General features: G+C 39.1%; 1 protein-coding gene across 1 annotated transcript; it reads left to right on the top strand.

The window, feature by feature from the left end:
* The first annotated feature begins 17891 nt into the window (after positions 1–17891).
* On the top strand, positions 17892–36787 carry wdr11 (WD repeat domain 11). Its single transcript, XM_014988684.2, has 29 exons — positions 17892–18101; positions 19324–19435; positions 19692–19845; positions 20008–20181; positions 20717–20918; positions 21319–21484; positions 22256–22358; positions 22607–22805; positions 23147–23247; positions 23923–24099; positions 24876–24960; positions 25507–25613; positions 26610–26685; positions 27163–27271; positions 27729–27850; positions 28531–28678; positions 29063–29169; positions 29524–29638; positions 29911–30082; positions 30225–30333; positions 31263–31325; positions 32117–32182; positions 32401–32581; positions 32854–32949; positions 33302–33467; positions 33589–33686; positions 33790–33935; positions 34332–34411; positions 34586–36787. Exons 1-29 carry the CDS (start codon positions 18016–18018, stop codon positions 34786–34788), a joined length of 3723 nt encoding a protein of 1240 aa, XP_014844170.1. The 5' UTR covers positions 17892–18015; the 3' UTR covers positions 34789–36787.
* The last annotated feature ends 35302 nt before the right edge of the window (positions 36788–72089 follow it).

Raw genomic sequence — 72089 nt, 5'->3', positions numbered from 1 at the left:
AATCTATTTGCATCCAGCAAGCCGTTCTACTCTTATGCTGTCAAGTACAGAAACACATTATATATATATATATATATATATATATATATATATATATATATATATATATATATATATATAATTCAGAGGGCTGCAAATTGCTGCCACTGTTGAAGTTTTTTTTTTTTTCTCCCCCATTCTAATGTGATGTGTAACTTGATTCAAACTGGCTGTAATTACAGTGACAGCAATAAGCCTGTGCAAAGACACACTAATGTCAGTATAGGATGTTGTAGCAAAAACCTTAGTTAACTGTGCAGCCGACGCCTGTGCTGTGTTGCGGGCAAAGGATGGAAAAGGATTCAGAGAGGAGCCCCTGCACACATTTGGTTTCAATGTAAAAAATTCAAGGATTGTCAAAGTGAAAATGTGATGATCATGCCAGATGGCGAGTTTTCAGCCACTTCAAAGAGGCAGGGATGGAGCTTTGTAGGCCTTCTAGCGACTGTGCTTTCTTTCATGTCAGGGTCAGAGAGGTTCAGCGATGCTCCGTCTGAGCATCTTCATTAGACCGTTCCCTTCGTTACAGATTGTGATTTTAATTGTCTCAGTACTGTACACATATTGCATTTCTGGCAATGTTGTCTTTTTTTGCTTCGCGTCATCACTTTGCATGTGAAATAAAATGGTGCAATTTATTTTAAAAACTCTTTCAAGAGCCCAGTAACTTTTTAGGCTGGCCTACTGATTGCCACCCTGTGGTATTTGCAGTGATATCTCAGTCATCCAACATGAAGGGTGATATTAGCTGCTTATCTGATATTTTTAGAGGCAGTCATGCCACCTAATATTGCAACACAGTTTAACATTCAATAATTCTATCTGGTTTTCATTTAGGTTCATTTATTTATATTTGTTTCCTACAGACAAGTATGGAAATGGAGAAAAATTGAAGGTAAAATCTACGTCTCAACTTATGCAAGTGTAACACAGATACTTTCTGAGAATTACACAGAACACACATAAACAAGCTCGTCCTTCCCCTTTAATGTTTTATTCGTGGCAAAAATAGGAAAAGGTGACTCTTGGTGAGGTAGGTGAGTATTTGAAGAGTAGTTAATAGAATTTTTCCAACGAAGCAGTTCAAGAAGCGCGGGAGCTGGTGTGAGAGCTGTTTCCATAACAAAATTCTGAAGAGCTGGTTTGGTTTTCCACAGTCAGACAAATAGATCTCTTCCAGTGTCTCATTATCCCTGAAAACAGATTTTCCAACATATTACATCTGGATTCACAAAAATGTTATAAACAGTCAGTGTTTTTGAACAGTCTTTACAACACTGACTGACATTTTCCACCGCTGAAGCACTGTCCACATTAACGTTTTTAAACCAACTTCTACTGGTTCACATGTAACTGAAGTTTGAAGGGTTTTTTTTGCAGTTTCCTGGACATGGATGCACTCTTAAAGTAGCTTTATCAGTGTGACAGTGCTCTCTCCAGTGTTTTATGTTTTCTCCATTTGTGGTTTGTCCCAAAGATTTTCTAAGTACAATAACACACTCTTAGTCTTTATAGTTTATAGAACATCATAGTTTTGAAGTTCAAACTCTAGCCTTGTGCTTCATGACATCTTTTAGTTAGAAATGTAATTGTTTACAAGTAACACTGCAGTACTGCCCTATACAGAGTGTGTGGTATTTCCTTGAATAGCAGAAATAAAATGACTTACCGCCAACTTTTGGCTCAGTCTGGCTCATAGTAATCATGTGACATAGTCAGTCAGGGAGCATTGAGATGAGCAGTGTAAATATGAATGGGGGAAGGGTGGGTTTGGTTGTGCTAATGCAAATTTTCCTCCCCGTTGACAGGAGGATAAACAAGAAGCGTTTTGACAAATTCCGCCTGAAGACTGTGATTGCTGTCAGCCCTGACCCCTGTGCCTTTGCCGTGTTTCCCCATAACTCACAATTAACAAAGACATTAGAGCATCCCGAGAGGACCGCCCGGCTTTATTTCCCTCCCCTACAGAAACCGGGCAGCAGCAGCACAAGCGAGGCCCCTGGACTCGAGCCCAGTTCGGTAATTTAGCTGGAAAGAGTGATATCAAGACGAGAGGATGGAGGGAGGGAGGAAGTAGTACCCTGAGCACACTTTGGGGTTTTAGGGCTGATATGGATATGGCTGTGGTAATTACTTATTGCTTGTTATTGCTCGTGCTGTCACACCTGTGTCCGGGTAAAATGCCGGTGCAGCGCCGGAAGGCATCCCACAACATCTAAAGATTGTCAGCGATAACATCAAGCTGAATTAAGCAGGCTAGCGGCTGGGATATATACCTGAAACAATGCAAACCCCCCCCCACAAAACCCCTCATTTGGCTGCTTTAGAATAATGCCTCATCCTCCGAAGGTTTTACTTGTTATGTGTTGTTTTGGACAGGTGAGTTTTGGCTCAGTCCTTTTATTTGGGAAATAAATGAGCACCTGTTTTTCGACGTGTCAAACTCAATCTCACGGCTCGTTAGCGGGGACGCTGCCCAATAACCCAGCTTTAGCGCCGCTTTGGCTCCTAATTCCCATCTCTAAGCTGTCACACAGAGTCATCGCCACAGTCATTCATGTTTTTATTCATTTCATATTTCATCATTTATTTATGGCCAAGCCAGCTTGGCACAGTACCACAAGATCCTATGACAGAAGGTATTGCGAGTCTGACCACAGACAACAGTTTTTCACTTAAGAATCGCTCACCAGTGAGAGTTAAGTCTGCTGCTATCGAGAAAAGACAGACATATTTTCTTTCCACTTTAACTTCTCCAAGTCTGCTACAGTCTTACAGGAGTGTTAAAAACTAAAAAGTAAAGTTTAAAGTTGCTTGCAGCTAAGCATAACTAATTCTGATAATAAAAGTCTCTGTGTGTGTGCATGAAACTACTTTGCAATACTTTGTTTTTGCATAACTCCCACAAAAAAACCTACAAAATTCACAACTACAAAGTTCAAACCATGCAGTGAACCTTCTCAGTTGTCTCATCCCCTCCCATAGTCCTTCATTTGTCTCTTACGTTACAAATCTACATTGCATCAGCAGCAAAATCCTCACCAAGAAAACTCAGAACATGGCATATCAGAGTTTAAATCTGTAGTAATCCAGGCAGTAAAAGCTGGATTAGTTCCTTTCTATGCCTGTAATTGGTCTAAAGGGCTTTGAAAGCAGCACTCTTCAGTGTTGAGGATGTTGCTGAGTGAACATATTCGTTCATTCATCTGAAGAGACTCTATATAAAAGAGATGTTTGTTGTAAAACAGGAACACAAATTTAAAGAAAATTCAAACAGCCTGGTCCAGCAATGTTTATTTATATAAACCTGGATATGCATCTGCCAGGTTTGTCTCATAAAGTTCCCAAAGACGACTTTGTTTTGGGAATGGATTCATATAAATAAAGTGAACTAACACTCCACATATACTCGTACTACACCTCATAACCTTTTCACTGACCCCTGCTAATGAAAGAAAAGTTATTTACCCCAATTAATAGCCCGTTATGAAATAAATAAAACATGAAACTTACAAGTTCATTCTTGGCTTTTAATGTCATGTTGCCTTTGACATAAGCACCTTGTATTATCATTATATCAAAGAGTGAGACTTCACAGAGGTGTTATTTCTAAAGTAAGAACTGTTTGCAGTGTTAAAACATGTAAAATAGACCTCTGGCTTAATTTCTCTGCAATCCAGTTTCTTTTGTGGTTTCTTCATCCGTTTATGAAATCTTTTAGTGTTTGATAGGAGGAGAAGAGGTGCCCTTTACCCTCCTCTCCACGTCATCCGCCCCCTCACAGGTAACAGAGCTGTCACCCAGCCTTTAACTAGATCTGAAAGCATTAACACCCTCACCCCGCGTGCTCTCTCCCATGGGACCTGAGCCATGGGCGACAGCAGCTTTGCCCTCCAACCACCATCACCTGCCAGCACTTCCACATGAGGATGTGTGCCGCAGAGCTCCGCACACATTGGCAGCAGTGCCCCAAAGTCTCCCAGCAGGCTCTGGCATGGAGCCAGTCAGCTAAGCAGAGGCCAACAATAAAAAGGCAGCCAGAAAGAAGACAAGTGAACAACGTATGGATAAAGAAAGACAACATTTTCTCCCTTTTTTATTCAGTCTTTAAACTATGTTATTTCTGTTTTTTATTCATGGAGTATCCCAAAATGATTTTGTGAAGCCTGCAGAAAAAACAGAGGAGAAACATTGGCTACAGGATCACAAACTAAGGATCAACTGCTCCGTTGCCTTCCATTTTTATTTCTCATCAACCCAGCTCACCAACTACAAAGACAGTTTTTACTCAACAGAGAGAATAAAAATGAGGTTAATAATGGTGATGGTATTCCTGATGAATTTTTGAAAGGATCACTGATGACCTTCAAAGAGTTTTTAGTCCATTTCTTAAAGGGAAGATGCAGCACTTGCTACAAAACATGGTCTTGTGACTGAAAAACAAGTTTTACTAAGGTCATAAAAAGTTCGAATATTATTTCTATTATACTAGATCAATTGCAAAAATATTGGCATTTTGCTTAGAGTTCTCAGATCAATCAGCTCATCTGTCCGTCTGGTCAGTTTGCTGTTCAATCAATTGCACCGATACAACGATCATTAACCAGATACTTGCACTTTAGGCAAAGTAATCACTAATGCTCGTAAAGGCAAAAATATTCAGCATCGAGCAGCAGGAAATGCTCCATCATTTCCTGCTGGAGTGACCTTGTACTAAATAAAACACAGCGGAGGAACACAGCATATTAGAGGTGTGTTGGAACAGGGATGCATCCAAAAGTTTCAGGACACTCTGGAGTTTGAGAACCCTGACCTAAAAGATAATCTGATGCTCGACAGTGACGTGTATTTGAGTAACTTAGGAAGCTTGAGAAGATGGAAATACTCCAATCTAATATCCTTATCACAACTTTCCTTTAAATGTCTTAACTGGATGATACACTGTGCAGATGCTCTGTGTGCACTGATGAAGATTTAACACCCAGATTGTTTGTACAGCATGAAACTTTAATCGATCATTAGATATGTATTAAAGTAAATCACCCCATGCTGATGCAGTGAATCCATGTAAGGCACGTTTTTCAATAGGTCAATATGTATGTGAATAAAACAGCTAATAACTTTAATGAAGTTCAATTTAATGCAATAAATGCAACAATTTGTCTACATTTTAAAAACAAATGTATTTGTGAATAGCACATTAAGTCACCAGTGGAGAGCTGATGGACTGTCTTGGCTTTGTGCAGGGCTTTACTATAAGCCATTACAGTCTTTCAAAACACTGTTGCACCATCTCCTGTTTCCCCTTGATAAGATAGTTGTGACTTTGGGATAAAATAAATCACTGTTATGCCTGTGAAAAAAGGGAAGAGGTAAAAAAGAAAAAAAAAAGTTTCAGTATTTTTGCTTGCATGTATGTAGCTGCTTGCCTTACCCCATGCTGTTTTATATTAAAGTGTCTGTTTGGGGACTGAGGAGGGGGAGGAGAACTGGACAGATTCCGACGCATAATTTAAATTTAATTGGACTGGGCCTGACTGGCTAGGGTCAAAATGAAGAGAAAATCAGTCACATTAATCAAGATAAAATTATCAGCTGATTAATCAGTGTTCTAATTATGGTGCCAGTGCTTCTCTTCTTTGTTCTGTTTTAATTACTCTGCTTCATTGTCTTTTCCATATGGCCAGCATGTCCTCCTCAAAATGCCCAGTGAGCACAGACATGCAGACTTTGACACACATCAGCACTAACAGCAAAAATAATTAGTGCATGCTCAAATATGAAAATTGCCCTTTACAGAACCATCTTAAATTGGGAGTATTCTGTCTTACGCTTCTGTTGTCCTTGTCCTACCCTCTTCTGTTTCTTAAAATAAGGTCCTTGGTTATAAATGACAAAGCGATGTTTTACCTGACTCCACAGACTCATTTCAAAACCAAACTACATTCTTTTCAGTTTTGAAGACACAACCAAATACAGCAAATGCAGTTTAAAAAATTATTTGGTCTTTAACGGGGTAGAGCTACCCATGTCAACCTAGAGAATTAATTAATTACACCCCAAATCCCTGACAAACCATCACGTTACTGTGATCAACCACATTGTCTCTGGAAAACTGTCTCAGTATTTCTGATTACATATGAGAAACAGTTATTGGCATCCATCAGTCTTAAAAAGTTTTCAAAGCAATGTCTAGGGCTTTTGTACTAAAGTGAACCACTGTGAGAGACATTGTCCACAACTGGAGAAAATAAGGAACAGGGATGAACCTTCTCAGGAGCGGACCTTCCATCCATGGGAAAAATTACTCCAATAAATTACTTTCAACTTTTTCCGGAGGTCAGAGAAGCACTGAATATCTAAAGAACTGCAGACCTTCAGAAACAACAAGGCCCTCTGATGCTTACCAATTATGTCCTGATGAACCTAAAGGCTTTTGAGAAAATATTCTACTGAAGAGGCAAAGTTTGACTTTTTTTGTGAAGCCACATGATTTGTTTTGTTTATGGAAGTATTAAAACTATTCTGTCTATCCAATGAGAAAAAAAACAAGGTGTCCCCTTAAGCTCCAATATACTTGGCTTGTTCAATAGCACAATGATCCAAAGTGTACAATGAAGTGAACCTCTGGATGGGTTAAAATGAAGGTTTTGGAGTGGCATAGTTAAAGTCACACTGAGATGGTGTGGCATGATTTAAAACGGACATTTATGCCAATATTTGCACAAACTATTTTTTTCAAGAATACTTTTTTAATATTTACATTACTGTGTAGTTAATTAATCAAATAATATAATTTAGGTAGCTAATTTTTTTAAATTGGTAAATGAAATATTAGTATTTCAATCAACCAATATATTGATTCCCACAGGAGCCTACCTTTATATCCCATTATCCGATATTAGTTTATATCTAGGTGTTTTGAATGTGTTTCCATCATACTCAGATCATGCGCTAACAGCCAGTTATTAGCGGATGTGGACTGCGATGTAATAAGTTTGTGAATAAAACATGTTCAGTTGCCACAGGGGCTCCACATTAGGGAGGGCAAAGTGGTGATTAGCCAGCCCATCAGACTCTGCACTGTAATTCCCAACACTGCTTTTTCCATCTTTCTTGTTTTTTATTTTTATCCCTCCCCCCATTATTTTCCACTTCCTGTCTTAATTTTTCTAAACTTACTACTTATTTCATTCCCCCTGGTTTTTATATGTTACATATTTCTAAATAAAAGGAGGCTTGTCCAGTAATATTTGAAAATCGAAAGGATGTGTATTTTGAGATAAGTGTTTTGTCCATTTTCTGATGGCTGATTAACAGATAACGTGTCACTTTCAAGTACAAAACAACATGCAGTTTTTCAATCTGAGCAAGCAAAGATGACGTGTGGGGTTCCTCAGGGTTCCATTTCCGGCCCAATATTTACATGCCAAGAAAAATCTTAGATGATCTTGCTTGACAGACAACTGTTGTGTTTTTGTTAAAAAAAAAAAATAAATAAATATAGATACTTTTTTGTAATTTGGGAAAATACCCAGAAGATGTGGTATTTTTACTCAATGCTGTCATGCCAGGTGATGGTTATTAGTGAATAAATCTGTTTTAATAGTCATAAAAAAAGAAAAAGGTTGACAAAGCATTGGAGTGAAACAAAGATTCAGGCAAAATATGAAAAAAAAAAATCCAAATCATTCACTGAGTTTCTATTCATTTACAGATACATGAATGTAGATGTGGAGTCAGCAGGTCTGCCTTGTGTCCACATGCCAATGACATGTGCACAAGCGAAACGTTTTTGCTCTGGTTTTATTGAGTTGTGAGAGTGCCTGAGTTGAATCAGGCTACTCACTCCATCTCCGGCGACCGCCCGAGCCTCTCTGAATATGTAATTAGCTGCAGCAGTACAAGTGTCTCATGAATATTCATGATCTTTTTAATTAGGCGGCTCTCTTCACAGCTAGAAACCTCAAAAAGTTTCCTCCTCATCTGGCTCTATGTGTGGGGTGCGTGTGTGTGTGTGTGTGTGTGTGGCAGTGTCTCGTTGTGTGTGTCTTTCCACCAGCGCTCAGGTGAGGAACGGGGTTGCTGCGGGGAGAAAAGAAGGGGAAATTCAACACTAAGAGGAAGAAACAAACAGGAAAGGTGTCGGAATAGTAAATGTTTTTATTGTGTTTCTAGAATAAGTATCTGGCAAACATTTTAACTGCCTAGGTAAAATGCTCACCCATAATGTCTACAATACTGACCAGTTTCAGGCCATCTTTTCTCAATAAGCAGTTGCTTAAATCACATTCTCTACCTTATTCTCTCTTTCATTCAATACATTCCTTTTGCTGCTTCCCATTTGCTTCAGGAATTAGAACTTGGAGCTGGGAAAACACTTCAAACTGGGAATGTCATCAACTCTAAATTAACCATCTTCCTGTTGGTAGTTACAGAAACCAATGACAACCAAATCCATTGGGTTACTATTGTTGTCATGGTATTGCACTGAGGCTTCAATATGCAGGACCTTCTCAATAAATTAAAATACAATCAAAAAGTTATTTAATTTCACTAATTTAATTAAAAAGTGTAATAAATAGAAATTATAATTTAACATATGTGATGTATGTTAAATATTCATTTCAGTTAATGTTAATGTCTTACAGTTAATGAAGACTGACAATTCACCTTCTCTTATATTGTACAATTTCTGTTTTTACTGAATTTTTGACATTGAAATGTTAAGAAGTGAACCCAATCTCCTACAACCGGTAGGACTGGCTAAATGTGGATGAAAAAAGAAGAGTAGAAAAAGGTGCACACTCTACATGATAACTGCTGCCCTAGTAAAGCAGAGGCCCCAGTAGAACTTCACAGCTTTCCTCACTACATACCAATACCTGGATAAATGACCGTGGTCTTGCTATGCTTGATAAGCCAGTAAACTGGCCTGAGCAGAATCTCATAGATAATCTCTGAAGTATTGTTGAGATGAAGATGAGAGTTACCAGAGACACGCTGGAGGGAGCTATTGAAGCAACAACTTGAGCTTCTATTGCATCTCAGAAAAGCCGCAGGCATATTACCTTCTTACCATGCTGCATTTATGCAGTCATTCATGCAAACCTAGCCTCGACAAAGTATCGAGTGAATGCTGCACCATGTATGGACATCCATTAGCCGACATTTGTTAAAATGTTTTAATTGGTTTTAATTAATATCTTAATTTTCTGAAGAACTTCATAATGATTTAAGGTTCGAGGTCAAAGGAAGACAAGAACACCAAAACAATTAGCCTAACTGCTATTTCAGTTGTTTTTAGTTTAGTTTTTTTAATCAGTTTTGAACAGAACCAAATAAGCAAAACACAACAAAACACTAAATTGAACAGAAATAAATAAATAATAAAAAAGTTGGAGTTTTGTTTATGAGTCTTTATATGGACACTTAGTACGCGTGGTGATTAAAATTCCTCTGCATCATCAGTAGGGTACTGGTTTGGCTTTGGCTCCAGTGTGAATTCATCGTGATGCAGTGCTTAAAGAGGTTCATCCGGTGAACAAAGAAGGTCACAAGCCGTAAACTGCATTCTAGTTAAATTCTGCTTATTTACTAAAGTGGGCAGCTGAGAGCCTGGAAGCCAACGGTAGGAGACTGATAGTAGTTTACCTGTTACAGCAGCCAAGCAGTCGTCACTATTAAACGTCAGCTGACTGACGTGTTTATGATCGTCACATGTAAGCAGAGCTATTAGGTATTACAAACATTCAATCTCATAAGTGGCAGGAATGATATCAGAATGGTGTTTGGAAAAGTGTCTTTTTATAGGTGGAACTGGCGAGGGCGGGTGACAGTTGGAGTGACACATTTCTCACAAACGTAGTTTCGATTTATTAAGAAGTACCCCTCCCCACGTCACATGTAAAGGCCCTGAGCGCTAAAATATCCTGATGTGTCCACGAGAATGACTTTTATATGAAAATCAGTTTCAGCTTTTCACTGACTTAAAGCAGCTCCAAGGAGCTGCTCATTTGCAACGATGCTCAGCTGGGCTCTCTGCTAAATCTTTATTGATTATGATAATAACCAAATTAGAATTTGATTGCCCCATTGAATAGATAAGTGATTATTTTCATTATTAGTGGTACAATGTGTGATTAGAAACAGCGCGGGTCCAATTTCCAAGGATTCTTTTCTGCTTGTCTCTGGATTAGGCAATTACAACTGTTTTGAGGTTCATGTTGCTCATTTTAATTTTGATATTTCTGTCATCGCACCTGCAGAAGATCTGCCTTTCTCTGTCGCACTGGTCTCAGCTCTGCAATTAAAACTCACAAACACTCACACTCACTCCTCAGTCAAAGCCGTGTTGAAGTGGCAGCGTCACAACCTGAACATGGAACAACAGCAGCCTCTGCTGGAGAATAAGTGGAAGTGCAAACAAACAAATTCAGATGGTTTGACGGTCAAACCAGGTATTTAAGTACACCATAGACACATGATAGACATGACTGGTTTCTCCCAAGTTAACATATTTCCTTTCTAAATTCAGAAGTCTACATACACTTCCTCAGTATATGGCATATTTACTTCTGAAACAACATGACTTTTAAGTCAAACATTTTGTCTATTCCATTGAATTTCCTTTGTGAGCTAAAACAACAACAACAACAACAATCCATATAGTTGAGCTGTCAGTTTAATAAATCAAACCTGCCTGGCTTTATTTAGGGCATCTGTGACCTATGAGTTATGAGGTTATGAAGTTGTTAGAAAGAAAGTCCAGTGATCAGCACACTTCACCATTTTGATCTTCATGCTATCTATCATGAACCAATGCTGAAAGGCCAACTGGCATTTTAAGTGTAAAACCAACAGCAACGGCAAGATCTGATCAAACCTTTAATCATTGTGTACATATTTTCACCTGTCCTCACATATTACCCCCCCTTATAAGTTATTCAATGGAAGAACTTTTTTGGGAGCTGGTGTCATTTCACATCTTTGTAACTTTGTTTGTTTTGTTTTTAGTTTTTTCCTTGCAAAATGGAGCTGTCTGCTAAAGGAGGGCATTTAATACCTGATAATCAAGCAATTTAAAGTTGTTTTTTGTGACTCCTGGACGTAATATCAACAAGCAAGAGGTCAATAAGAGATAACTTGGTTTGATCTTGGATTGTTATTTCTCATATTTCTATGTTTCTTGGTCCGAATGGGGATCAGAACTTAAATGAGTATTTACACAGGATTATTATGAGAAGTTTGTACAAACTATTACACATTAAAATATGTTGAGATTTCTTTTTCTTTCTGAAAATACATGTACAACAAATAAATAAATAAATAAATAAATGAATAAATAAATAAATAAATAAATAAATAAATAAATAAATAAATAAATAAATAAATAAATAAACTGAAACATAATTGTTTCTCTTAAGGATGAATTGATCAACCTTGGAGTTGAACTTTTTCCTTTTATAATAGCAATAAGTAACTATGAATGACACAGTCATGTTTATTCAACTGTGAAGGTTTAGGTGGTGTCCCAAGTCCGAGAATCAATTAAATAAATAAATAAAATGAATCTATTATTTTTGGACAGCCTACATACTAGGATGGCATCAACAGAGTTACTGGCTCTTTACCTTCCTTCTGCCAGCCACCAATCAGCAACCTCTGTTTTTTCTGATAAAGATTTTAAATTTGAGTCTCACTTGAACTTTGCCAAGAGAGATTTCTTCAAGCTTCAATCCACATCAGGATTTTAAGAAGGTGATCAATGCCTTTCTGTCCTCATCCTTATATTATTGCAACTTATATAAATTGGGCTGGATAGGAATTAACTTTGTTGTTTGTCGATTTAGTGTCAAACCCAAATTACCTAACTTTCAGTGGTTTCTAGTGTATTTTAGAATATATTTTATGACTCTACTATTACATTTATTAGGGGGTCTTAAAGATACAAGTTATTTGAAACAAACATACTTCCACCAGAACTGTGAGATCATCAAATCAGCAATTCATTGGACTCTTATAAAAACAAATGGCGTTTTCAGTTGCTGTACTAAAGCTGTGCAATAGCTTCAAGCCATATCAGTTCTCAAGCAGAAGTTTATATATATATCCATTGAATATCCACTCTGTCCTGTAGTTGCAGGGAGCTACAACCTCATTCAACTGAGGTTGTTTTTAGATTTGGGTTATAAATGAATTAAAATGAAACACCGGACTGCACCTTTTGATGATTGGAGACACACATGTCATACTTGTACCAATCACTATATGCTTCCCTTTTTTATTGTTAGTGATTTTGGTCACACACTGATTTATTGATTGATCCATCATTGTTTACATTGATTTAGTGTTTGCAAAATGGGCCAACGACCAAAGATACTCTATAGTTTTACCTCATGTAGAGGGACCCACAAATCTAAGCAAATCCAATTTGCAAGTCCATCACTTGACAGCATGGATACACACGAGACAAACAGCACTTCACCCACACACTTACAACAAGGGGGAATTTAAATTCTCCAATTACCCTAACATGCAAGCTTTTGGACCGTAGGAAGACACTAGAGTATCTGGAGAAATCCTACACCCACATAGGGAGAACAAGCAAACAACAACAAAAAATGGCCAGGCACTGTCTGGATTTTGAGAGGGGAGTTTTTAATGTGAGCCAACAGCCGTAACCGCTGCGTCCCTGTTCAACCCTCATTCCACAACCATAGCAAAGTCACACTCTTCCTGTTCGAGTTAAGTTACCAGCCCCACATCTGTCACTCCCCCGTCCTTCTGCTGTCTAATCACATGGCCTCATTAGACCAGAGCTCCTCCATTAGGGGCCCTTGGCTTGGCACAAAATGGCTGCCCTCAGGCCCTCCCGCTGCCTGTTGGAGAGCTGTGAAACAGCGAAAGTGCTTTTGTGATGTCTCCACTGCCCCAGCAGATCTATCCATCACCTCACCGTTTATCACACTTGTCCGCTGGCAGGCCTATCCATCAGAGCCTAAAGTGTCGGGGTGCGCTGGAAAACTCTGCAGTTTCTGCAGTAAATAAAGAAGGAACGCAGCAGGACTACAGAGGAGGAGATGGTGGGAGGGAGAGAACAGGAGGAAAAGGAAAAATAATGCAGAGAGAAATGAGAGACGGAACGAGTGACGTAAGGGAGACAAGAAAGGTGGATGAGTGGGATTGAAGGTTGCACTGAGAGAATGGGGTAGAGAGAGAAGAGGAGGGAATGAGACGGCACTGAAAGATAATAAAAAAGAAACAAATCCAAGTTCTGGTCCAAGTTCAGCGAACCAGAGACCAAGGCATTTCAGGTTCAGCCAAGAAAAATCTTTTCTAAGCATCCCTGTCCACCTCAATATTTCTTAACGTTGAATAATATCCTTAGACAACAGCCATCCTCATTTGTAGTTACAACAATTTCAGAGGTGTTTCTCAAGGTCACACTATGATCCAATTACTTTTTAAGGTCAAGATGCAGCTTTTGTTCACTTTCAGCCATATAATACAATTATTTATACAGTAGAATTGTCTTTACAAGTACCAGTGTACTCTGTTCAATCTGTGTTTGACTTTTTTAATTGTTTTGACCAATCTAAAATTGGAGCCTGCTGCCAAAATGACTAATGTGTATTTCTTACACACTATGAGCTCATGAACTCCTAAGTGTTAGCAGTTTATAAACTGTTTAATAAGCTCTTTTCATGGCTGAAAAACATTGTGTCTGTGTAGTTTAATTTCCTCACCTAAAAAGATAAATGTACATTTCCTGTTCCTTCTTGCCTGTCTGCATTTCGGTTCTTCCCCACCATGACACCTTGTCCATAAAATAAATAAGCTAAATATAGGAAAATGTTTGAAAGCACTCTGGAAGTTTTTCCATTGTTTGTTTGTAAGTCCTCACACTGAAGTGAGAGAAGCCTTATCCTCTTCATGGCTGCCTTTTATACTTTCCTAACATCAAACTAGTCTCGTTCCTATGGCACTTTTTGCTGGATCTTTTTCCACACTGGTACAGATGGGAGGAAACTTGGAAACTCTAAATCTAACATTCCTCAAGTCACCTGTCTCACTGACTAATGTTGTTTGGGTGCCAGAATTATTGGGACTGTCTGCAAAAAATTATTACTTACATTAATAAATGAGTCGACAGTAAAATGCATCGGAAGCCATGCTGATTTTCATTACTTCCTCTGGCCTCCGTCTTCATGGTCAGAGTTGGTGGCATCTTGCTGACAGAATAACAGAGCTGACCTTTAGCAGTCGTGGAAACGGATGTCCTCCTAAAATGTCATGTTGAATGTCGGGTTGTGATGAGGGCAGAAGTCGGCACATCAACCCCAAATCACTGGACTGTTGCTAAAATAAGCTTCATTTGACATTCATCGGCCAGGGACACATAGTTCACCGTTCTCCAGTCAGCATGGTCTTTATCTGTGTCCATTTAATGGCTTCTACTTGACTGGGAACGACGAAGTCACATCTGCAACTCCAAGAAAAAAAGTTTTACACCTTTGAACCATTCTTCAATATTTAACATCTGTAATGCAAATTGGATTAAACCAGCTGGTTTAACTAGCAATTTAAAGACACATAGAGCTCAAAAGGCAAGACATAAAAAAACCGAGAATTATTTTTTCTTAATTTTCAGAAATCCAAAGTTTTTTTTTCTTTAATCAATCAATCAGTTAATTTGCTTGATTTAACAAATATCATAACTAATTTGCAAATACATTTTCTTACAACACTTACTATACACAAGTGAAAAGGGAGCAGGAAGAAGAAACATGGTAAAATAATGAGTAGCCCATATTTTGAAGTTTTTATGTCTTTGTCAATCAGAATTGACTCACAAAAGCATTGAAAATGTTCATTTTATAATAATGATTTCCAAGATCTCAAATTGCTTTTAAAAATCTTTGCTCAATCATTTAGTTTAAGGCAGGAAAGCAAACTGAGTTATCAGTGAGTTAGACAGTGAACCAAAGGGAGGAAGTGATCTGAAATGATCGTAAGGTCAAGAACTCATTTCCCATCAGGATTCTTTGGTTTAAGGTTATATAGCAGCAAATCTAGCTGGTGCAAATAAAAAAGCATTTGTCAGTTTTCCTATCAGAGTAGCACCACATAGGAGAAGAATGGTTTATTACAGATGAATTAAATCCTTTCAAAATTTGCTTTGGATTTACTTAGGGAATCTTTGTTTGATTTAAATTCTAGTAATGAGGAAAAACGTTTTGTGGCACTACATATTGAATAATTTATATGAAGTCCAGTGTATCGTTTCTATCATCTTCTTGAAACTGTTTCTCCAGCTACCTCCATCCCTCTGAAACAAAGAGAAGGCTTAGAGAGGCAAATAGAGAGCAAAGGGAGTGAAAGTCCTGAGTAAGCGTTGCCTGCTGAGAGAAGTTTTTCCTACCATCAATCCTCTCTGAGCTGCTGGCTCCCTCGCCTCGTTAGCTAATTGAATAAATGACAGATTGTCCTTAGCTTCCTGTGAGACCCTTTAATTTAAACTTCCAAATGTCCTTTTTATTCCTGTCTGTCCTCACACCTATTTTTATGTTGTGATTGTGTAAAAAAAAAAAAAAAAATATATATATATATATATATATATATATATATATATATATATATATATATTATATATATAGATAGATAGATAGATAGATAGATAGATAGATAGATAGATAGATAGATAGATAGATAGATAGATAGATAGATAGATAGATAGATAGATAGATAGATAGATAGATAGATAGATAGATAGATATATGGGTTGATATCAACACACACTGATCAGGCCTTATGTTATGACCTCTGCAAGTGAAATGAATGAAGCAGATTGTCTCTTCATCATGGTGCAAGTCAGATGGGGAAAGGTATTAAGCAGCTTTTTTCCACTCTGCCCACAGTCGTTCGTAACTTTCAAATGTTACCAAAAGAAGAAATCGTCGCATACAAAGTCGGCCAATTTTTCTTTTGTTCAGAAAAAAATAGAAGTTTGAATTATTTCTGTAGTGATGGACTCAGACCTATTTTCAGCAGTTTCTCACTGTAATAACTTAAGCTGTGTGCTGACTATTGATTGATAACTTCAGTTTTGTTTCTATTCAGCTGTAGAAAATTAAGGACAACGGGTGCATTTAGTTGTTCAATGCATCAAATCAGCGCTGGAATGGGTTGATCGTCACCTAATGATATTGTAATGTAGAGCTGCACACTTATGGCGGCAAATCTTTGCATATAGAAATTAAATATGCAGATATTCAAATACTGTGCATAAAGTTGCACCTTTTTGGTTTTCATTAGATGTTAGTTTTATGTTGCAGTGCTGTGGAGCCTTCATGGGAGCAACATTCTGTCCTCACCTCCTCTCTCTGTTGCCTATAGGTGACGTCCATGTGTCGGGGGAATGCTGCAGCATATGTGTGTGTGTGACTATGCTTTGATGGCGTGTCAGCCTGAATTAGCCTCCGTGTGACATCGGCCTGGCACACACTGCTGCCTGCCCTCTGCCCACCACCGTGCATATGTGTCCTAGATTATAATTAATAAGCAGTGTGCCAATCATGCTTTAATCACAATATCTCTGCATTTAGGGGGCGCAAAAGGGTCATATACATCTGGGCTGCAGGATGGCCAATCTGGAGCAGCTAATAAGATGCGTTTGTGTCGGAGCCTCCCTGATGGACTCATTTGAGTGTTGGCGATTGCAGCTGCTCAGTTAAACTCCAGAGACTGCCTGTGTCAATACAAGAGTTGTTTTAATTAATTAATTTTTTTTATGAGGGGAAAAACTCTAGCAGCTGGAAATAGTAAAAACTGTTAGTTTTGCTGGGTTTTTTTTGTTTGCTTGCATGTGAAGTATTTTTATGAGCATTTTTATTTGAAAATAAACAAAATTCTTAAATAAGTTTTTCAAATAATCACTACTTTGTCAGTAAAGTACTTATCATCCATTTACACAGCTGATAAGATTTTATTCCAGATCCAAATCTTAAAAGTCTGGAAACATTAAGTGGGCTGAAAGATCTCAGAAAGTAACACATCATGCACTGTGTTTTACTTTCAAGACAAAGTAAAACACAGTGAGAACAACTATTCACAAATGGAGATGACAAACAGTGCTGAACCATTCCAGGAGTGGTCAGTCTGCCAAAATTAGCCAAGAGCACATTAACAACAAAAGGCCACAAAAGAACAGAAAACAAAATCTAAAGATCTTGGTAGCCTCGGGTCAAGATTCAATGATAAGACTGGAAAAAAATGACAACCATGGAGAGAGCCTTGGTCAGTTCCACTGCTGACACAAAATAATACTTAAAATGTATCTGTCACTTAACTAAAAAATGAAGACCCACAACAAAAACATACTGATGATCACCCAGACCTTTGAATAAATAATCTGTGAAAAAAGTGTACATTTTTGGAAAGTGTCCAGTCACACTTGGTATCGAAAATGTATATTCTTGAATTTATGTGATGAAAGCAATATAATTCTCATTCTATATCCAGTTTCACATGTTTGTCTTTTGCAATGACACAGAGAACACATTATTTTGGATTGTTAGTCCATTAAATTGTAACATTTTCCTTCAAGGAAAATGTCTCCAAAAATGTTGTGCAAAATATAGCTGCTTATCAGTTCCCATGTACTGTTCAATTGTGGATAAAATAGTTTGTTTGTTGAAATAGTTTAGAAAATTATCAGTCCAAAGTGGATGCCGTGTTTCCTTTGAAAAACTGAGATAAATTAGTTTTACATCAGTTTTAATTATTTTGTGACGTTTCAGAACGTCATCTGCGGAACCCTACTGCGGTGGAATTTGTTGCTGCACGGTTGTGTTTATGGAATTCCTATTCACTTCCTTGTAGAATTCAGACCATAGCCGAACATCCATAAGCGAAGTAATTTTCGCAGCTTGTAGTTAATAAATGTTAATGTAGCATCAAGGTTTATAGCTGACAATGATTCCTTACACTGTCAACATCAAACTCGCTGCTCGGACGCTGACTGGCACGCTTAATTTGCAGAACAAAACAGCCGTAGACTGGTGAGTGCTGCACTTCCGCCGTTAGCATAATTGCTGTGTTGCTATTTAATTCAGTCGCTAATGACATTGCGGCTGTCAGATGAAATCGTTATTTTTTATTGAAACTATTTGACTAAATTGGTGGTTTTACTGTCGAAAAACTCCCAGTGTCATGGCGTGCGGGCAATGCGGAATTGTGTCAACAAGCAACCTTGCAGGACATTGTTGTGTCATGTGACGTTAGGTTTGCTTGGACCGAATCCTACCTTATGGGATTTTTCTTCGTTGTTGTCAAACCTGACATCGTTGTGTTAATTTATTCAGCTTATGCTGTTTACAACAAATGCACTGCTTTATATTTTGGAAATGAAATGGTAAAACATTTTGGACACTGATTTTACCATTATTTCATAGAACCTAAACAAATTCAATTAAATACACTTATTTAATTCTCACTATAAGCATTTTCCCACCATTCCAGTCCAGTTCATATCTGTTTGTAGAATTCAATATGACACAATCTCAGTTCATGTCAGTGCAGTGAATTGCAGTCCCATCAGATCCGATCCAATGATATATCCAGATTTACTGTTTTTGTATGAAGTCCAATTAAACCCTTATTAAATACAACAGTGAAAGTCACTTGTCATGCTAGCTGCTAAAATGCTATCTAAGGGATCACAGCTGATTCCATTGAGTTGACGATTTTTACAGTAATCTTTTTGACCAAATATGTGGTAACAGAGAAACTAGGTTTAGTATGACATGGCATCTGCCCCGACTGTGACGACAGAGAACAAAATCAAACACACTGAACCAGAAGAACTTTGCATAAGAAAGACAAATAAAAAGAAACATATTTTAATATTGACTAACATTGTTATTTGCATGATTGTACTTTAAACAACCTTTATTGATATGATATGCACCTTGACTTTTTAAATATTGAAGTCAATTAAAATAAAATAAAAACAACTAATGTTTTTATTAACATAACCTTGAAAGTAGTTAACTATAATGCAGACATGGCTGAAATAAAACTATAGAACATGTTCAAACATTTTCAAGCCAGCTGTGAAAACACTGTATGTTAGGTCTTTTATAGTCATTTATTGTATATATGTGATCTTCTTCCATCAAATAACTGTAAAGTCACATATGGTTTACCTGTCTTTATACACCTAAACTTTGTTGTTTTTATTTATTTTTTCCATCCATTCTGTTTATTTTCCATATCTTACAGGGGATGGCAGGGGCTAATAGCACAAGGATGTCACTCAAGTATTCTTATAATGGATCCAAAGACTGCTCAGACCATCCAGGTCCTTGAGAGGCACAAAGCAAATGTTGTCAAGGTGAGTTTTCCTAAGTTAAATGAGTTGAGTTGTTAATTTTAAAACATTTAGATGCAGTATAAAGTCAAAATGAAATACAAACTGATAAGTTATAATTTAAACAAGAACTTGAGTGATTTGCGATTCTCCTTTTTTAAGGGAAAAATTGCAGCATTGTGATTTTTTTTTTTTTTTTTAAATCAAGCATTAACTTATTTCCTCAACATGTTGCAAGTGTTTAAGTATTTGAGTCAAAATCTCTGTGTTGTGCTTGTAGGTGAAATGGTCAAGAGAAAATTACTACCACAATTTGAGCTCTCCCTACTGTCTGCGGCTCGCCTCAGGAGACGCATCTGGGAAGATCATAGTGTGGGACGTGGTCAGTGGGACAGCTCACTGTGAGATCCAGGAGCATTCCAAACCTATTCAGGGTGAGGATCTTGAAGTAACTGATCATGAAGCTCTGACTCAGCCATTTACCATCCACCACATGAGAGCCCTCAAACTTTTGTTCTATTGTTTGTATTCTCCGAAGCACTGTTTGTTTTCCTGCTGCTCTTCAATTCTTTGTCCTCGCGGTTTTTCTGTGTCAGATTTGGAGTGGTTGTGGAATCAGGATGCGTCCCGTGACCTGCTGTTAGCCGTTCATCCTCCTAACTACATCGTTCTGTGGAATGGAGACACAGGAACCAAGCTGTGGAAGAAGAGCTACGCTGAGAATATCCTCTCCTTTTCCTTCGACCCTTTTGATCCGTCCAACATGGCATGTAGGTCAAATAATGGCATTGTTTTTAGTTCACTTCAGGACTGGAGTTGCAGTAGTAAAACCATCTACAAGAAAGGATAGAACAAACTGTACTTGTTGAGGAAACTTAGATTCTTCCGTGTTTGTAGCAAGAAGGTGTAAGTTTGTTGTCTTCTGCTAACATCTGTTGGGGTAGCAACATCAGAGAAAGGGACATAAAAGGCTCCTCAACTTGATAAAGAAGGCTGCCTTGGTACAAAGAAGGATTCTTGGTGAAATTCAAAAAATTATAGACAACCCTGAACATCTTCTTCATAAGGCTGTTGTGCAACAACAACATTGTCTTCAGTCATACTTTTAACTATGAAACTGCTGGTAAAATTTCTTTTTTTTTTTTTTTTTTGCCATGTTTTTATGGAAAAAGTACGACTGACAAATATTTGACATTTCAAAAAGTGTCAGATGCAAACTTACAGGAAGACTTGATTCCAACAGATTTGGATTAGTACGAACATCATGTATTTTAAATCATTTATATTTTGTTTCTTTCTCGGCAGTGCTGACCAGCGAAGGAATCGTTTTCATCACAGATTTTTCCTATTCCAAACCACCCAGCAGTGCTGGGAAAAAGGTGTACATTGCCAGTCCTCATGCAAGCCCAGCACACACCAAGCCTGCACCTGCTGCTGCTCCTGCACCCACGGGTGCCAAGAAAGCCCTTAATAAAGTCAAAGTGCTCATCACCAATGAAAAACCCACGTAAGTTTCTCCCCTGGCCTTCAGTTAACCTGGTGTTTCCCAGTGAGACTACTTGTCAGCACTGCTCATGGGCACGCGTCCATGGTAACGGTGACTTTAAAAGAGAATGAATTATGAGAAAACATCGTAAAGTTAATTTAGTAAACTGATCAACCAGGTTTAAATCCTTTCCTTAAGTAGAGGAATGTGCATTAATACAGCACCTGGACCTAAAATCCCCGAAAATACATTAAAGTTTGAGATTTTAGTGTGATAAAATGCAAAAAGAAATGTTCAAAGGTTATACAATGCCTTTCCAGTAATTTTAATTTTCTATGTCATTGTCAAGTCTTCCAGTGCATGGATGGAAAAGTCAGGGTAATAATTAACCTTATTTCCTTCCTGCGGTGCGATGTTGCAGTGCAGAGGCGGTGACGCTGAACGACTGTCTGCAGCTCTCCTACCTGCCGTCCAAAAGGAACCACATGCTGCTGCTTTATCCCAGAGAGATTTTAATCCTGGACCTGGAGCTCAGCCAGACTGTGGGCGTGGTGGCCATTGAGCGCTCGGGGGTCCCCTTTACCCAGGTGAGGGACTGCATACGCTAACCCTGAAAAGTTTGACAAAATGATCTCTATGGATCAACATGAGATTTCACAGGAATGCTGCGCTCTCTCGAGTTTCCTTCATCGCTACGTATTCTGTGTGGCAGTTTTATTATGTTCTAGTGTTGGCACTACAGTCATTTTTTTATGTTTGATTTGCCACATCAGTTTTTTATTTAATGACAAACCCCATAGACAAAAACCCATAAAAATATTTCTCAACTTTAAGCCTTACTTGCTTAATTTTGGGTTTTAAATTGGATCTGTGGTTCTTCATCTACGATCTGGTGTGCAAGTAAATAATTATTTCACAAAGAAAGTAAGGGCATCACAGATTACAAGTGATACTTGAAATAAGCTACAATAATAAGGGTAGGATGTTTTATTATTATTGCAGACATTGAGTTGATTTAAGTTGAGCCAGATTCAAAAGAATGGTAAAATAATTATTTACATTTACCAAATTGGATGTTGACTTCAGTGTTATGTTGTTATGATTTGTGGAACATTAAAATAATAAAACCCAACAAGTTAAATGTGTCGTATTCAAATATTTAGAACATGTCAGCGACTTTAGGAAAATTCTTGAAATGTTTTCTAAAATGGTATAAAATTCATAGGAGGGCTTAATTCATATTTCATGTACTATTTACATGTTTTGCATTTTAGTTTGTTTGTGTTTGAATGGACAAATTACACATTGTTCTACTATTTAATTAAACTTGATCAGAAAACCATTTTTTTCTTCCTCAGGTAATTCCCTGCGCTCAGCGCGACGCCCTCTACTGTCTGCATGAGAACGGTTGCATCACGCTGCGGGTGTGCCGCTCAACATCTGCACAAGAGGAAGCAGCAGGTATGGAAACGGGAACTTCAACACCTAATTTCTCACACAACGTTCGCATCAGTCATTTTCTACTCGGATATCTTCCATGCATTCTTGCTCCAGCTAATACTGCATTGAAATTAACCTTTGTATGTACTTCTTGTGTGTCTTTGATCCACTGTTCCTGGATGCTAAGCCATTCTCCATCTTGGACATCTTTCTGCTTAAATCTCCTTCTCATAATTTCTTCCAAAATGTTCATTTTCTTCCTTCAACAGACCCAGAACAGAGTGTCCAGGAGCTTGTTTATGACCTGCGCTCCCAGTGCGATGCCATAAGAGTCACTAAGACGGTCCGGCCGTACCGGATGGTTATTTGCCCTGTGAACGAGAACAAAGCTGCCCTCATGGTCAGCGATGGAAGAGTCATGCTGTGGGAGCTGAAAGCGCACACTGGGCGGTCGGTTGTCAATCCAAGGTAGGCAAAAGCTGGAACTATTTTTTACAGAATAATTTATGTTTGATTGGTATATTAAGAGGTCATTCTATTTTAACATAAATAATCTAAAATGTTGTTGTCAAGTCTTTGCAGTGGGGAATTGCAGAGTCTTACTATGGTTAATGAACTCTTCTTTCCACTGTGGGAACTCTGTGTATAATTTTGTTTCTCTTTCTGGGCTGGGGTTGTATTAACCAAATATTTTTCATCTTTGACCTTTTGTTCTTGCTCAGTGGATCAGCAGACTAATAAAAACAAATATTGTTCATTTGGCAGAAAGACAAACAAAATCATTTTTGATTGATGTTCTTCCTCCTCAGTTCTGGTTTGTCGCCTCTCTACTCCCCCGTGTCGTTTTGTGGAGCTCCTTTGGGTCCAAACCAGAAAAGAATCCAGGATCTGTCTCTCAACAGCATGATCAGTAAGAGCATACACAACACCACCATCACCATCTGATATGTCAAACCAGAGGCAGTTTGATGTTTAAAGCAGAAATGTCACTGTTCACACTGCTGAAGAATGCTTTTAGTAATTTGAAGTACTTTTATTTAAAACTAGTGGAAATTTAGCAAATTTACAGTTATTTTTCATTATAAACTACTAGCTCTGCTGCTATTTTTATTTACATTGCATCCAGTATTTTATATGATGTTGATAACGGTCATTAAAGCTTCATTGTCTGTTTTGATTGCTTTATTTTCATTACATAAGGAAACCAGTTTTATTTTTTGATAGAAGCCAATTAGATGGAATTTAAATTGTCAACAAACATTTAATGGTATGATGGGGAGTTAATTCAATCTGAATCGTGTGCCGGTGCAGAGACCCATCTAAAACATGAAGGACAGTGGATTGAGCCAGGATAGAAAACCACTGTTGTAATTAATAAACTTTATTTGTTCTTGACTTTTACGGGGAAAAAAACAATAAAACTTAAGAAATCACAGTTTTTCTTCCAAATTTTCTCTGTCTATAGCATGTAGCTTTCACTTTTTGTCTATTGTGGTTAAAAAAAAAAGAAGAGAATACAAATGCAGGATGTACAAAAAATTCAGCTTTTTTAAAAAAAGAAATGGCTTCTGTATAATTTATCCAGGTCAGACGCTGATTGCTGGTGAGGCTCCTCCTCCGTCTTCTAACCAGCAGGAGGTCCAGCTGAAGTTCCTGCTCACCGGCCTCCTGTCTGGTCTGCCGCTTCCTCCGTTTGCCATCCGCATGTGTCCACCTCTCACCACCAAGAACATCAGCCACTATCAGCCTCTTCTGGCGGCAGGTGGGTAGGAAAGCATCAAGACGAGGCCTGTGGTGAACAGTTATTTCAGTAATTTATTAATTATTCTTATGATTAATTGAGTCATCAAATAAAAATTTGTCCTGTTCTGTAGTAGCTACTTAAGCTAGAAAAATATGAAAGAGAAAATTGATAGTAGGAAGCCAATTTATTCCGTTTTTTAAATAGGGAAACACTTCATTGCTTAACATGCCGTCCTAATCAAAACTTTTTTGATTTAAACTTCTTGTCTCCTCCTTGGCGGCGCTTCTTTCTGTCCATTCATCAACGTCTCATTAGCGGAAGTGAGATTGTTGTGCAAATCAAATGAGCATCTTAGCGGAACACAACATGCTAAATGGCAAAACATAATTTAACGAAGACTCGAGGCAGATAATTTGCCTCGAGGAACTTTACAAATCAAGGTCCTCAAATTTTAAGAATCGTTACAACCCTATGTCAGACACACATCCACAAACACAAGAGCTGTACTTCTTTTAGATGAAGTACAGCTCTGCCAGAGACAAGAAAAAAGAGACTATTAAACCTTGCTGGAGTTTCTCGTTGGATCAGATGTCACATGGGAGTTTAAGCAGGTTGGGTTTGTTGATCGGTGAAGTTAATGTGTTGTTTCCTGCAACAGATCACCCTGCACCAATCTCAGGGAGCCTAAAACAGTCAAGACATGCATCTAGATGTCGTGACAATAAGAAACTCTGTGACTTTTCTTTGTCAGTCATGTTTCTTATGTGCTGCTCTTTTCTGTTTCCTGATCTCAGGCACCAGCAATGGGTCTGTACTGGTGTACAACCTGACCAGTGGTCTTCTGCACAAAGAACTCAGTGTACACTCTTGTGAAGTCAGGTAAAAACTTTTCATTTTTTATCCAGAGTCCCACCACCGCAAGCCAGTGGTGAAAAAGCACATGAAGTTATTTTACATTTTCAATTTTGCTCTATTTGGTTTATTTGTATCGCACCATTTTGCAATGCAGGTCATCTCAAAAGACTTTACATGACAAATGAATTCAGAACCGATAACTTATAATTAAATCCTGAAATCCTGATCTTTTAGTTAAGTTAGTAAAAATAAGATAGTTAATCTACATACAGTAAATTGTGTTGAGTCGTTGACTTTGCAGCAATTACTCATCCTGAGCATACAGGTGTTGCCTGGGCAACGCAACCTCTCTCTTTTATCAGGAAACTTGAAGTGGAACCAGGTTCACCATGAGACTAACTGAACAGAAATGAGTCCCTGAGAAAATACAGAAGAGTTGATTCAGATGCACTTCTTATTAGAAAGGAAAGCAGATTATGCTAAGCTAATATCAGCTAGCGCTACGCTCCACCTGCTCAAAGAAGCGCTGATGAAGCAAACTGTCTTTACATGATGGCTTTTCTCCCACAGGGGGCTCGAATGGGTGAGTCTGACCAGCTTTCTATCTTTTGCCACTTCTTCCCCCAACAACATGGGCCTGGTGCGAAACGAGCTGCAGCATGTTGACCTTCCTACTGGTAAGCAACACACAGTGTGTAGCTAAGCCTTGCATTTCCACCTTTGATTTCTTTATTCTAAATTTAAAATAAAATTAATAATAACTCAAATCTTTGTCTTCTTATTTCCATTCGTGGTGTGTAATAAAGCTGCATGAGTAGATATTGAAGTGGATTCTTTAAATCTCACCGGTTCAGTGTTTGGATTAATAATAAGAGTTTACAAGGGAGTTGCTATGGCAATGTTTCTTTCATGTGAACATCACAACTTTACAAGCGTAAACCGTCAAGCTTCTGTCTCTCTTTCTGTCCGTGTGTTACGAGGTCTAGCGAGCAACATCCCTCCGTGCTATACAGCAGATAGGCATACCTTTTAGAAAATGACATTTCTATATTCTAAGTTGATCTCTGGGTTGCAAAAAGCTGTATGTCATAATCATTACTCAAAATTAAAATAATGAATAGTATTACTATGTAGTGATTCTTTTTTTTTTCTTTCTTTTTTTTTACTTGAAATACTTAGGAAAAAAAGATATTTGAATTTATTAAGTAAGTACTATAGATCTAGCAAATTTTTTCAGTTTTTTGTGCACCTATTATAATCCTCAGGCAACCAGGTAATGCACCTCAGGAAAATCTTCAACTTTACCATTTAAACAAGCTGCTTTCTAAATTGTCTTTTGCAGAATCAAATCAAGAAATTTAGTAGCGCACCCCTGAATGACGTTCTTATTTTGCTGAGAAGGCCATCTTGATGTTTTCAATAATTTTGTCTTTTATGGGTGAAAAGTTGCCGAAGCGGAGTAAGAATCACAGCAAGTTGCAGATTAAATTGCACTCGTTTCCCTTGCAACTTCAGCAAGAGAAATAGCAGAAAAAGCTTTTTTATCAGGAAAATTAGATGACTCAATTGTTTTAGATGTATGAGGAAACATTGTTCTTTCCTCAGTAGCTCCTCTTTAGCACACACTCTTAATCTCATTATCTGTCTTCTCTCTTTCTGCCTGTGTGTTTTAGGCCGATGCTTTGCATTCAGAGGTGAGCGAGGGAACGATGAGCCGCCCATCGAAATGATTAAAGTGTCTCATCTCAAGTAAGTGTTGACCTCCTCCCAATTGAAACTAAACAAATAACTAGCTAATACACATACATTAGAATGTCTTAGTATAAAGAGGAAAATCTGGCTGACTAAGAGGTTTTTGTTGAAAAGCAAGAAATAATTAGTGCATCTTAAACTTCAGGTTTAATAAAGTCTTATAGAGAAAAGTGTGGAGTTGCCTGTTGAATGGTCAAAACTCTGCTAAAGTCAGGTTGTGTAAGACGATCGTAATCTAAAGCACAACCATAAATCTGCCTGAAAAGGATTTAAAGAAAATAATTCAAAGTATTCTGAGCATTGAAGTGTAAACATGTGATTGGACTGCTTTGGTGGACCAGAAGAGAGCCCTTAGTGAGCTTCAGCAACATTATGAAGCATAATTGCTTTTCGAAAAACTAGGTCAACCAGTAGGAGTTTTTAAATGTCTGTCATTTGAGGTCAGAGATGTACATGTGTGTTTGTCGTCCTCAGGCAGTACCTGGTGGTGGTGTTCAGAGACAAACCCTTGGAGCTGTGGGACATCAGGACAGGGACACTTCTTCGAGAAATGGCCAAGAGCTTCCCCACTGTCACTGCGCTGGTACCACAGTTTTGCATATTAGTGAAATCTGGATCCTTTTCTTATTCCGACAGTTTTTGTGTTAAAGTAACATTACAACATAACTGAAATGATGTCTTAGTTTTAAGTATTGTAGATGCTTCCTTTCTTTCTTTTTTCATGTTTTAAAATTAAAACCTGAATTCATCCTTCCATCAATCCATTTTCTTCCTCTTATTAAAAACAATATTTCATCTCATTATTATTTATATTACCAAAACATAATTTACAGCAATTCAGTTGTGAAAACAATCACTGCTAGTTTGAAGAGATGTTACGAAAAAGAAAATGATTAAAAATTCCGATTCAAGAGAAGTAAAAAAAAAAACAACTTTATATGAATTTAAACCCTGCAGCAGCACAGCGTTAGGCGTACAAGACGGCATACGTTTGATAGTGTTATTAGAGACTTGAGACCTGATGGTGTGTATTTTAACAGGAATGGTCTCCCTCCCACAACCTGAAGAGCCTCAAGAAAAAGCAGATGGCAGCAAGGGAGGCCATGGCCAGGCAGACCGTGTCGGACGCAGAGCAGAGCAGTGTTGAGTCCTCAGTCATCAGGTGAGAGTTGAAAGTTCATCAATTTGTTCCTGATTTTTCCGTGGTTAGAACACTCTGCAGAAGAAATCAATGATATTAAATTGAAGCCACAGCCAGGATGCTAGCGTAATGATAAGTGCAAATTGATTTTGTTTAAACATGTAAACACTCGTATGCAGTAAATGAGAATATGAATCCCGATGAGTCTCGTTTGTCAGATTCAACGTACCTTTTGAAGATAACATTTAAGCAGGTATTAAACATACGTTTTTTATGAAGGATACATTTTTGTTTTTAAAATAAGTCTTTTTTTCATTGGTCTGATGTGATATTTTATTTTAAATAGTATGTTTTCATTACCTGTAAGTGGAACATCATTATATTTAACAGAAATAAAAGCTTTCAAGCAACTATTGTTGTGTAATTGATCTATAATGTATCACATAGTGATAAAATTCTTGAAGTTAATGGGCTTTTCAATAATCTAATTTATTATTAGATTAGACCTTCACTATGGATGGTGTGGATATTGAGTGCAGGCAAAGAGGGAAGCGCAAAAATAGACATGTAGTGTGTTTATGCTTAAGACATATGATTATAAATGATTACTCTTGATTTCTGGACTGCAGTACCAAAAAGTTTTTTTTTTTTTTTTTTTAACCACAAAATCACAGCTTTATTTCATCCTTACTCCCCTACAGTCTCCTGCAAGATGCTGAGAGCAAATCAGAGACCAGCCAGGCCATCTCTGCCAGGGAACACTTTGTGTTCACAGACACCGATGGCCAGGTCTACCACATCACTGTGGAGGGCAACACGGTGAAAGACGGAGCACGGATCCCTCCTGACGTGAGTCGTAACATTTTTTAGTTATCACTCCAGGTCTCTTCCACGCTTCATATCTGATCGTTACTACAAGTTTTTCCAGCCGCTATCAATAAGTCTTCTGCTTCTCTCACTGCTTGTGTTGTGTGCTCTCTTGCCATATCTTTTAATAGTTACTTTGTCTTTGTGATGTGACACACTTGACTGTGCGCTGGACATTTAAAAGCTACTTTTTCTTAATGCTTCGTTTATGAAAACTAAATAAGAATCCTGAAAGAAAAGCAGCTAGGATTCTAAAACTAACTTCTGGTCTAACATCTTTCATGGGTTTTGTTATCGTTGCTTATTCAATTTTTGAGATATGCATCTTGAAGCTCTGGGTAAACCTTTGCGCTTCCTTCCATGCAGGGTAGCATGGGCAGCATCGCCTGCATTGCCTGGAAAGGCGACACCCTGGTGCTTGGAGATGTGGATGGCAATCTTAACTTCTGGGACCTTAAAGCTCGACTGTCCAGGTAAAACAACAAAGAAAAAAGTCCCGGATGTTTGGAAGTAAATGACAGTTTCACTCTGCATCTCATGTTTTCCATTGTGAGGAATGAATCCTTTCTGGCTCCCTGGCTGTCCAAGCATGTTACCAGTGCAGATAACTCTGCTTATAAATTCTCTATTATCATCTTTCAAATGAAACACTTTTGCCGACTTTTAAGACATTTCTTGAACAGGACAGACTTTTTGTACAATACGTTTTGTACAAGAAGTGGCATACGACGTCTTTCTCCTTGTCGATTTCTTTATTTTTTTGGCTAGACATTTATGTTTAAAGAAGTAGCAGGACCAGTTCAATATGTGAAACTGGTTTTCCTCAGAGGGATACCGACACATCGGGGTTGGGTCAAGAAGATCCGCTTCGCTCCTGGTAAGGGGAACCAAAAGCTGCTGGTCATGTACACAGACGGAGCAGAAGTCTGGGACACCAAAGAGGTAAGGCCCTGTTTACACTTATCACAGTACAGCTGAAACAACATTGGGATTAACTGCTTGATTATTAACTTTGGACCATATAGATTCAGTTTCCGAAAAGTATTTGCCCTTCTTACTGGTGTCAAAAATCAATTTTCAAATGATAATTTATTTTATTAAGCAAAAAAAAACAAAAAAGCTACAAATGTGAAAGTGGTTAAATAAATAACATTTTAATGTATTCTTAATGAATTAAAAATGCATTTAATATTTGTGTTTCTAATTCTTTTAAGGTCCAAATGGTCAGCAGTATGAGGTTTGGACGCAATGTGAACTACCGCATCCTCGACATCGACTGGTGCACATCAGATAAAGTTGTGTTGGCTTCGGACGACGGCTGCGTCCGAGTGTTGGAGATGGCCATGAAGTCGGCCAGTTACCGCATGGATGAGCAGGACCTGACTGGTGAGGAAGGCAAACGCTAAGGGAAGAAGTGAAGTTGAAATGTTTAAAAGGAGGATTTGGTCATACAGGACCCAGCTGCACTTCACACTGTGTCACATTCTGGTGTGTTAATGGATTAACATCTCCTTCCTTTTTCTCACAGACCCGGTGTGGTGTCCTTCCCTGCTGCTACCCCGGGCTGCCCTCACTCTTAAGGCTTTCCTTCTCCTGCAGCCCTGGTCAGGGACCTTCACTATGGACATCACTCAGGTGTAAGTCTCTGTGGCTGAATACACAAAAAATAAATAAACAAAATCATCATCATCATCATCATCATCTGCAACCCATGATTCTATAATAAAGCAATTTTGACTGCAATCACTAGCAATATGCAAATAGACACTACTTTTATGTTTTAGGAAGAAATGAAATCTTCAAATAAATTGTTAGGCGCAACACAAAGTATTTCTTAGGTTTCCGCAGCGCAAACATCCACTCTTACACAAAAACAAACATGGGTGGAAGACACCAAAAAGAAAGTCGTGTAATAACAGTTGTGCAAGACATGTAGCTACTTAATGTAGCCATTTAGTTTATTATTGAGCAGATAATAGCAGAACAAGCACAAGAAGTGAAGTTTAATTTTTTTTATGTAGAAAAATATAATTATTGTGGATCCACCAATAACTTTCAAGTAGAAGGTTTTGGGCCCTCATGGTAAAACGTTTGGAAACCACTGATGTAAACTCAGAGAAGAAAATTATTTCTTCTTGTTTTGGTTCAACTTTGTTTTAAATTGGTATTGTCCTCCATTTTAATGCTCCACACTTGACACCGTCTTTAGTTTGTTGGAATTATTCTCCAGCTGTAATGGTAGCATTTTCATCCAAATAAAAAGGAAAATATAAATCGGATGAAGAAGAAATTTTCTTAGAATTTAATCTGATCATTAAAAAAAGCTTACATGTCAGCATAAAGTCCTTTTTCCCCTTTGGCAGTTTCCTAAGTGCTGAGTGCATCATTACGTTTCAGTTTTATTATTCACAGATGAATCAGGGAACTACTTGACCTCAGCATATCTAGTAGTCTTTGATTGTAATCGACTCCACTGTCAGGTTTCCGTTCATTCTGATTATGCAACATTTAACCTCAGGAAAACACCAAGATAGCCATTTTCCTTTCTTTGATCTCCCCACTTTAGAGATTACAATGAAAAAGTGGAGATTAAAGGCCTGATCCAGGAGCAGCTCAACTCGCTGTCAAAGTAAGTTTCATGTGTCCTTTTGGTGGATTTTAAAGGCTCGTACAATTGCTAACATACTAGACTATTTAACTCTTGGCTCAAAGTTGCAAACACTATATGTCCATAATTTTGTGCTTTTATTGGTTTGTTTTTTTGGGTCGACTGGTTATGCAAAAAGTGACCTAAATGGTTTTTAAGAACAAGAACTGGGGTGATGAACTTGACTTAAAAATATACATACAGCCTCCCTAACATTTGGATGGATGTGCTTTATCAAGGTCAACAAGTTTCTGGACTAATTCTGACTGGACTGGACTTTATTTAGCGGTCAGTCCTGCCAAGACGACTATTCAGATATCCACACAGAATCCGGCCAGAAACTTATTTTTGGCAACAAAACAGTTTGTTTTTCCTCTATAAATTGCTAGGAGACAGTTATGTAATCGTTGTGTATGTGTGTGTGTGTGCACATTTAAGTATGTACGATTATAGAAAAGCCATAAAAAAAGTTTAACATCAGGCACCAAAAACAAACAATGCATACAGAAAGGACAAACATTGACGTGACATTCATGCCAATGAGAGTTTTAACACTTGGACCTGTAGCCTGAAAGTTAGAATTCAAATACTCAGATTCACATGTTTGTGTCTTTCTATCAATATGTACTGCAGGAAGTTTTTTTGGTAAATGAAGTTTTGCCTTTCAGGTTAAATTAGTTCTAAGCTGCAGCCGCAAAAGCAGCGTGTACTCTGTGGTCTGGAAGATAAAAACAGCCTCTCTGGTTCTGCTGAATGTGTGTGTGGTTTTTCAGCGATATGAAGAGCGTGCTTCAGGACTCGGAGCTGAGTCTTCTGCAGCGCTGCCTCCTGGTGTCACGGTGGGTTCTCCTTCTTTGTAAAGTCTTTGTTAATCTTCAGATTGCACTATGTTAAATGATGCTAAAGGACGAATAAGTTAAAGAAAGTTAAAAGTTATAGGAGCTCAAATCATTAGTGAGCATATTACTAAGAAAATAAAGTTCCTTGTAAAACAGAAGAATCCTTCAGAGAGATTTTCCTCTCCTGAACGTGTCTGACATGTTGTGGTTGACTCTAGGTTGTTCGGGGATGAGTCCGACCTTAACTTCTGGACAGTGGCGTCCCACTACCTGCAGCTGTTTGCCCAGGCTCGTCAGCTAAGCGTGACCTCTGAAGGGGGGAGTGAAGAAACCCAGCCGCCGTCTCAGAACCACCTGGACATTTGCCACGACATTTTGTGCGAGAGTTCTTACTTCCAGGTCAGTAGAAAGAGAGGCACGTCAGGTAGTTTTACTTGTTTCTTCATCTTCCACTGAGAAAAGATCCCAAATCCAGCTGAAAGACAATAAAGTTTGTGATTATGAAGTAGCAAAATGTTAAAATGTTACAGACTTATGTTTTTCTGCAAAGTGCTGTAGTTTCCTCTGTTGTCTCACTCAGTTCATGACTCATTTCGTCACATTTCTCCGACTCATAAATGTTTTAACATTAATATTTGGAAGTCATCTTCTCCACCTGATTCACTCAACAGAAGTTCCAGCTGGATCGAGTTCACTTGCAGGAGGTGAAGAGGTCCAGTTATGAACACACCAAGAAATGTGCTGACCAGCTCCTCCTGCTGGGTCAGGTAGGTACAACACCATCCCATCACCTAAACCAGCGGTTCTCAGACTTCATTTTTGTGTGAGAGCCATTAAGGATTCCTATTGCAAAGTTTCTGAATCTAGATTCTAAATTCTCACATAGTTTGCAACGTGAGGCCTGATCCGTTTTGTTTTAATCCAGCTTTAAAGAACAGCGTTCCACTTCTCAACCCTGCATACACTCAGATTAATTGTAAATGGATCATAATCTGGCGCAGAGAGGCCTGTCCACAACCCAGCATGACCTTCCCGAGTGTGTACACCAGATTAAAATTGTTACCGCTCACAGTTCCCAGTGCTTGCCTGCCTCAGGTGTCGTCTTATTGTGTCTCTCAGACCGACCGGGCGGTGCAGTTACTGCTGGAGACGAGTGCAGATAACCCCAGCTACTACTGCGATTCACTCAAAGCCTGCCTAGTGACCACCATCACCTCCTCGGGCCCTTCACAGTCTACAATCAAGCTAGTGGCCACCAATATGATTGCTAATGGCAAACTGGCAGGTAATTATCACAACCTGTTATCTGCTTTGTCAGTTTAAATGAGCCAAATGCAGAAAGTGTGAGTCTCAGCGGTTTGTCTCTTCTTAACACATATCTGTGGACTGTTTTGACTTTGTTGCAGAGGGAGTCCAGTTGTTGTGTCTGATTGACAAGGCGGCGGACGCCTGCCGCTACCTGCAGACCTACGGGGAGTGGAACCGAGCGGTGTGGCTCGCTAAGGTAACTCAGCAGTTCTGGGATCGGAGGCTGATGTAGTGGGTCGACGGAAGAAGACCCACTACATTTGCCTGTTGTCTGACGGTGTGAATCTCTGGGTTTCCAGGTGCGCCTGAACCCAGCAGAAGGCTCCGACGTGCTGAAGCGCTGGGCAGAGCACCTGTGCTCCCCTCAGGTCAACCAGAAATCCAAAGCCATCCTGGTGCTGCTGTCCCTGGGCTGCTTTTACAAAGTGGGAGAGATGCTGCACAGGTGAGAGAATTGATTTAAATAACTATCTATTTGTAGTTATTTAAACGAATTACATGTGGTAAGAATATTATTTAAAACCTTTTTATATAATATTTGATAAACGAGCTTGATTCAGTTTTGAAAAATAGGTTTTCAGGCTTTTTATAATTGGATTTATTTTCATCTTGTGATTTTAAAATCAAAATCTCTAAATTTGTGTATTGAGGATGCGACTTGCCCTGTACCTTTGATCAATCTAATGCTGGTACCACTCTGCCTTCCCCACAGCTCTTGCTCAGGTTTCTGAGCAAGAGTTGATGAATGCTTCATAATCACACATGAAGCATTGGTTTATGGCTAATGTTCTAACCTCCTTCTGTGTCTTTCTTTTCTTTTCTTTTCCACCTGCCTTGGCAGTATGAGGTACTTTGATCGCGCCGCCCTCTTCATTGAGGCTTGTTTGAAATCTGGGGTAATGGAGGCCAACGACTCTTCCAATATCCTTTTTTTGAAATCTCACTACAGCACTCATTGGGTCTCAATGATGCTTAGGTCGCTTTTTGTTTTGCACAGGCATATTTTAGGCCAGTTTATACATATTGAAACGCCACCTTAGAATTTCCTTGAGTGTTTGCACGTAGTGCTGTGTCCTCCTTAACCCGTCGCTGCACATAAACTCATCGAGGCTGCGTTTCTGGACTATGCACGGCTGCTGCGTTCGCTGGGCCTGCGGGAGGGCGCCGCTCTGTGGGCGTCGCGGGCCGGCAGCGCCGGAGAGCAGCTGATGGAGGAGCTCTTCCAGGGGGAAGGTGGCGTTCCCGAAGCCGTACTTGGCGAAGACGAGGTGGAAGTGGGACTGGAGAGCACAGAGTGAGCGGGTGTCTGTCAGAACTCGATCATTATGAATGAACTCTGGATCGGCATCCGGGAGATTCATGCTCATCACCTCTGCGTCTCTGAGAGGAGATGCGAGGTGTTTATTCCTTGTGAGGTTTTTACTGGAAGCTACCTGTGGCTGTGATGAGGTTGAGGTGATGTAATCGGTCTGTGTGTGTGTGTGTGCGTGTGTGTTCATGTGTAAATGCATGTAACGGCCCAAGAAGAAACACTTTGTGTCCCCATCACCTCTTTGTCACTCCATGTTGCTTCCATTTAAATCTCTGAATGTTTGTTTTACAAATGGTTACTTTCCGTGACGTTTTGGTGATGTCAGAGTACTACTGTAGCTCTATGGGTGTCACTGAAAAAAATGATCTCTGTCCTTTTGAAAGTGTGTTGTAGCGGTGCCCCATGGGTGACTTTCTTGATTCATGAATTGCACTTTTAATTTCACACCTAAGACTTTATAATTTGATTGGAGAACTTGCTTTAACTGGCCATGTGATTATGCACAAATACACAAAAGCAACTTGTTCTTTGAGTCACTCACCAAAACCTCCTGACTTTTCCTGATTTGTCAGTTTGATATGAGAACTGTCACCACAGTGATGACGTGACTTAGACACATGATGTATCTTAATCCATTCCAGTTATCTTTTAGCATCCTTTCGGCTGTTTCTATGGACACTTGCAACAGTTTGCCATCTGTGTTTTTGATGTTACGGTAATGACGTTTGCTACAAACAGAGCTATCAAGCTGTTAATCAGACCTCTGAAACGTTTAACCAGTCTGTGCTGCTTTCTGAAATAATCCCTTGCATTCATTCATTCATTCCACTTAGACCTTTTAAACTTTTGTCATCTTACAACCGCAAAATTAATTGCAGTTTATTGGGATTATACATGACAGAGTAACAAAGTAGCACATGATTGTGCAGCTGTGCATATCCTGAGTAAAGATATCCTGCACAGTTTTCTTATCTAAAATGCTCAAACTCAAATCAGAAGAGAATATCTGTGGACATCTGTTTTCAAGTCTTTCATACAGATTTACCTCTGGACTTTGACAGGACCATTTTGACACATGACTTGTTAGTGATCGCCAGCTAGACGCTGAACTTCCACCCTAGTCCAAAGCTTGGTGAAGACTCTAATAGGTTTTCTCCTTATTTATTCGACTCAGTCATCTGTGATCAGTTTCCCACAGCATGATGCTGCCACCACCAGATTTCACTGTGGGGTAGGTGTGTTCAGGGTGATGTGCAGTGTGAGTTTCCTGCCTCACAAGTGATTTCTGAAGTTGACTGGTTCTGATTTGTGCAAATATTTTTGCCTTCCACACAATTATGCACTATTTATATGCTAATCTATCGTATGAAATCCCAATAAAACAGATTAAAGTTTGTGGTTATAATACAACAACAATAAAAAAGTATAAGAGGTGGGAATACTTTTGCACTGCCACCCGTTCTTCGCTGTCCCGCCTGGTTCTTTACATGCTAAACATATCCTGAAGATCCAAACCATCAGCGTAATGTTGCAAAGATTTTATAGTGTTTGTGATTTAAAAAAGAAAAAAAGAACAGATTCTTACTTTTAGTGTTGATGTGTTTCATAAACACACCAGTGGTGTTTCATGTAATCCGTGCTACTGTAAAAAACTGGAACAGTGTTGCTATGGTAACCCACGTCCACTGACTGCTCAGCGATTAGCTGTAGTGTATCTAACTCTGTGTGAGGGCATCGTGGTCTTCTTTTCCTTTTGACGAAATGTTTAACAACATTCTGCTGCTTTTCTTTATATGTACAATGAAATTATACTGTTGAAAATCCTGGCACGTAGACATGTCTTTAACTGTATATTTTCTAAGAAGAAAATCCATAATGTTTATCTTTTTTTCTTTGTCTATTGTTAAAATCGTGATTCTGACGCTTCATGGCAAGATAAAGAATATATGTGTATATGAATGGTAATAAAAAATGTCTTCAAGGTTTGTTTTTGTTTTTTTTCTTCTCACTCGCTTACATGAATGTTAACACAAGAGGGCACTCTTGTCTCTTAAAATAAAGCTAAACACCTCCAGCACTTTGTGATAATACCAGAAAGGCTGATACTCTGGGAATTCCAACCCAGGTAGGCTGAATTTTAATGTTCGCTCATTTATCAGCCTGTCCTTGAAGTGAATTAGTCCCAGCGTGAGCCACTTCCGCAGTTAATTAACTTCTTTTCTGCTCGGGAGGCAGACCAACAGCTGGCCTCAGCTCGCTGCCCAGGTCTAACCGTTTTCTCCCTTTTCATCGCCTCGGATTTATTCTTCGATCTGTATTCTCCTTCTCTTCCTTGCCCCCCCAGTAAAGAAAAAAAAAATCTTGACACAAAGAGAAGAAAAACTGTCTGGAACACACAGGGCTCCCAAATGACTTGTTTGTGCTCCTTTTAATGGCTTGATGAATAACTGCCGGAGAGCTGTTACAGCCAGATCATCTGTATGCATGCAGGGCCTTTCTCCTACAGCCACCCTGCTACCTAAAACAGCGACTCCGATCCAGCTGACCTGACTTTATAGCTCCCTTTTCCAACTTACTGCTTCTTTTCTACTTTTTTTTTTTTTTTTTTGCACCTAAATGCAACCTGGCAGACTTATGCCTTCGCTGCACCTCCTCCATTGATTTCCTTGAAGGCTTGTTTCCATCTGCTGCTTGGCCCCTTCTGAAACTGGAATAAAAGCAGGCAGGTCCTGAGACCCAAAGCTGTGAGAAGCACTTAAAGGGCTCTGGTCTGTTTCATGCACAGGCTGAAAATCAGCAGCAGACACCAGTAAATATTATTGGGCTTTTTATGTTATAAACCACTGGTACAACAGTAAATATTTTCCATTTCATTTCCAAAGTACATTTTCCAAGCACTTCTATTATTTTTTTTGACAGTAGTGCAACAGATCTTGAACATTTTCAGAAAAAAATATGTAATTAGCAGTTGGGTTGAATAAAGAATAAAGTATGATGACCTTTTATTCTTTTTTTCCCCTCTGATGCTTTCATGAAAAATAAACTTGGAAGTTTGAAAATCAGCTGAAATGTTCCTAGAAGAGGAAAATCTTGAGCTTTCTCCCCAACCTGACATCAATATCCTGCATGGCCCCCTTACACATACATGCACTCAAAACTATGTGTAAGTGGATTCAACTTGACCTCAGTTTAATCAGTTGATCTGTGATGACATCAGTGAAGAAACAGGATTGTGGAAACCATTGAACTGGAGTTTGGCGTCACAGCAAGTCAGCCAAGACCTGGGCAAAGATGGTATTAATCCGAGAAGATTAGCTTCTAAAGCCACAGCTCAGGTGGGAGGACCTGGACATGACATGTTCATCATGTGATATGGAAGTTATTTCTTATAGAAGTGTCAATAAGAAAGCCAACAGAATTCCCATTTACCAGTTTTCACAAACCATAAATGTGGGACGTTTTAGCGTACATCTAAAAACGTTTAGATGTTTTTGACAGATACTATGTCAGATAATCTTTGTGATGAAGCACACACTGCAGTGTGTGTAGAGCATGCTGGTAGCAGGTCATCATGTTTCCATGAGCGTCTTTCCCTCCTCGCTGAATCCAGGCTGGGCAGGTCCGAACCTGCTCGCAGAACTTACAGAAAACCCAGCTGTTTATCTTCATTTTATGGGTTGTTCAGCAGTTTGTCTCCTAATCCTCACTCAGGGTTTCCTCTCAGATCTTTACTTTGTTGCTATGCAATCACTTTGTTCCCCTAATACCTCTCTAGAGGAGTTTTGAGTAGTTTTTGGCGGCCCTGCCCCAGGTAGTGCTTTTGTTTCACTCGTATCTTTTTAACTTGTGTTAAAAAGTGGTGGAAATTAATTCATTCTTCGCTGATCTGATGCTGAAACTGTCATTTTTCTAAATTCCAGTCTGCCAAACAGAAAGCGGAACTGCTGAAGGTCATACGAGTTCCTCACTGCTGTAAAACGTCTCACCGCCCACATCTTGGGCTATCGCTTTGCATCACAGGGGCCCAGAGTTCCCTGTTTCATCTGAAATTCACAGCCAGTCACTCCTTCCATTGGCAAGACGTAGTTTCCCTTTCTGCTATTGGTTCAAGCTTCCTGTTTACCCGAAAGTCTTGAGGCTCCGGTTGGCTGTTGAAGTGGTGCTGGGGCCCACGCTGGGGGCTCCAGGTGATGTTTATGTTGGAAGCGTTTAGGCCCCCAGCTTTATGTGAACTCATTTAGATGAATGTCAGAGTGTTCAGCAGACCATGCTCTTACTTAACCACAACGCCACAATGCTCCCATTTTAAAACAGCATTAAGTGTGGATACGGGCCTACTGAACAACAGGATCTATGGTACATTAACGAATGATAAACGACTGGTAATAGCTGCCAGACAGGATCATTATTTTAGAAACTCCTACCTTTTTTGTGTCCTGGCCGTGTGTGTGTTGAGATAATCTTTTATCTGCTGTGCAAGAAGTAAAGGGAGCATTGTGTCGGGAGCATAGGGGCACCTATTGTGGCTCCACTCTCACTTTCCAAGAAATAATGACTTCACTTGATTTCATGACATAAGAAAAATATATCTCTATATCAGGATAATAGCAGTTCATTTATTCTGGGCTATTAAGAGATGAAAATAAGCCCAGAAAACTAAAAGAAAACTACTTCTTTCGTAAAAACGAGTACTTTTCCTGCTCTAATACTTCTCAGGATTTATATTTTTTATTCTTTTAAGTTACGAAAAGTAATGAACTAAATGAAAGAAATGAAACTAAATTAATTCCACAAATAGCTACGTATTTAAACTGTTGTGCCAAAAGGTATGACTGTGATGCAAAAAAAATAAAAAATAAAAAAAACCCTTGTTTACTGGTTTCCTGTGCAACAAAAATCACATCATGTTCTTTTACATGAGATAAGATGAGGATGTGATGAGAAAAGAAATAAAAAGAAAAATGTATGTGTCTCCAGGATGAACACTGACTGTCTTTCTGCTATGAAAAAATATTTACCCCTGACTTTTGCGACATACATCCCACTTTAAGAATGGTTTGGCAAGCTTATATCTCTAGGTTCTCTAGTAACAGTCAGTCTTGCAGTGAATCTGAAGAGGCCTCTGACTAAAGATGCTGTTGCTATACACCAGTCCCATGACTGTCATACATGACTGTTATGACATGCTAACAGCTCGATTTCTGGGCAGCACAGATTATATTTCCCACATGTCCTGGATGACACCATCAGTTGTTGGTAAGCACTGCTAATCCACCTCATTTGCTTTTTCTTCTCCTCTGTACATATCTGTCTGGAGCACTGTTCAAGCTATTATCAAAGTGGGTGTTTTTCTTAAGAAGGGATATTAGTGCTAAACTGTTTATGAATAACTGTAAAAACATCACATTTCCACCAGCTAGTAAGTAAACCAAAATTAATATTAAAGAAAACACTTCAATACTCTAAAATCAATCATCACAGCCTCACAGAACCTGAAAACTCAAAACATACAAAGACAAGATCAAGAGGGATTTGGAGATGTTTATAAGACGTCATGTGTTGGCTGGAGTAGAAGGGTTTTTTTGTAGTGCCAGGCTTTTGCAGCTCCTGCAGAAACTGAAGCTCATCAGCAAATGGTCCTCAGAGAACAATCGGGATGTGCACCACAGTAAGATGACGGATGGCTCTGATTCGCGTTGCATTGTGAGAGAGACATTCATGTTTCTTTTAGACCGACATGCATCACATCAGTGGAAATCTCCAAACTATCTTGGAGCAGGAGGCTTACCTGACACAGTGAACGCCTCATATAGCAGGAAATCCACACTGCTGAGTCAACAAGCCAAAACCGACGCAGCTGAAAGATCAGATGTTGACAAAGCTTAAAGTACATTCAGCCTTGCTATGGATGTATATGTTTTAATGTTTAATGACAAATGGCTTCTGCTTAAAGATTCTCTTGAGGATTTAGCATCTAAACAATGAGGCGATGAGAGACAAGCTCAAGCAGGAGACAACATTAAGCCTACCAGTCACAAAGGAGCCAGGGAGAGACAAAAACCCAAACTTGGGATTTCACGGTTCCAAAACATGTTTCTCTGTGTTTTTATTGTAGTTAAATGGTGAGCCATGAGGTGATAGAGATGCCATAGACGCCCCCTGCAACAACAAGGCCCTCCGCAGTCTAATGGCCACCATCCTTTGAGAGATTAGAGGAAGGCTGCTGTGATTATGAAGGAAATGGCCTTTTATGAGCTGCTGCTCACAAGGCCAGCTGGGCTGGGGTCCGCACAGATCAGGGTATTCCCTTTCATCAGCAGACAGTGGCAGCCAGGAGAGGAAGTAAAGGATACCTGCACTGTTGCTGATCCACTTCCTGCGTCGCTGTGCCTGCACGTGTGTTTGTGTGAGCCAGCGCTACGCGTCCTCAGCGCGCGAATGTACAGAGCGATCCCAGTTTAACTGCTCTGGCCTCTTTCCTGTGAGCACAGAGGGACCAGCCTGCTGCGTGTGGCTCTCTGTCACCGAGATGCCTGTTCTGGTTTCAGGTCAAGCAGACTGTGAATTTCCTCCTCGTCGCAGTCTGAGCGGACACACTGAAGACGTGTGTGTGTGTGTGTGTGTGTGTGTGTGTGTGTGTGTGTGTGAAGGGGGGGGGGGGGGGGTGTTAGAGAGCGGTGGGCTGATTTGCTGTGGCCCCTGCAGACCTTCCCTCCTGGGGATAAGCACGTGCTACACTGCCATAGGAGAACCAGGATCAGTCTCAGGCCTTGCTCCAGTGGATCCAAAGAGGAAAACATCCACATGGCTGTTCAGTTCAGAATGTAATCCATAACAGATTTACAGCACGCAGAAACTATTAGCTCTGATTTATTACTGCAGCTTCTGACTGGATTCACTTATTGTACTTCACAAAGTGTGTATTTATGGACTGGGTGCCTCAAAGACCAAAATTGCTGTTGTTGATATTAATATGTAAATAATTAAACGTCCAAAGATGAGAACATGAGGTTCAAGCATCATTTAATGTGGGGGAACTTTAAGGGTTTATCTGGTGCGGGAAGATTTCAGTTGGCATGAGTTTTTGTCTCCTGATTATTATTTTCTGATTTTACTTTTTATTGTTTGTTCAAAATAAATAAATTAATTAAATAAATTAAAAAAAAAGTATTTGAAATTCACTGTTGAGGGTGAGCAAAAGTATTTACTGCACTGCGTTTACATTTTTCCATGTCACAATTACAAACTTCAATGGATTATATATACAATTTAAACAAACACAAAATACTGTAAAGTGAAATTATTATTCTTAAAAATGGGTCTTGCATTTTTATTCAGGCGCCTTACTGGATACTTTGCAGAAACCAACCATTCACAGTATGTATTGATGGTGAATGGAGAGTTTCTCGGCACAGGCTCCTTGTTGGATTTAAATTACATCTGAACTTTGACTGGGACATTCTAACACGATTCTGCTCTGATCTTTCTCGTTACACTGAATCTCTTTCTGCATGTTTGTCCTACTGAAAGATCAACCTCTTTTGCTGCCTCTAACAAATTTAGCTATTTCTTCGAACAATGGTTTTCTTGCCACTCTTCCACAAAAGCCAGGTTTTTGTTCTGTCAACAGATTCTTCCATCCAGTTCCTCCAGAGTTACAATCGACCTCTTGGCTGCTTCTCTGAATAATAATCTCCACTGTTTCACTTTAGCTGGACCACCATCTTTAAGTTTGTATTCGGTAATGAAACGCTCTTTAATTTCTGTGTGATGAATTGAAAATGACAGATATTCAAAATGTGAAATATAATTTTACAACCTTACTTTACTTAAACTTCTCAATAAATATTTTCTAACAAACCTCTGAGGCCTTCACTGAACAGATGGATTTATACTGTAAGTTAGTTGGAGTTTTCTGCCAAATATAGAACCATTGGAGTAATCAGGAGTCTGATTACACATCCTCCATCGTTTTACGTATTTATTGGTAAAATATTTTGTAGACTGTGTGTCATTTTCCTTCCCAGTCACAATTATACACTACTTTGTTGGTCTTTCACATAAAATCCCAATAAAATATATTAAAGTTTTTTGCTAAAAACATATTGAGCAAGGCACTATGTCTGCTTTAGTTTTTAAAAAGGACAAAACTATTTCTTGTCAATCCACTAGGGGGCAGCAGAGGCATTGGAAATGTTTGAATATTTTTTGATTCCACCCTTTTCCCTCCAGTTTCCAGATGCACCTTATAGACTTTATGTTATATATTACTTTTTTTTAATGGTGTAGATTTAGTTTTTTATGCATTACAATCAAAATGTATTCTGCTAAGTCTTTATTAATAAAATGCATCATTCAGCAGTTGAGTCATTTCCACACGTTTTTCTTTCTCTCTTTTTTTTACTCTCTCTGTCCATTGTAGCTGTAGTTTACCTGGGTGACATGCATTACTTTGACAGAACATCAACCAAAAGGTGCAGGTCCATTTTTGTTTGTTTGTGCATAACGGCGCCAAGCCCCCCCTCCTATCTCTGGGACAATCTTTCCCCGCTGCAGCATGCTGCCTAATCTGGGAATCAGTGTGGTTGGTGACTCCATGCAGTACATAAAACTCCCTGCGCAAGGAAAACTCTTGTCAGACACCATCCACTGAAGCCCCGGCTTGATTCGTTTGAGTAAACTTTGAGTGATATTTGATGCAGCACAGCTGGAAGAAATGCTGGCATCCTGGAAATGTATGACATCAGACTAGACAAAAGTCTAAGAGACAGGGAGAAGAAAGAGAGGCGGCGTAGGGGGGACTGAAAGGTTAAAATGATCAGGAGATGGAGTGGGGGTTTGCTGGATGACAGAAGAAGTAAAAGGAAGGCGGTGTGAGGGAGGGACAGGCTGCTGACCGCGTTTTGGAAGCGTTTTGATGTAATCTCTTCTGATGTGCAGGTAAAGCTGGCTTCTGCACGCTGCTGCACCAGGTATACGTGCAAATAACATGCTGCTCTGTGTGCGTGTGTGTGCTCTGAACGCCTTGTTGCAACTCAGTCTGGCTTATGAAAGAGGGAAATAAGGTGTAGATATTCCTTTTATTTATCTGTGAGGTCTCACCTTCAGTTGGGTCATCTCCAAATGCCACCATGGGATCACTAATACCAGCTTTGTTCAGCAAGATTATTCTATTATGGTAATGTAGGTTAAATCTCACATTTTCCTTCTTTCTTGGGCCAACCTCAACTGTCTTTCCACTCCCATAAAGAGGTTCAGGACCACACCGGAAGAGCGGCCTACTGTACATCTACTTTTCTTTATATTTTAAGAAGACTCAGGTTATTATTTGTGGTGTCTTGTGTCATACATTGCATAAATGTAATGATCTTTTATTTTATTTTTTACCTAGATATTGTAATAGACCAACACTAAAAATTGCTTTGCACATTTTTCTTTACTAAATACCAATACACTCTTCATCGGGTTGAACGGAGAGGGCATGATTTGTTCCAGAAGATGTGCATTATTATTATTATTATTATTATTATTATTATTATTATTATTATTATTATTATTATTATTATTATTATTATTATTGTTATTATTATCATTGCCACAAATAGTTCTTTTCATGTTGACCAATAGAGTTCAGTTTTGTTTTCTCTGGACCAGAGCAGGAATGTGCTTGTATGTCAATATGGAATAAAATATTTATCACAATATTAATGATAAAAGTTATGAACAAGATATTTAAAAATGGATTAGTCATTTTTCACAGCCAGAAATCAACTTCCATACTTTTATCCCTGACCTATCTGCTGTGTCCCTGTGTTCACGATCCTCTAACGAACCTCTGAGACGTTCACAGAACAGCTGGATTTATGCTGAGATCACATGTCACACAGGGAGTCCATTTACTAATTAGATGATTTCTCAAGGTATTTGGTTTCACTAGATTTTATTTAAAAGTATCTGATTATAATTGAGCTAAACAGATGTGCAAACCAGACGTTTTTGATTTCTATGTGAAAAAAAATGGCAATCCTGAGACATCTACCTTCTACTTTTAAATACTTTTGAGAGGCGAGAAGTTTGTGACATGTTGAAAGCCTAGCGTTTGTCTAAACTCTGTTGATCGTGCAGGATATATGTTATAGTGACCAGTCCATCAGCTTGTGGGAAGACTGACATTTGGAGAAAAATGATGAAGAAGCAGAAAGTATATATGATTGTTTTTCCAAGTCTGTGAAGCAAATATACAAATTAATTCAAGGGAAAGCCTTTTCAGCTCTTTGCAATGCTATTTTTAAACAATTTGCAAAACCATAAGCTTGATTAATTCAGCTCCATCCTCGGATGTGGTACCTAATGTTCGTGTGTAATCACTTTTCCTGATTCCTGCAATTTAGAGGAGCAGGAAAAGGCAGTCCAAGAGACTGTGCAAAATTAGATAAAGATGCCACGATGTTCTGCCTGACTAGGATAAATTTCAGTGGGGAAAATAGCATCAGAGATTTGGAAAGATTTGGAAATCATCCGCGGCACTTCTTTAGTCACTGGAATGCCCTCTGGGAAAAGGTTTACTGTGCAGTCCCATGCTGAGAAGAAGGAGGTGATGGCTGCCAGAGCGGGCCTTTGGGCCATGCAATGACTTGGTGCGTATCCAGCACTGTTCTCTCCACTGAGATTGTTCTGTCTCCCCTTTGGGCACCACATCAGTTTTACCCAGCGGCTCCATCAGAGCCCCTAATCCCTGCGGCCTGGGAACAGCTCCAACTTGCAGTTTCTTAAAATGCCTCAGTTTGTTCATTATTAGATGCTATGAAATACACTTAGGAACATATGGTTGGGGAACGGAATGGTAACTGGCAAATAGGGCAGTGATAAATCTGAAATAATGAAACAGGGCTCTAAGTGGAACCAGGAGGGCTCTGCTGACCCATAATCAGGGAAACTTGATATGCCTGGGTTTACCAGGAAAACCCGATTCACCACGATGTGGAGCGCCCTGGTGCTCTACCACCGTCCCAGCTTTATACTGGGACAATAAACTGGTTGAGCATGAGAGAAATGCATCATTTATCTTTCATGAAGAGCTGCAATGAAGATCTAAAGTCCATATTTACTGGGACTCTTGGTAAAGCTGTGTGATAAAAAAAATAATAAAATCATTGTATATGATAGAATAAAATCAAATTGAAATAGTTTAGAAACCTTCCAACTTCAATTTGAGTACATAAATGCAGATAGGAAAAATACCATAATCCGAAACAAATGTTTTAACAAAATGAACTGTGACACGGTTGTTGGTAAGGCAAGGCAACTTTACTTCGTTTAGCATCATTCATACATGAAAGAGATTTACAAGAATAAAGGTAAGATAGATGAAGGAAATTAAATTAAAGACACAAAATATAAGAATTACACAAAAAGACAGAAGTAAATAATACTACAGATTCAGTTTTTGTTTTCAGGATGCTGATGGAGCGAAGTCCAATGGCAGCTTAGTCTTTGTAGATTTAGAGAAAATGCATGGTAATTTTTCCACATGCTTCGTATCCTTTCTGAGTTCATTTAGAGTGAACTCTGACCTGTGCGCTCATCTTCATTATGGACGCACTGTGTTACGTGTTGGGTGTCATCAGCAGACGGATGTTGAGAAACTTTTAAATATTCCGCAGTCTGAGAAATGTGAAACTGTAAAATACTGAATAAAAGTGGCCTGAGAATGAAGCCTTGAGGAACCCATGTTAGACCTTCGTTCACTCAGATTAAGAAAAAACCCAACAATAGATGTCCAATTTAAGCCCAGTACCGGACAACACCACCACCTTTGCAGATCTTTCTATCAGGATTTTAAGACCAGCTACATCGAATGCAACACTGAGGTCTTGTTTTAGATACTTCACTGTTAAGATGTATACTTAACTTTACAATGCAGTCTCAGTGCTGTAGTGTGGTGGAACATCTGTCTGGAATGCACTGAAGAAATAACTTTTGTAATCATAAAGGAGTAGACTGCTTTTGTAAGGATATTTGCCAAAAACCCTATAGGATTACGATACATCCATGTTAGAAAAAAGGTTTGATCACCAGAGTTTTATGGGCCTGACAAAAAATTACTTGGGTGAGAGAAAGAACTGGTCATTCGGTGAGATTTCCTGTGAAATAATTTTTACCTGACACATTTATGTCACTTATTGAAAGTGTTTAGGGTCTTTAACCACTGGCAGTAGGCCTGAAATATCTTTAACAGAGCGGGCAATGCATGTGGCCAGCAATAAATATTGGGCGAATGTAACAGTAAGTAGAAATAGAGCAAACAAAACAACTCATTAAATCATATCCCTGCAAGCCAAATGACAAATATGGTTAACCAAGACAGAGTCTCTGCTGTCGTCATGCTAAGAATCTTTTTTTCTTCTTCTGTCTGTTCATGAATTAAATACAGACAGGATAATAAGGATTTATATATCTATAAAAGGAGCTTTGTGTTTAATTTCCTGCATGTGTCACAGCTTTGAGTGCATTTTTCTATGAGGGGCCCTCACGGCTCTGCAGCCACAGGAGGGATGGATCTCTGTTGCCAGAATAAAGCGTGGTGGCTCTAAAAACAATATAAATTCCAAACTGCTAACATAAAATATTTGGTTTGGTGTTTTCTTGCATACATGTACGTGTGGATGGATTTTCAAAGGAGGCATGTTATATGAGTGCTATATGCTGGAACGAAGGAGGTAAAGTAGAGAATGAATGACCCTATTACAGAGAGGCCTTCTAATAAAGTGGATGCAGGGGAAGGGGGGTAAAAAGCATGCGTCTCGTCTTTCGCCCCCTTCGTCGTGGGTTGTCATCGAGGGTGAATTAGTTTTATGCCAAAAGGGCTGTAGCCAATAAAAGCCCATGCAGTGGTCAAGCTCTTCCCATACGAACCCCCTCCCTCGTCCTGACAGTGGAAATTGCATTGGCCATGGTTTAGTAGACACATGCGGCTCGAGTTTCAGCTCTTTTGAACTTTTCATCGTCAATAAATTGCTAGATCAAGCAGATTAGCGAAGTGTGTTTTGGCTTCTCTTCAGAACTTAGTGATCTTTTTTTAAGAGCGTATACAGTCACAGTTAGAAGTTTACAAACACTCATCATTGGTATGAATGTTATTCATTTTGGGGCTTTTAAATTACATACTTGAATGTTTTTTTGTAAAACAGCTTCAGTTTTACAATAACTTTAGAAACAATAATCAGGTCCATACACTGGAATTTACTGTGCTTTTCCTTATCAGCGTCAAAATTATGCATACAAGTTATAATTACATCTCATTAATTTTGTTTAAAAATTTGCAGTGAAATAATCTTAGTCTGTTTTATCTAATCTAAAATGAGGTTTGATCTGAATTTAGGATCATCTTGTTGGAATGTCAGAGTTTCAATCGTCTAGTTGTTGATTTGAGTTGAAGGTGAAACATTTGGATGGGGTTCCCTTTTTTATTCCGCTGTTATGTTTATCAGTACATTGTAGTTTATGATAGATTTGATTTCTGGTAATTTCTGGATTTTTCCCAAACAACCTACCTAATTTCCTCTAATCAGAACGTAACAATTTGATCAGACGAGTCAAATTTTGACAGAGGTTTGGGTTTCCAGTCGGAAAATGAGACCAGAAACAGTTCAACACTGGTTTTGACTGGATATGGGATGGCTCAGATCGTGATCCTTTGGAAAATCTATTGACTGAGCTTCAAAATTGGGTCTGCGGCAGGAAACCAGCCAATTTAAATGAAGAGTTATCAAATATCAATCCAAAAAATAATAGATGGCTTACTCTGATGGCTACAGGAGGATATGGTTTCTCTGCAACTTGCTAAAGGGCATTTATTCAAATATTAGTGGGGGTGTATGCATATTTCAGCTTGTATGTATTATTCTAACTCTGTGTAAATTGGAGACAATATTAAATAATTACTGACTTCTGCACCCTATGCTTTCTTAGGCAACTAATTTGTGTTTGTACTTTTTCCACCATGGAAAATGAATGGTTCAGATGCATCATTAAAGGCCTAAAATTAATCAGCATTTGTAGTTTTTTTTAGAAAGAACTGTTCTGTTGAGCAACCCAGTAATAAGCAATCCAAAGCATGAACTGTTTTCCTTGTAAACAGTTTCTAATCTCCAGGGAGAGCTTGTACCTGAATTTGCTTGAATGCCTGAAATGCAGTAGTCCAAACATTCGTCCCAGCCAGCCAGAGACATGTTACTGTCATCAGTATTTTAAAGCTTCTGTTAGACTACTAATGCCACACTGGACAAGAACAATACATCATTATAAAGCAGCGTCTCCTGCTCTCTGCGTGTGATTTATAGTTTATGTTCAACCCTGTCCCTCTCAAACATTTTTGACAGACGTGCTCGGAGAGAAAATTCCCATTCTCTATCAAACTAACAGCTTCCACTTTATTCCAACCAGAGTAACAGATCAATCCTTCTGGCCTGCCTCTTTTTCCCAGGCCTCATCCCTGGAGGAGGGGAAGGCAAGGATGGTGTTTAAGCTGATAACCCCTCTCCATCACTGTGACACCGGGAGGGGGGAACAGTGGAGTGGGTAACCCCAGCTTGGAGTTGGAGGATGGGGGAGATGAAGAGCAGATGCTGTAGCAGCAGCGGTGGACGGCGGGTAGATAAAAAACCAGAGAGAATGATGGAGCTGCAGCTTAGTTATCTGTTCAGCCAGATGTTTGACAGACCTCTTTTCTCTCTTATAATCATTTACTCTGCCTCGTGATACCATTTTTACTGTGGCGCCAACTCATTATCAGGACATCCAGGAATCCACAGATTTGTGTACATTCGGATAATCGTAAAGGTGCATTGCAACATGCCGACTTCATGACTCAGCTGAGCTGCACAGATAAGGTTTGAGTATTGCTTGACATAATTCAAATTTATTAGATCAGCTTGTCTCTCACCGGTACAGACAAACACACCCTGAAGTTACAAGCAAAGATGTCCGCATATATGTAGGAATTAGGGGTCAAATAAATATAGATACTGATAAAACATGTTGTTTAAATGCAGAGACACAAACTGCACATTTAAGGTTTTTATTTGTGAATGTTGAACATTTTCCATTGTCTTTGCTTTGCCTTCATAGTTACGCGCTGCTTTAAGTTGGCCTGTCACATGAACGTGCATCGAAGGCAATGCTCCACAGTTAAGTTTCATTTATTTGGCAATTATCTGTTATGAGAAAGGAAAAGAAGCCCTGAGTGTATTTTGAGAGAATTCTTCAACTGCTGCAGCAAAAACAACTTTATGCGAGCGTATGCAACAATCTATTGCGGCTTTTTCCTCTTTTTACTTAAACACCGGGGCGCTCTGCCATGCCTTGCAGCACCTGCTCAAACCAGTGATTAATTTTATGCTTCAGGTAGTACTTGTTCAAAGTTACGGAAACTTATTGTGTTCCCAAAGTATTTACAGCAAAGCCGAAGCCAAGTTTGATTTGGAAGAGGTAAGACGGATTTCATGTTGGGACAGGTGAGTTGATCAATCATAATACAGAATAACTGTAAGAAGGATAAGTTTACGGAAACGGTGCAACAACATCTAGAGGTTGTTGAAATGGACTGTTGGGATCTCAATCTTTGGTATTATCAACTGAATCTTATTTCACTCCTTTTTCCCCCCCTATCTATTTAAGCACTTAGAAGAAAGAAAAAATCCTGTTAGCACCTCTCCGGTAACAAATCTTCCCCACACATTACACATTTTAACATTAGTTACACAATTCACAGTTTTTTCCTAAATGACCGGAATGAAGATTTATCCTGATCCAGATGAGGTAAAATCAGGTTCTGGTTAGAAAAAAAAGATTTCCATCTTGAAAATCAGCCTCTGAAATGCATGGCTAATCTGTTTCCATGTTGATTTTGATGAACTGACGGAGACGTGGGGATTTGGGACCTATGGATTGCACAGCTGTTGAGGCTTGTTTGCAGATGTAGCACGCAGGCTGCACTTCCTGCTCTATAACATGTGGAGCACGACTAATGCATCACAACACAACAGGGAATCGGTAAAGCTCCTTTCTGTCATTCTTTTTTTTATTTCTCATTCTCATTATTAAAACTGTCCAGGCTATTAATCAATGCTATCAAAGAGAGGAGCTAAGAGAAAGATCTCCTGGTTCTTGTTGCCTTGAATGACGCCAGATTAACTAAACAGCAGTCAAAGTTCCTTGCAAAAGTAATTGTATGAATTGTACTTTTTCACATTTTGTTGTGTTACAACAACAGATTACACTGAATTTAAAGATACTGATGCAACTCTCTTTCCCAGAATCATGTTGGAACCCTTGACAGCAAGCAATTACTCCATTCCCATGTTGCTAAAGTAATACCTGTTCCTTTTGCTTCTCTTGGTCTACACTTGGAACCTGTTTTCTGTGTAGATTGCTGCTGGAACGTGAATCGTCCAAAATCTTTTGCAGACTCTAATCTCTTTACCTTCAGGGTTTCCTTGTATTTAGCTCCATGCAGCCAACCATCAATATTGCCTAACTTCTCAGCAGCTCCTCCAGAGTTACCATGGGTCTCTTGGTTGCTTCTCTGATAAATGTTCTCATTCCCCGGACTGTTGGTTTAATTGGACAGCCATGTCTTGGTAGGTTAGCAGTTGTCCTTTCTTTTATAGTTGGTGCCTTGAACAGATCTTGCTCAGACATTTTGTAGCTTGGCTCTGCATTTAACTTCCGTAAAACTTTTTTTTGGTTATTTGGTCTTTAATAGGCTATTTATTCATTCATGGTTTTAAAAAAAACATCAGAGGCATTGGTTGCAGGTAATTTAATTTAGAGGTATCAGAGTAATCAGTGTGCTGAAAACAAGTCACAGTTCATAGATTTTTACCGGTCAGATATTGAAAACTCTGTGTCCTTTACATAAATTTCAAATAAAATGTATTTAAGTACATACTTGTAATTCAATAGATATTAATACTTTTACAAGGCTCTGTATAGACTTCATTACACTTTTGTGTTCACACTGATGGACCATGTGCTGTATTTGCAGCCGTCCCTTACATCCAAACTCTCATCAACGTAACACTGACACACAAAGACTCGTGTATTTTTACACCCATACCTCCCCTCCCCCGCTTTTCTTAAGAAATGTTTTGCTAGAAGTAAACTTGTCAGCAGAAGTGTTTTTGAAACCCACACCAGCGGGAAAAGACTGACGGATGTGTTCCAAGATCGGATAAATATTTAATATAGCAAAGCCAGGCCACACCAAACGAGTGGTGGCGAAAGATCAGAATGAAACAGAAAACATGTGCAAAGCTTGAATGGAGGGAAAATATATCCTGAAATATTTCATTAACATCATGCGCTTTTTTTTCTCGTTTCTTTTGCGTAAATTCATCAGTTGTCAGCTTCAAAGCCTTGGCACCCAATACTTGGAGAACAAAAGACTCTTTGCTTGTTGTTTTGGAGATGATCTTGCTCCCCAGCTTTTGTGCTTCTATCTAGTCGGTTGTTTCATATGCAGGCATGTGTGACGTGCAAACTTTCCTCGTTTTTTATGTTCATTTTGAATCCCTTTTTCTGGGCTAAGTTGCAGACTGGAATTGATGTAGGTCAAAGATGCTATTATACAGTAGGACACACTCTCTCACTTACTTGATTTTTCTCTTCTTCTGATAAGCAGCTGATCCTACATGAGTCTTAATCAATCTATAAGTGGATGGGTTTCTCACTTTTTCTTTGCAGATCTTACAATACTTTTAACTCTGTACTCTCTTACAGTTGTAACATTTCCTGAAGTTTGTTGCCACACACGTTACCCATGTATTTGTTCGCATTTAGGAGTCCTAATGTGTCTGCTATGCTCAGGAGTTGGGGGTGAGCACATGTTTTTAATCAGGCGATCTCTGCACCTACCAGAGGACCTTTTCTTTTTCTCTCTCTCTCTCTAGAAGTAAATGCATCAGTCATCTGTTTGCAAATGTTTAGCTTCTCTTCTTTACTTTAAAAAAATAAAAATAAAATGGTGCTTCTCTAAAAGCGACAACAAATTTACTTTTGTAGACATTTACAAAAAGTAGTAAGCTGTCTCTTTTCCCCAAGGTCTCGTAACATTTGCAACTCTACCCAAGTTTTAATTAGGCAGACTTACGGAAAGAAGGTTGCAGACCCCTGGACTAACTGGATGTGGTTCGCTGGTTCCACAATGTGAAACAACTGTATAGCTCACAGGAGCTACAGTCAAATACTATTCCATACTTTCTTACACTTTTCAAAGCTGCGTAGGAAGCCTGATCTAATTTTATTTAGAGTTACTGCTCCACTACACAGATTTTATTTGATTTGATTTTTTAATGAAAGCCAGTTTTCCCATCTCCATCCACTCCACTATGATGCATCGCTTCATTTTTGGTTTATCACAGAATTACAATAAAATATATTCACGTTTGCGTTTCTTAATGACAGAAATATTGACAATTTTGAGGAGTATGAGTGATCTTGTGCCTTATTGTACTCTTCCTAGCAGTAATAAGTGACAGATGAAGTGACAAGTTCATTAAAGTTTAATTTCATGCTTACATGGGCAGGAGGCGAAGGACAGGGGCCCAACAGACGAGCGCAGACGTTTTCTGCACAGGTATGGCCTCTGGGAGGGAAAACACACCTGAGACTAGCCACAAAAGTGGAGGGGGGGGGGGAAGGGGGGGAGCACCAGGTGCACAGTAGCACTGGCAGCAGATTATTTCCAAAATAAGCCTTGTAGGTAACCTTGGAGCAAGCTGTACACACAGGCACGCAGTGTGTAAACAGTGAAAGTACATTTACAAGTCCCTTTAATGAGAAATAAGACAGGACACAAGTCAAAACAGGAGCTACTGTCTCAGCCTCTTCCTTGAACTGCGCCGCTAGTCTGAATCCTGTCAAGTGACGGAAAAGCCTTACACAATTGTTGTGGAGTTGGAATTGAGCTTAATGCCTGGCAACAAATGTCAATCAGAGGTTTGTTTTCTTGGAGAGCAACCCAGAAACTTATCTGGAGTTACTGCAATTAAGGCATTCAAGACCTATTAAGTAGTTAAAGTAAGTAGTCAAATGGAAACCAGGTTGCTTAACGTTTATCAAGGATTTAATACCAGAGCTGGAAAACAACACCAAGTCAAACGGAGAGCATGGTCCGATAAGGTTTGCAGAAAATTCCCAATGGCTGCAGGATTCAGCTTGTTGGATGTTACTCAGCAGGATAATTGGAGTGGAGGCTTGCAGGCTGCTTTGTGTTACTATGAAAAATGTTACACAGGTTTGGGGTGCAAAGGAAAATTCAGTCTATAACACAAAGCTATTTCTATTCCTTTGCTAAAATGCATTACATTTTTGAGCTCCACTAAGGATCATAAATACTGACATCCAAAATAGTGATTGTAATCATGCTGAGTGTCACAGTTAGGGGAATTTTCCACAAAATTTCAGCACCTGTCCTGCTCCTCACACTCCCCTAATGGTGATAAACGACCCGGGTTGAGTCTGTTAGGGTCTTGTTCAAACAGGCTGCACCTATAACTCTGTAGAAGTGAAGTGTATCTACAAGAAGGAAATGTGGCTTGAGTTGGATTTATCACTTCTACTAGTATGTATGAATGCTCTGTGAATAGATAGGAGTGAGGGGGAAACAAACGGAAAAGGTGTGGTGATGTTAAATAAAGAATCTCTTTATGGCTGTTATACAGTTCTTCAGTATTGAATAGGCTAAGCTATTTACGAAGAGCTCAGCTGGATGTAAATGTAACCAAAAAGTCTCATGAGGGGAAAAAAAAAATCTGAATTATGATTAAGATTTTGTGTGATGATTGGTTGCCTGATTACAACTTTTAACTTTAAAGAGTAAAAGTGCCTTCATTTGTTTTGCATTTTTGTCTTTACCGTTCTTGTTTTCACTTTGATTTGTTACTGAAGTGCAATTCCATGTTAAGCCACTAGAGGCAACCACTCTCCCTTGTTGTAGGCTGCATCCTTTGTCTCGGAAATCAGTTCTCGGATCTGGAAGTAATGTCACACACGAGTTCAGAGCAATCTATTTGCAAGTAGGATAAACAGCAGGACTTGCTAATAGTTGCTAACGGAGCTTAAACACTTCTGAATATAAACAGAATGTACCATAAACGTTCATGTTGGATGCAAGTCCAAGAGTTACCTTTGTAATATGCTTAGCATTTACATTAATTATAAGGCAGATGTTTGAAAAGAGTAATGCGTTTTATAGTTTGTACACGAGTGCAAAAACTGGTAAATGGATTTTAAGTAGGATAGTTTAGAAAACAAGGTCTGTTGCCGTAAATTAACAAATGCTAACAGACTTGGATACTGTTGCTGTTTCCTATTTGTACTCGTATGAAAAATGTAGCTGTAGATACAATAAGATCGCCGCTTGAAGTCAGAATTCTGACACTGAAAGTTAAACATCTCCAGACTGGAGTTTCTTCAATACGACTTTTTCTGGATCCTTTTAGACAGTCTGGTGTCTAATTCTACTTTTCTTAAGCCACTGTTATTTCCGACAGTCTCAGTGTCCTGGCGGGAGAAAGAACTAGATTAAGATAAACAATCGACTCAGTTATTATCCTTGGTCAATATAAAATGATCTTCATTTTTTTGTCCGTCTTCCATTGAATCAGAGACTGGATGCCTAATCACATCTTGCTTCTTTGGGCTCCTCATAGCTTCACTTCTTTTTCTAAGAAACTTAAATACACACATTTCTATGTTGCATTTTAAGTTATGGTTTCAAGTTATTTAGCAGTTAGCTGATGTATTTCCTTCGTTCTGTGGATCCTTCTCCTGGAAGGATACTACAGACTAAATCATAAACAGACAACAAAATGGAAACACGTCTTGACAATCAAACTGACATTTAGAACCCGTGGCAGCCGCATCACTTGATATCCTGGCTCTGTTTGGGGAAAAAAAAAAATTATAATAGCTCTTTGAGTTGGAACAGTGTGGGATAGTATTAGCTTTTACCCACAACAGGAACTACTGAGATCTTCATGCCAGCTTTTGGAAACCACAGAGCTTACAACCCTGAGCATGAGAATTAGGGGAGAAACAGAAGGAAAGGGCGAAACGAAAGAACGAGGCTCACCATAGCATTCTGTAAAGACTTTCATATGTAATGTGCCCTGCATGCTTGTTTTTCTTAGTCAAACTGACAGGTCTTGGCTGCCTCTAAAGAGAATTTAAGAACAATAAATAAAAATCTATGAATAAAGGAACAGATCTATCAGAACAGTCTGTTGGTCATATGTGCAGTCTAGATTGATTCAAACTTTTTTTCTTTGTAATTTAAATGTTTCAGTCATCAGTTTTGTATCCTGACCATAACTGACTAATATGAAAGACAGTCCATCAAACTCTCATTTTAAAGCAATGTGAGCTTCAGCTGTAAAATGCATGCATATTAGGTTAACTGGCAACACTTAATAGACTGTGGAAGAATGTGGCATTTGGGTTTGTGTTGGCTGTGATGAACTGAAGACCTGGGAATATTTAAGTAAATATACAGTCAAGGAAAGAAAAGTCTGAGATTAGATATTATCTTTTTTGTATTTAAATGTTTCAATTTACTGTGGCGACACTTGATGGAACTCAGATTTTGTGGAATTTTAGTTTTAATAGATTGCACAACACCACCCTGGGAATATTACCTTTTGTTTAAGGCACACAGGTTCGGTTGTGCAATGATTGAAACATCTGAGACAGTTCTAAGTTTACAAAAACCATTTATTAAAATGTTCTTTTTAAAACCAGTTTATGAAAAACAAAGGAAATCAAAGTAGAAGAGCTGCAGTAGTTGAGGTTACCGGCCGGAAGGGGCGCTATGGGGACGACATCCACCAAACAAAACAAAAAAACAAACTTTAACACCAGGCGCAGTGAGAAACCCCCAACTCAAGAATCACAGCACGCAGAAGAGGAAGACACCGTCACCACACCGGACCTCAGTAACTGCAAACAAAAACAGTTAACCAATACAACAATCTTAAACCTAATAAGAAAATTATCACCAAGACTAAATAAAGAACAAAAAGGGCTGTAAACAAAATAAGTAAAGAAATAGAAATTAATAGCCAACATCAGGACCAGGCGTGGTCCTTTTGCCACGCCACAGCAGGAGGTGAACTGGACGCGCCGATGCCACACCCGAAGGCGGATGACGACGCCGCAGTCCAACTTTAAAACGATTGTGCAGAGATCCGGGAGATGAAAGTAAGCAAACAGAGATCCGGGAGACTAATGCAGACAGAGGGGGACCTATGAAAATTAGTCACCATTTTAAATAAAACTGGAACAAACCGGAGCTTAGATGAGGGTTAATTTCTTACCTGCCGATCCACAAACACACTCGCAGAACGAGGAAGAGAAGGAGCGCAGAGCAGTTTTACCTATGATCACACTTCAATTTAGATTTTCTGACCGAGATCAGCTAAAGTGCAGGGAGAGAGAACTACCACCAGGATATCAGCGCAACGTGCACCAGCCGGCGATTTGTTGCTTTTCGCTGCCAGAGCCCACAGGACGCAAGAACAAAGACGACACATGCCTGAATGAACGCCGCAGCTCCTTATATACACCAAGCCAACTTTAAGAACCGGAACTTCTCACCTGGAAACTATTTGTGTAGAATTATGTATATTTCTCTACCGCTACATTACACTGTTCTCTGAATTTTGTGAGTTCTTGCCTGATCATCTGGAGTTGAAAGTTCAATGCCCTACACAGAGCTCATGAGCGCCCGCAAGTGGTGAAATTAATGTAATTAATTGATTAATTAAAAAACAGGTACTCTGTCATTTGGCCAGGTAGGAGGAACAAGATGTTTTTTAACTTGATGTTTTTATTTTTTTACGTCTTCAAAAAAAAATCACATTTTCTGTTTATTTGTAAGTGTACATATATTGATATGCATTCTAATTTTAGATATCTGGGTTTGATTTAGCCTATTAGTTTATTCAGGTCAGAATAAAGATGCAGCCCTGTATGGAAAGGTTGGGAAAAAGAAATCATAAAATATTTTTATTTCTTGACATTTTATCCCAGCGCCATTATTTACATGATAAACAGTTGAATTATTTAAAACATGCCAACCCAATGAATGCATTTTTTATTCAGTTTATATCAATATTGCGTGATTTCCCTAAGGTCTGTCTTTGGGTTCGACCATCCAACCTTCGATCCTGTCTATTGCTTACATCCATCCATTGATCTGTAAATTTATCCTTTCATCCATTTATACGTTAAGTATAAAAGAATTGAGGCACAACAATCTACAATTATGGAAAATTGTAGATTTTGTATATGAATGTGGATATTTAAGAGTAAAGTCTCAAGTAAAGAAAATTAATCATTAGCCGTATGGCCCATATGTCCACTTAGTTATTTCCAGGTTTTTGTGCATGTGTTACTAGCTTCCCCCTAACTCCACACACACTGTGAGCAAGCACACGCTGACAGTCTCCGACATAAAACGATCGATTTTATGTTTGGTTTTTATTTTGGGGGTTTTCATGTGAGGATTGCTTGTTAACATAATGCACATGTTGCCAGGTTTGTGTCAAGATTTCCAATACTCCCACTGTGTAAATGGCCAGATGGTAAATCATCACAGCATCAAAGGTTAGATGTGGCCAGCCTGATGATGTAAGCAGCTGAGGCCGTCCAAGCAGAATAAAGAAGCCGAGGTACATTTAAAGTCCCCTCTCTCATCTCATTGCTCATCTTTTTTTAGATGAGGGGTGTTCGTGTTCATCCAAAATGGATAACTTTCCTTTGGGTAATATTTACAAGGTTTAATGGGGGCAACCTCACAGAGCTTGACCGACGCTCTTCCAGGCAACTTTCAAGATCTGAGCGTGTTCTTTGAGTCAAACGCAAATTCTAAAAACTGCTCAGTGTCAGCAAACTAGCAGGGTGGCCTAATGGACAATTCTGCAAATGAAAGACAGAAAGTTTTTCCAGACCACAATTTCCTTTCTGCAAAAAAAGAGCATGAACTGAAATCATCAAACAGTTTCAGACAGCCAGAGACTCCATTTTAATTTAATTTCTATGAAAAAATAAAAATAAAAATCATGTAGTGCTGTAAGAAGGCTTTCTATGTTGTGAAAGCCAATGCTCAGCACATTGGTAGCATTAGATTTTATTTAAGGGTCACAAAAAATAATTCTAAAAGCATTTAAGTTTGTGGATGTAACACGACAAATTACGGGACAGTTTAGACCAATGAATACTTTTACAAGGCACTGTATATTAGAACTGACATCCTGTGATGTTTGCTTAAATCCCCCAGCTGACTCGGTCCGATGCAGGAACTGCAGCAGCAGTGCAGCAGGGCCCCAGCGCTGGAGGGCAGGATCTCGTGGAACAGGAGGCAGAGCTCATAATTACCCTGAATGGCTGCAATCAGAGTCAATAAGAGATAAGGTCCGGATTGCTCTCCAGATCGGCAGTTCTGCACGATCCGGCTGTGATCGGACTGTTGACCAAACAGGTAACAGGTGTTCATGCTCTCTTCTGTTCAGACGGCCGTTCCCAGAAACCCCACGCTCAGTTGTACCTCACACACCTTGAGCAAACACACTAAATGCTTGGACTGCTTTACACTATATGCTTTGTTCTACGAGGGGTGAAAAAATCCTGGACTATGTGACAGGCTTGTTTTTGTGTAAGAGCTGGATGATCAATTGGTAAGAACTCTTAAATGCTGGGCCAAAGGCATGTTTAACCTACTTACTTCATACCTCACCAAACTGGATTGACTTTAGTGATACAGACCTGGTTAGATAAATGTCGATGGGTTGAAAGGGCACAGCACAATCTATTTTTGATCCATTTGTTTATTGATCGCCAAGTGACATCGTACCTCTGACAGCTCTAAATATTAATTACCGACCTCTGGAAAACATATTTCCTCTTAGGCAAGTATTTCTTTTTCGTAAACAATACATACTGTAAATGTTTGACTCCGATGGCCATTCTTTGTTTTGATTAGGAGCCATAAGTATATAAATATGCCTATAACCCCCTTGGCAAGCAGAGCCCAGCATTAATGGTTTCCAGACTGCAGAGGACCAATGAAAGAATGTTAGCAAATTCACATTCGTTAATTTACACAGAGTGTGAGAAGTAAAAGAAGAAACTGTCCTTCCAAAACAAACTGTTTGTCAGGAGTTTTACCCTTATTTTTGCAATTGCTTAAAGAGATAGTCCAGACATTTTCAAGACAGGCTCGGTGTAAAGATTTTGAGCATTTGTAGCCCTTTTGGTATCTTCCCTGAGTATAAATCAAAATTAGTTGTTCAGAGAGGCTGAAGCTAACAGCAAGTCCGAGACGCACCAACACTGCAGCAAACATCTGCAGTCTTAAAAGTCTCAAAGTGGTTTCAAAGAACATGGTTTTAAAACCTGTAAATCGTTATTATGTTCGCAATGAGTGTTTGCATTGGTTAGCCAGTGATTATTTACTTGAGAAATGAAGACATTGATACAGAAAAAAATGTGTTCACCGTCCATTAGAAATCAGTGTACGTGCCAAGTTTTCAGTGGAAAGTTTGCATTGGAAAGCAAAATAAAGGCAACAAAAATTGTTTATTCTCAACTATCCTGATGTATCGTTTTTATATGTCACACTGCATTTACATACATGCATTAAGCTTATTTCAGGGTTTATTTTAAAACATCTGTCATATTTCAACAGTACTGAAGTTATGTAAACATTTTGACCTAATCTAAAAGTAAGACATAAAACAGCACACTACAGAACAAATTAGCCACATTTCTCCACATAATCAGTCATTTTGTCAGGATGAAACTACTCTACAATAATGCAGCTGTCAAAATGTTATTAAGAGGACACCTGCAGTTAGTTTGCCCCAACATTTCGTTAGCAAATAAAACGTTTAATGAATGTCGACTCGTCTCCTCTTCTCTTAGATCTCAATGTTTTCTGCTGTTAAATCCAATAGTTTCATTATCCCAGGACAAAACACAGACAATGTATTTGTGGTGGAAGAGCAATCCTTCACTGTCTCTCAGTAATTTCCTCAGAGTTCATCCATGTCTCCTAAGTAGATCTTTGAAGCAATCAGGTGCTATACATCCATTCAACATATTGCTGTTGGAAAGACGTTTTTAATGAAAAAGTACACACCATGTCTAGTTGACTTGCAATCATCTATAAATATAATTAACATCTAAATCATTATGGCCTTACAAAGAGAAAATGTTGTCCAGTGGAACTTGCAGAAACCCTGTATCAATGGAGTATACTCTGTGCCAATACCTTCGAAAGCCATCCAAAATGATGTATGTGCTGGGATAATGAGGGGGGTGAGTATCAGGGGGCGAGAGTATTTGGGGGATAAGCCATTGCTAATGACAAGGAAGTCAGAGGTGACTTTGATCTGCATGGGTCCTTTGGCACGTCAAGGGAAAACTGTATACTATACCAAGAAGACCCCTAATCTTCTTAAGGATATGCTTAACATTCCTCTTCTTCTAGGAACCCAAAAGAACACTCCATCTCTGTCTTTCTTCTTTGTGGGTGCAATTCAAAACAGTCAGCGGGCCTTCATGTAATTTTATCTATTGGTTTTCAAGAAAAACCGTACAGAATATGAGGTAAACAGAGCTGTGGTTTGGTGAGATGGCGCCTCAGTTGAACGAGGGGCCCTTTTCTTGGTCACAGCGTGTTTTCGCTTTCCCCCCAAAGCTTCAGCAGGATCTTTGGTGGGTTTTGGGAAGATTTCCGCATCAATCAAAGGAATGCCATAGCTGACTGTAATCTTCAAGAGGAGATTTTTATTTCATGTTGAATAATGACGTTGTGTCTTCAACTGTCGTCACTGCATGATGGTTTTTGCCTTGCAAGTGTTGATTCTCCCAGAATTTTTTTTCCATATTTTTTCATAAAACAACCACAAACCACATTTTTTTTATTTGAGTTTGATGTGACAGGCCAACACAAAGCAATGCATTCCATTCTAGATTCTCCACCTGGGTTATGGGTTTCTGCATCTCCTCCAAATTTAACCAATGCTTAATAACTTCTCTGTTTAGGTAGGTTGGTTTGTTTTGGTAGAAATGGAGTTTTGTCATTCTCTTAAAACATTCTCTTATGAGCCAGGACTGGTTTGAATGTCTTAAAATATCCAAAAGTTCTCGCGATTTCATACGAAAACTGTTGCTATCGATTTGATTATTTCTAATAAGTTGGAAATGTGTGAAGAGTGACCTAAAGCATTTTTTCATTGTGGCATTCAAAGTAAGCACAGCCGTGGAAATTACATCAACCGCACCAACCTGCTGCCTGCCTGCGTACCAGTCAAGGAGAAAAGCTTAAAAAGCAACAAAGACGATGGAAAATATGGAAAGTCCTTTCCTCTGCTGGCTGGGGTGGCACTGTGACTCACCAAACAACTAAAAGAGTTCAGTTAAGTCCATAGCAGGACATGTTTTCTATCAAAACTTTCCATTTGTTTTCATGCTTTTTCTTCCAAAATAAAAAAACAAAAAAAACTTTCTCTCACAGCAGCTATCATAAAGCATGAGCAGAAGACCCTTGTGTAATGATAAACACAGATCGATGGAGCCTTTTAGAAAGTCAAACCTCTGAGCTGAGGGAATGTGATGAACGCTGAATACTCTTCTGCCCTGTTTCCCATTAGGCCGACGGAGCTTTAGCAAGGCGCAAACCTCCGTGTCTGCAGGGGCTTAGGTCTGCCCTTGGTCCCCATTTTGCAGCCAAAGCTGACACCCCTCCAGGGCACGAGGAGAGAGGAATGCACTTCAACCCTCCACCCTCCTCTTGCTCTTTCCCTCCAGAGACTCAGGGAAGGAGGCCCCTATATGGAAAGTAACCAAGACCCCAGGTTTCAAATCCCTGCGTTTTATCCCTCACTTTACCTTCTCACCCTTTCTTACTCACTTTTCTTTTTCACTCCATTTCAGTAAAAGATACAGTGCTGCGCAGCCTTCCAGAGGTCCACAGCAAGCTTGGCTGGGCCCCCGATAAAGTCTGCGCTCGGCTGCTGTGAGGGCATGAGAGCACAAACATTACGCCACTGAGTAAACGAACCCAGGGGCCCACTGCTGAGCGCTTTTGTTATTGCGGCTCAGATGCAGCCAGGTCAGAGCGGATATGGAATGCAGCTCATATGGCTGCCTTATCACTAAATCCAGTCCAGAGCCCTGTGTCAGGGACTGTTCTGGGAGGTGGTAGCATGTTAACTCCCTAGATGTTCTCTTTACATAACTTCTTCTTGGTATTATACGCTATGAGGTATTTTGGCCATTTTATTTAAAGCTACAGCAGGGAAACTGGATTTTGATCAGGTCAACATCTTTTTCTGAAAATGTGTTTCTGAAGGAGGAATTGATACAAACTTCTGCCACATGTCAGAAACTACTCAAGTAATCCATGCATACAAAGAAATACAATTGTCCTGGTGTTCTATTCCTTTTTGCAGCTTCTTTCCTTTATCTCTTCAGTACTCTCCTCTTTGTTTTTTAACAGCATCACTAAACTTGTTTTGGACTAATTTTCCATACAACCTTTTTTTAAAACAGAAGTGTTGAAAAATGTAATTATCATTAGAGGTTTCAGCACCATCTAGTGACTGAATAAAATCTTACTACGGATTTGTTTGTTCTTTCTGTGTTCCTGTCGATCTCTGATAGTTTCCTGGAATCAGAGGAAGGAGAAGGGCAGAGCAGATGCAGTGGTTCTAGTAGGAACCATTGACTTGCTATTGTGTAGAAATCTCCTCATCTGACCCTGTGTCCTGTTGAGGGTGTCACAGAGCGCTCTGGTTTGAGCTATTGAATACATCTAAATATAACTTTTAAAGTCATTGGCTCAGTTGGACAATTTTATTTTCTTCCAATTCATTTCTAGTCATTATCTTTGCATGTTACGTTTTTAAGAAAGTTAATATAATTGTGGGCTTCAATATTCCCCCTACAATTATTAAAGCCATCTGCTCTGCATCTCTGTACAGACTGTGGAGGCAGGACAGCCTCACTGTGGTATAGCCAGGCTGCTTAATAAAAACTGATGACAGATCAGTAATTAAACCAAGACACAGCTGCCATGCTTTCTCCTATGCTGTCATTTAAAGGTGACCTTGGGATCCATGTCTGTTTGTGCCTGCAGATCTATGCTGTGTCAGATGTGTTTGCATTGTGGGAGTATTGATAGAATACATTTGAATAGTGTAGAATATTTTTGGTGAAAACATATTTATAGAACATTTTGTTCCTTGAAATTTGCGCAGAAAGTTTTTTCCCCCCATTTTTATGAGAAATTCTCATTAAATAAGCATTCGCTGCTTACTTTCTTCAATTCTAGGTGCTATTGTTGTGCTGTGGTTTAAAGGTCCAGTAGGTTGGATGCAGTGGTGTCTACAGTGGCTTGCAAAAGTATTCACAAATTGTGAATTTTTTTCACTTTTTTCACAGTATGAACACAAACTGGGGGGGAAAAAATTACAAAGATACATCTTTGTATTTCTTACAGGAATATCAAACTTGCCTAACAAAACAACCTTCTGGATACATTAGGAATGTGACTGAGTTGACAAGCTCAGGCACATTTTATCTAGATGCCTGCCAGAAACACATTCACTTAGTAATTTTATTTTTAGACTTCTAAATTGTTTCCTTTTTAAATATTCAATATATTAGATCATTTAATGAACCTTTATTTTTTTTTTATTGTCCCCCAGAGGCAGGTCGGAATATACTGCCTCTGGCCCACCTCAACTCGCCTCATGTCGCGACAGTTTCAGGAAAGCAAATGTTTCTCTGAGCCTTAAAATATCAAGAATAATTAGTCATTACAGAATTGTTAAACATGGTTCATCCTTATTAGATGATGTAAGATTCAAATCTTCCTCTCGCAACCACTATATTAAAAGGTACTTCCAGTCAGTGTTTGATTTCAGCTAAACATCCATCCGATTCACAAGCCTTGTGAAATTACTTATAAGCCAGAGCTCCTTTATTTGTCAGATGTAACATTTTAACAAGACCCACAGAGAAGAACCCTATTAAACCCTGACTTGTGGAAAGAGTCGCCTGAGCTCAACTTGCCATGTCAACATGATCCAGACTGAGTGGGGTAGATACTATTGTTACTGTTTCCTGCTCAGAGCCGTGCTAAACACTTGCCAGAACCTGCACCAGAAATAATTCGTCCTATGGCTACTGACTTCTTCAGAGTCATTAAAATGATTAATGGATGTCTGAAAAGTTAATGGAAAGGGAGTCAGATCCAAACATAACACCCAACTTTGGGTGTGTTTAATCTCTCATCTCTCATTAAGAGAAAGCCACTTGTTGTCTAAGGTTGAATGCTTTGCAAAAGTGTTCACACCCTTGAACCTTTTCACGCTTTCGGCATCACAACCACGAACCTCAACATATTTTATAATGACTTATGTGACAGTTTAATAAAATCCAGAGCAACCAATTGCCTTTAGAATCACCTACTTAGTAAACAGAGTCCACCTGTCTGTAATTTACTCCCAGTATAAATCCAGCTGTTCTGCGAAGTCCACAGAGGTTTGTTAGAGAACATTAGTGAACAAACAGCATCATGAAGACCAGAGGACCAAGCAGACAGGTCGGAGAAAATGTTGTGTGGTAGTTGAAAGCAGGATCAGATCATAAATTAAAACCTGGGGCTTTGAACAAATCATAGAGCTCTCTTAAATCTGTCATGTGAAAATGAAGAAAGCACGGCCCAACTGCAAACCTACCAAGAAATGACCGTCGAGATAAACTTACAAGCTATACAAATAGACAAACTGTAGAAATCCACAACTTGAAACGTGTTGATTAGTTGTGTATTCAAACAATCTAATCTTTGTAGAGAAGAGGCACAAGAAAAGCTTTAAAATTTCTAGTTTTCAGTTTGCTCTGAGCCCTGAAGGCGAACATGTAGAAGACAGTACAGTACAGACTCTTCATCCAGTCTGACTGAGCTTGAGCTAAGTCAAGAATTAGCAAAGATTTCTAGATGTACAAAGTAAAGGCATCCCTCTCTCAATGTGATTCTAGTGTGATAAACTGGACACACTCAGGTGGCTGAATACTAATAAACACAGAAGGTTTTATTTTTATTTGTTCAAACATATTTAAATGATTCATATAATCATGAAAATCATCATTTTCATGATTTTCCTTCAACTTTTCCATTATGTACTATTTTGTGTTCAGCTGTTGGATAAAATTCACTAAGTTTTGTGGTTGCAATATGACAAAAAAAAAGGAAAAGTTCAAATCTGTGAATACTTTTGCAAGTTACTGTAAAAGTTTATTGTGCTGGTAAATTAGAGTTGGGAATTAAACTGTCCTATGCGTCAGTCTAATGAAGCAGGTGTCCTGCTTTAGGAATTTCAGAAATCTTTCTTGAACACCTGAGCCTTCGTGTGTCTGTCGTGTTTTTGTTCTGCGTAAGAGGAGGCTCGGTCTGCTCCTTGCCCCCTCTTGTCTCATACCACAGAAACCAGCACTGACCTTATCTCCTGCTCCTTGTTGCTCCTCTTAATGGGGAATTTAATTTAACAGGGAAGTCATCCGTTGTGTCTGAGCATAAATTGCAGATAATTGTGCCATTTGGACGGCAGACAGTGGGGTCGCTGCGTGAACTAGTTGGGCTCAGCGAAAGTGGATGCCTGGGAGTTCACGGTTGACTGAGGCTAAATGCTTGGATACGTGGGTTTGTGTGGTTTTGTGTGGCTGCGTGTTTCTACTCTGTGTGAGGGAAAGCGCTCCTCCCAGCGTTTGTTCATCTATTCACAGCGGGTTTAAAGCAGGCCAGTCCTGCCTGGGGAGTACACGTTTAGCAGTAATTGTTCTTTACAACAACAGTCACCGTGTTTGCTCTGGCTGCGTTCTGCTTGAGTCAGTACCGAGATTTTATTTTCTTGCAATATCTCACTTCTCCTCTGCCTGCCAAGATCTTTGAGCAAAGCAGGACTGGATGGACATATGCGTAAGGTGGGGCAATAACCAAACACTTTCCCACTCCCAACATCCAACGCTATCAAAGACCAAGCACTGATTTCACCAGTTTCTGCGTCGCTGTGTAACACCAGCTCCTACATGTTGATGCGATGCTCCATTGTCTTACTCAAAGTGAGGTCATGTCCCAGCACAAGCTCAGTCAGGTGCAGTTGTGGCAAGGGGAGGTTAAATGGTGCCCCTAAGCCAGCACACAGGAGCTTAAGCTTCTGACTGACAGCTCCAAACCCTGGAGCCAGTCCAGGTGCAAGAGAGAAGTCTCACAGCCAGCCTGATAAGGATGTTTTCTTCCACACAGCCTGGTCCAGCCCATCAAATTGACTTCCCGCTCATGACAATGGTGTTTATGGAGAGACAGGTTGATTTATAGAGGTGGGTCTCCTCTGCTCAAGTGGCAGATATTATTGAAGTTTAGGCACTAAGCAGGGAAATAAGATGCAGTCCTCTGGTATAATGGCTTTGGATTTATGTGGTGCAGTAACCCAGTAGGATAAGTTGTACAATTCTTCAATACCTTGTTGAATGTGTCATCTTTACTTCGTAGTATTTGTCCCCTCTGCCTTGGAAAAGTTCATCAAATCTATGAGATTGTGAGAACATCTCCTGTGCACAGCAGTATTCAGGTGACCTCCCTAATTTAGATCAAATTCAATACAAGATTGAATTTGTCTAAATCAAATTCAAACTTGTATTTTTGGTTTATGAAGCCATACCAATATCAATTTTAGGGTGCCACTTTTGTGGATGAACTAGGATGAAGGATGCAGATGAGTAAAAGCCAGAAAAGTCCAGTTCATTGTAATTGTGAGAGGACACAATGCTGAGAATAGATTTATGTCCAAGGTTATTGCAGTTTGCTTTGGTCTGACAAACAGATTGGAGCAACAGCAAACCTTTTGTCTTCTATGTTGCATCAACCCCATCATATCATTATTCTTTGTAAGCCTCTATTGTTTGGCAGTTTTTTTTGCTCTGCTTATTAAGTCGGATATCTGAAGTAAGCCATCTTCACTTTCACATCTCTGTTTCACAACATGTCAGCTCCTTTTAAGCAAAACCCCTTTAGCCCTGCATGCCTCACCAAATCTCGCTTTGAAGAGCGGGCCGAAACACAAGGCTACAGATTGGTTGGAGGTCAGAGATCAACCTTCATTTAAGACTTCATTGACGAGCTTTAGCTCTTTGCCCAGGAAAAAAAAAAAAAGAGAGACATGCCCAGCAAGTCTGAGGTGTATCCATCCAGAAAAAATAATTGATTATTCCAGAAAACCACAAAATACTCCTAAACATGTAAAGTTCCAGGATTTCACCTGCTTCTAGTCCGATTGTTGAAGTTGAATAAACACCTCCAAATATGACTTAATTAAATAATAATTAGAAATAATGACACAGAAGAGATTACACAAAAGCGGGGTCTGATTGCTTTCCTTTTCCTGCTCTAACCGAACAGCAGTGAACATCTCAGACCTTCGCAGATGGAACTCATGTCCCTACATGCTTGTGTCTAATGACTGTAAATATTTATGTCCTCCTGTCTTGAATGGGAGCCTGCTTTTTTCGGAAGAGAGGAAAAATAAGCAAAGGAGGAATATTTGGATCTTTTCATTGTATAATGGCCCATTAATCTCTTCTCTTGTGGATGTTTCCCATCACAAAGCATTTTCCCTAGAGAGTATCAGAGAGGTAATCTTTAAGGTTTAGTTGAGCTTCATATGGAAAATCGTCTGGCAGCGTGAAAGCTCAGCTCGGCCTGTCCTGACAGGCGGAGTTTGGGAGAAAAAAAAAACTAAAACTATTTGAACTGACGCCTGTCTCCCACCGTTTTGTGGTTCGTTCTGATGCTTTGTTTAGCTGGCCTATACCACTTACTGGGCGCTTATGTTCCTTGGTGTTTGACTCCAGCCATAATGTTTGGACATCCGAGCTTTGCTTTAGCCCCATGCTGAACAACAATACCAGTTACCCAAGAATTGAAGCAACAGGATTCAGACAGATTTTCTTTGCACAGATTATTATTATTATTTCTTCTCCTACACTCATCTTCTGAAAGTATTTTAAGGGTTTTCTCAAAAATAAGCAGGACTGACTGGTGGCAGATTTAACAAAAACGAAAACATCAAAGCAGGTAAAGCATTGGCGATTTAGTAATCTGACCATTGCCAGCAAAGTGCTTTCTAGTTTCTGTCAGCATGCAGCTGGCCACATCCAGCTGATTACTGCCAGACCTGTATGATAAAAAAAAAATTACTTAAATTGAAAAGAATATGAGTGGCTTATCCAGGAGGTCACAAAATAACCCAGAACCACTTCAGAAGCACCACAGGCCTCATTTGGCTCAGTTTGGTCAAACGTTCATGATTCAACAATAAGGTAAGGGAAGAAAAAAGCTAGGCAAAGTGGCAAAAAGACTTAAATGTCAACTATCACAAACGCTTGATGACTGCTGTTACCACTGCGGGTGGGACAACCAGTTAATAGGTTTAGGGGGCAATTACTTCATTACAGTGCCAGGAGGGTTAGGATCACTTTTCATGAATGAGATCATTATTTGAAAACTGCACATGGGTTGTTTTAGTCTGAATTTAAAGTTTGTTTGATAAACAGAGCATTTGATTATTTAAATGTGACAAAAAAGTAAAAACAGAAGAAATGTGTGAGGGGACAAACATGTTTTCACAGTACAGGAATTAGGACGAGCTAATTTCTAGACAGTTGACAGGCTGTTATTTAAGTTAATAATCTTGTTTTTTAGTGTTTGTAAAATCATTAATCCACTGCCATTAACATTATCATACAAACGGATCCCTGGTGCAGGCTGTGCATGGAGCAGTCCAGCCTGTGTCAAGATATCCTACACTCTTAACAGGTGCTTATAAACCCAAATATGCAGTTTGTTTAGCCCTTACTCAGTTTTGGAAAACAGAAACTGAGGATAGCTTCGCAAAAAACGTTGCTGACTTTGAACCCAAAGTCATATGTTGTCTGATCTGCTGAGCGGGTTCAGCCCTGGCGCTCCTCACCGCTTTGTCAGACGGCTTATACTCTGGAGGGGGTAATCGTTTGAGTGTAAACCATGAATGCTTCTCAGACACACAAATACACAAATGTACGCCCGGGTATAAACACGTGCTTTCTCATGCGTCTTTCTCACTCAGACATACACAGCCTCTGTCTCTTCTGTCTGTTGGGGGTAGATGTCATAAGTGCCCTGGCAGCCAAAAGAAATCACTGCTGTATTTACATATGTGAGTACAACTGTTATTACAGGGGATGTTTAAAATAGGGGGTAATGATTGAGGCTTATACATTCCACAAATCCAGTGGGGTTTTTTTTCATCCCCCCCCTCCTTTAAAAAACAACGAGACATTGTCACTGGAGTGAAGAAATCCCTTTTCATCGGGCTGCCCTGGTTCCTGCTTTTCCCGTTCCCTCTGAGCCTCTCCTGTCCTTTTTTTCTGCACTCATTTTTTCCTTCTTTGTCACTTTATTTATACAAGCACAACTTTGTCACGGTGGGTCTGCCGTCACTGCCTTGGGAAAGGTAGGTGTGCGAATAGTTGTGAGTGTGAAGCGACCCACTGGCCACCCCTGCACAGAGGACTCTTTGTGCACTGTCTGGGATTATAACACCCATTTCTTTTGCTCTGCCAACCCTGCCCACTCACGCTTTAATGTAGACACTCAGAGACATTTATAAACACACGTTAAACTGCTGCCTGGGCTTTATTGCAGGGAGGGAAGGCTCAGTGTTTCCAGTGAGTGACGGCTGCAGTGAACTCTTAAGCCCAGGACTCTGGGATGTTTGAGAGTAAAGAGCGGAGTTAAACTCGTGTCTGTCTCTTCCAGTGTCTCTTATAGTACCCAGATGTTCAGTATGATTTTAATGCACATTCAATCTCATAACATTAAATTTCCCTTTCCTTGCAGATAACTGTCTTCACCTCTAATCTAATCTGCATTCCCCCACTGAGCAACTCTTTCCATATTTCTTGCTGCCATGTTTGCACTTTTTTTTTTTTTGTCTTTACTCAGGCTGAGGGTTAAGGGGCTTTAAGCAGAAACACTTCATTGGTGCGAGTAACGTTTAGTGTTACACCATGGAAATATTAGGATTGCAGTGTCTGTTTTTCTTTCTCAAGCGACCTGGTGAAGCACAAATCTGTGCGGTTTTATTTTGTATATTATGGCAGCCCTCACTGTAACACAATTACTGGCCTAAAATGGCTTTTTCCACCCAGAAATGACTGCCTGGGAAATGCATCATGCAGTTTTGAGAAGGCCCCAAACACTTTTTAATGACTTTTTGTTCGTCATTATATGGTGAAGTCAACTGGAATCAGCACACAGTCAACAACCTCAGCGAGGTTCGTGTCTGGCTCTGTGTTCTTTTCAGATTGACTTAATAGAGAATATAAAATATCAAATTTATTAGGTTAGACACTTATATTTATATATGAAATGACTAATAATTTTCTTCTTACCTAATGGTGTCACCTGAACTAGATGTCTCTTAACCCAATCTGATCAAAAACAACTCTAAACCCGTTTAACTGTTAATTACCACAATGCATTTTGGCCAAACAAAAAACAAACAAATGAAATTTTGATTTGTACTCTGAATGTTTCCAAAAGCAATAATACAACTAACAAAAAGAATGCCATAGAGAACCAGTTTTTTGTTTCAAAATGTCATTCTGTTAGAGACAGGACAAACGTACAACATTTAACAAACATTCAGTGTTTTTTTAACTCACATTTACATTCTGAACTTTTGTTTCTTAGATTTTATGCATTTTTACTTGTATGTTTAATATTTATTAAATTTAAACTAACATAGTAAATGGAGCTAGTTGTTTGTTCCATAATCATCACACACACACGCACACGCACACCCCCCCCCCCCCCCACACACACACACACACACATATATATATATATATATATATATATATATATATATATATATATATATATATATATATATTGTATTTATTGTTTGTAGTTGAATAGACTATTTATGACTACTGTCATTTTACCTAATATTTATTGTACATAGTAGCATTCATTTAACAATTTTCATTCACTATTCGCAGTTTTCTTGCATATCTAACAAAATAGTGACAAACTGATTAAATATACATGGATAATTTAATTCCATGTCTTACATCTGTATTGCTTTTCAGCAGATTGTTTTAAAAAAGGCAGGGTTT

The sequence above is a fragment of the Poecilia mexicana genome, unplaced genomic scaffold (assembly GCF_051168715.1).
Source record: "Poecilia mexicana isolate PSO_F unplaced genomic scaffold, ASM5116871v1 scaffold_15, whole genome shotgun sequence".
Lineage (NCBI taxonomy): Eukaryota > Metazoa > Chordata > Actinopteri > Cyprinodontiformes > Poeciliidae > Poecilia > Poecilia mexicana.
The sequence above is the reverse complement of the archived record's forward strand: the minus strand, read 5'-3'. Positions and strand labels throughout refer to the sequence as shown.

Bases quoted from the DNA above. Each gene is read 5' to 3' on its own strand.
- wdr11 (XM_014988684.2), top strand. From the start codon at position 18,016: ATGATTCCTTACACTGTCAACATCAAACTCGCTGCTCGGACGCTGACT. The intron at 31,326-32,116 runs GTAAGTTTCATG...GTGGTTTTTCAG, and splicing joins CAGCTCAACTCGCTGTCAAA to CGATATGAAGAGCGTGCTTC. The intron at 33,936-34,331 runs GTGAGAGAATTG...CTGCCTTGGCAG, and splicing joins GTGGGAGAGATGCTGCACAG to TATGAGGTACTTTGATCGCG.